The sequence below is a fragment of the Bos indicus x Bos taurus genome, chromosome 5, assembly GCF_003369695.1.
Source record: "Bos indicus x Bos taurus breed Angus x Brahman F1 hybrid chromosome 5, Bos_hybrid_MaternalHap_v2.0, whole genome shotgun sequence".
In the NCBI taxonomy this organism is placed as follows: domain Eukaryota; kingdom Metazoa; phylum Chordata; class Mammalia; order Artiodactyla; family Bovidae; genus Bos; species Bos indicus x Bos taurus.
This window is the reverse complement of record NC_040080.1, coordinates 117,761,021-117,833,109: the sequence shown is the minus strand read 5'-3', so window position 1 is coordinate 117,833,109 and position 72,089 is coordinate 117,761,021.

Genomic DNA, 72,089 nt, shown 5'->3' with positions numbered 1-72,089 from the left:
TTTTTCCCACTTTCTGATTGGGTTGTTTGTTTTTCTGGTATTGAGTTGTATGAACTGCTTGTATATTTTGGAAATTAATCCTTTGTCAGTTGTTTCATTTGCTATTATTTTCTTGCATTCTGAGGGTTGTCTTTTTACCTTGCTTATAGTTTCCTTTGCTGTGCAAAAGGTCCCACTTGTTTACTTTTGCTTTTATTTCCATTACTCTAAGAAATGGGTCATAGAGGATCTTGCTTTGATTTATGTCATTGAGTGTTCTGCTTATGTGTTCGTCTAAGAGCTTTATAGTTTCTGGTCTTACATTTAAGTCTTTAATCCATTTTGAGTTTATCTTTGTGTGTGGTGTTAGGAAGTGTTCTAATTTCATTCTTTTACATGTAACTGCAGTTTTCCCAGCATTTATTGAAGAGGCTGTCTTTGCCCCATTTTATATTCTTGTTTCCTTTGTAAAAAATAAGTTACCCAGAGGTGCATGGGTTTATTTCTGGCCTTTCTATCTTGTTCCATTGGTCTATATTTCTGTTTTTGTGCCAGTACCATAGTATCTTGATGACTGTAGCTTTGTAGTATAATCTGAAGTCAGAAAGCTTGATTCCTCCAGCTCCATTCTTCTTTCTCAAGACTGCTTTGGCTATTCGGGGTCTTTTGTATTTCCATATGAATTGTGAAATGTTTTGTTCTAGTTCTGTGAAAAATGCCAATGGTAATTTGATAAGGATCACGTTGAATCTGTAGACTGTAATTGGTAGTGTAGTCATCACAATATTTATTCTTCCTACCCAGGAATATGGAATATTTCTCCATCTGTTTATGTCATCGTTGATTTCTTTCATTAGTGTCTTATAATTTTCTGTGTATAGTTCTTTTGTCTCCTTAGGTAAGTTTATTCCTAGATATTTCTTTTTGTTGCAATGGTGAATGGGATTGCTTTAATTTCTCTTCCTGATTTTTCATTGTTTGTATATAGAAATGTAAATGATTTCTGTATATTGATTTTGTATCCTGCAGCTTTGCTAAATTCACTGATTAGCTCTAGTCATTTTCTGATGCTGTCTTTAGGGTTTTCTATGTACAGTATCATGTCAGTGAGAGCTTTACTCCTCACTGAGTGAGGAGTGAGAGCTTTAATTCTTCTTTTCCTATCTGGATTCCTTTTATTTCTTTTTCTTCTCTAATTGCTGTCTAGAACTTCCAGAACTATCTTGAATAATAGTGGGAAAGTGGACACCCTTGTCTTGTTCCTGATCTTAGGGGGAATGCTTTCATTTTTTCACCATTGAGAATAATATTTGCTGTAGGCTTATTATATATGGCCTTTACTATGTTGAGGTAGGTTCCTTCTATGCCCATTTTTTGAAGAGTTTTAATCATAAATGGGTGCTGATTTTTTTCAAAGGATTTTCCTGCATCTACTGAGATGATCATATGGTTTTTAACTTTCAATTTCTTAATATGGTGAATCACATTGATTGATTTGCATATATTGAAGAATCTTTGCATCCCTGGAATAAACCCAACTTGATCATGGTGTATGAACTTTTCGATGTGTTGCTGAATTCTGTTTGCTAAAATTTCGTTGAGTATTTTTGCATCTATGTTCATCAGTGATATTGGCCTGCAGTTTTCTGTTTATGTGTTGGCTTTGTCTGGGTTTGGTATCAAGGGGATGCTGGCTTCGTAGAATGCATTTGGAAGTGTTCCTTCCTCTACACATTTTTCAAAGAGTTTTAAAAGGATAGGCATTAGCTCTTCTCTAACTGTTTGATAGAATTCTCCTGTGAACCCATCTGGTCCTATGCTTTTATTTTTGGGGAGACTTTTGACCATGGCTTCAATTTCAGTGCTTGTAATTGGGTTGTTCATAATTTCTTTTTCTTTCTGGTTCAGTCTTTGAGGATTGAACTTTTCTAAGAATCTGTCCATTTCTTTCAGGTTATCAATTTTATTTCTGTATAGATGTTCGTAATAGTCTTATAATCCTTTGTATTTCTGAATTGTCTGTTGTAATCTCTCCTTTTTCATTTCTAATTTTGTTGATTTGATTCTTCTCTCTTTTTTTCTTGATGAGTCTGACTAGAGGTTTGTCAATTTTATTTATCTTCTCAAATAACCAGCTTTTAGTTTTGTTAATCTTTACTATTATTTCTTTCATTTATTTTTCATTTATTTCTGCTCGGATGCATTCTTTCCTTCTACCAATTTTTTTTTTTCTTTTTCCAGTTGTTTTAGGTGTAAAATTAGGTTTTCTGTTCAATGTTTTGTTTCTTGAGTTGGATAGCATTGCTATAAACTTCCCTCTTAGAACTGCTTTTGCTACATCCCATAGGTTTTGCATTGTTGTGTTTTCATTGCCATTTGTTTCTAGAAATTGTTTGATTTCCCTTTTGATTTTTTCAGTAACCTGTTGGTTATTTAGAAGTGTGTTGTTTAATCTCCATGTGTTTACATTTCTTAAAGTTTTTTTTCTTGTAACTGATATCTAGTCTCATATAGTTGTGGTCACAGAAGATGCTTGATATGATTTCAATTTTCTTAAATTTACTGAGGTTTGATTTGTGACCCAATATGTAGTCTATCCTGGAGAATGTTCCATGTGCACTTGAGAAGAAGGTTTAGTATTCTGCATTTGGATGAATGTCTTGAAGATATCAATGAGATCCATCTCATCAATATATCATTTAAGACGTGTTTCTTATTAATTTTCTGTTCTGATGATATGTCAATTGGTGTGAGAGGGGTGTTAAAGTCTCCTACTATTATTGTGTTACTGTCAATTTCTCCTTTTATATCTGTTAGTGTTTGTCTTATGTATTGAGGTGCTCCTAATGTTGGGTGCATTGATATTTGCAATTGTTATGTCTTTCTCTTGGATTGATCCCTTGATCATTATGTAGTGTCCTTCCTTATCTTTTGTAATATTCTTTATTTTAAGGTCTACTTTGTCTAATATGAGGATTGCTACTCCTGCAATTTGTGTAAGCTTCATATAGGGTTTGGCAGTCCACTCCAGTACTCTTGCCTGGAAAATTCCATGGATGGAGGAGCCTGGGTAGGCTATAGTCCATGGGGTCATGAAAAGTCAGACACGACTGAGTGACTTCACTCATATAGGGTAGGTGAGATTTGTGCTGAGTTTTTGTTTGTTTGTTTGTTTTTCCTCTGATGGGCAAGGCTGAATGAGGTGATGATCCTGTCTGCTGGTGACTGTGTTTTTGTTTTTGTTTTGTTTGTTGTTTAGATGAGGGGTCTTTCACAGGAGCTACAGGTGGTTGGGTCTTGTATTCAAGTGGTTTCCTTTGTGTGAGTTTCCACTGTTTTCATTATTCGATATTTGGTGACTGCAGCCATGAAATTAAAAAACACTCCTTGGAAGGAAAGTTATGACCAACCTAGATAACATATTGAAAAGCAGAGACATTACTTTACCAGCAAAGGTCCGTCTAGTTAAGGCTATGGTTTTTCCAGTGGTCATGTATGGATGTGAGAGTTGGACTGTGAAGAAAGCTGAGCGCCGAAGAATTGATGCTTTTGAACTGTGGTGTTGGAGAAGACTCTTGAGAGTTCCTTGGACTGCAAGGAGATCCAATCAGTCCATTCTAAAGGAGATCAGCCCTGGGTGTTCTTTGGAAGGAATGATGCTAAAGCTGAAACTCCAGTACTTTGGCCACCTCATGAAAGAGTTGAATCATTGGAAAAGACTTTGATGCTGGGAGGGATTGGGGGCAGGAGGAAAAAGGGACAACAGAGGATGAGATGGCAGGATGGTATCACTGACTCAGTGGACGTGAGTTTGAGTGAACTCCGGGAGTTGATGATGGACAGGGAGACCTGGTGTGCTGCAATTCATGGGGTCACAAAGAGTTGGACATGACTGAGCGACTGAACTGAACTGAACTGAGTGTTAGTTCTCTGGTAGTCTAGGGTCTTGGAGTCAGTGCTCCCACTCCAAAGGCTCAGGGCTTGATCTCTGGTCGGGAACGAAGATTCCACAAGTGGCTTGTTATGGCCTTAAGTGAGATTAAAACATATATCCAAAAATGAGAAACGAAAGATGAACCCCAGATAAATGGCAGTTAAAAATCAGGCCAATAATAATTAAAATAATGGAATATACGCATATACATATACAACCATGAACAAGGTTTACACAGTCCAACAAAAATAAAGTACAGCAGATTGACCTGGCAAACAAAGGAAATCAAAAATTATATTTACCAGTTAAGAACAAAACTAACTAAAGCACAAACTGGAAAACAAAACTAAAGCCAGGTGCCAAGTGGGGAATAAAGCAATGAAAGCAAAACTAACAAATATGTTGAGAGGAAAGGAAAGAAAGAATAGATACGTAAATCTATTGGAATTTTAAGGAGTTTTTTTTTTTGGTAAGTAGTTAGAAAACTAAAATGGCTTCAGTTCAGTTCAGTTCAGTCGGTCAGTCGTGTCCGACTCTTTGCGACCCCATGAATCGCAGCACGCCAGGCCTCCCTGTCCATCACCAACTCCTGGAGTTCACGCAGACTCACGTCCATTGAGTCAGTGATGCCATCCAGCCATCTCATCCTCTGTTGTCCCCTTCTCCTCCTGCCCCCAATCCCTCCCAGCATCAGAGTCTTTTCCATGAGTAAACTCTTTGCATGAGGTGGCCAAAGTACTGGAGTTTCAGCTTTAGCATCATTCCTTCCAAAGAACACCCAGGGCTGATCTCCTTTAGAATGGACTGATTGGATCTCCTTGCAGTCCAAGGAACTCTCAAGAGTCTTCTCCAACACCACAGTTCAAAAGCATCAATTCTTTGGCGCTCAGCTTTCTTCACAGTCCAACTCTCACATCCACACATGACCACAGGAAAAACCATAGCCTTGACTAGACGAACCTTTGTTGGCAAAGTAATGTCTCTGCTTTTGACTATGCTATCTAGGTTGGTCATAACTTTCTGAAATGGCTTATTCTCCTCAATACTCCAGTGAAGTTAAACATACATACTTTTTCAAAGAAAAAGCTCATGTAATGGGAAATTAAGATTCCTATAGCAGTTTTTTTTTTTTTTTTCCCCTCTTTCAGAGACCATAGCTGAATTGTTTTCATTGACACTACTAATTATACAGTGATAGGATTTAACAGATATTTATTGAGTGCCTTTCATTTCACAAAGCACTTTGTGAGCAGAAGGGAAGGGATGAACAAGACCTAAAAGAATTTACATCACATTAAATGAAACAGTGAAATAATAAATCCATAAGGGCACATGAAAGATAATTACATACTACAAAAAAGAAACTAAATAATTTTTAGGTATAGATAATATTAGGCATTATTTATTTATACTTCTTTTTAAAACATTTATGGTATTTCAGGATAATTCTCATTTTGGCTTCATGGCACTTAATTGTGTTTTTGAGAAATGTGTAACATTTAGAAAGCATAATAAAACCATATAGTTTAAACTTTTAAAGTTGGAACATTAGTTAGAATAGAATTTATCTTTAAGAAAAGCTATTTGAGCATTTTAATAATATCAGTAAGTTGCAGAAAAATGTTTAACCTACTTATGTAAAAGTAGCTCAAGTTTTCTACCATAGTTTTAGCACACTGCATGTTCACAATGTGTTAATTTTAAGTTAATCATATGTTTTTAAAAACTGGTTCAACAATTATTATACTAAACAATAATGTATTTGTTCAATTAGTATATGTGAACTTTTGAGTATGAAAATGTTCCTGCAAATATACTGGAATTCTAAAATTTAATTACATAAGAATAACTTTCAGTTCAATTGCTTTGAATGAATAAGGCTGTTGTTTTATTAAAATATTTTAACATGCATTGTTTATATTCCAAAAAAAATCTAACAAAAGTATAGTTTAGTAGCTTTTATTTTTCAGTTTTATTTTATGAAATTTTACTTAGAAAAGTTCTGTCTTAAATATTAAAAATAAGCAGTTGGTGAAAATATATGTTCTATTTTACATGTACTGTATATGCATTTTATTTTTAAGATAGGTATTTCACAAATAGCCCTACCAGAAGGCAGTATTAATTTTACCCAGATTTTGAAAACATAACACTTTAAGGGGTTTTACTTTGAATATTTAGCACATTAAGGGTGGTACACCGGAGATGTTTACCTTTTGTACATACCCAGTTCATGTACCAATCCACTAAGAAAAAAGAAAAAAGAATGACCAGTTGTTCATTTTAACTAGAATTAATTTTTTGTTCTGTATAAGTGTTAAATGAGTTAGGATATCAGGAAAGTATGAAAATTTGAGTGTTTTCCTAAGTGCTGGGCATTGTGTAGATTTCATGTCATTTAACAACCCTGTGAAATACCATTGGTTCTAGTCAAATACCATTGGTTCTAGTCAACAGTGAGGAGACAGAGGCTAAGAGTTGTGATGGGTTTGTGTAACTGGTGGTAGGTTTTTGGTGAGAATTAGAAAACCTTCAAACCCAAGCCTTACATGGCTTAAATCAGTCATTAATCTGCCTCCTACAAACCTGGAAACATAATGATTATCCATACAGACCACTCTATGTAGAAGATTTGAGTAGATACATAGCTTACTTTTTCATTGTCATTAGCTAATTTGAGAAAAATGTTAATTAGTGCATTTTGGTTTACCACTCATTTCTTTCTTTCTTTTTTTTTATTTTGAAATTGAAGCATCATTGCTCTACAATGTTGTGTTGGTTTCTGCTGTGCAATGAAGTGAATCAGTTATATGTATACGTGTATCCCTTCCCTCTGGGGCCACCCCCCATCCCACCCATCTAGATCATCACAGACCGCCTAGCTGAGTCCCTGTGCTACAGACGATTCCCACTGGCTATTTTATACATACCAGTGGTAAAGAACCCAGGTGCCAATATGACATAAAGAGAGGAGGGTTTGATCCCTGGGTCAAGAAGATCCCCTGGCGGAGGACATGGAGACTGAACAGAGGAGCCTGGTGGGCTACAGTCCATAGAGTTACAGAGTCGGGCACAACTGTGGTGACTTAGCATGCACACAGTGTGTGTATGTGGATTTCCCTGGGGGTTCAGATGGTAAAGAATCTGCCTGCAATGCAGGAGACCCAGCTTTGATCCCTGGGTTGGGAAGATCCCCTGGAGTAGGGAATGGCAATGCACTCCAGTATTCTCCAGCCTGGAGAATCCCACGGACAGAGGTGCCTGGTGGGCTATAATCCACGGGGTCACACACAGTAGGACACGACTGAGCGACGAACAGTGCTGACATGAGTGTATGTATGCCCATCCTCCCAGTTTGCCCCACCCTCCCCGACCCTCGTGTCCACATGTCCTGATGGCAGGAATAGAGACTTCACTGGCTACTTCATATGGCCCATAAGACTTTTTTTCTTCAAAGTTTTTTGAATTGGTGTGCTGGGTAGTGGGTTTTGAGCTATTACAAGTAATTAAGAGATAGTTCAGCCAACAAACCATGAAAAATAAGGGAAGAGAGAGGATGGATTGCAAAGCTCTTCACCAGTGGGCCAAAAATAAGGTTAAATCTCTATCCTGCATCTGGAGGAGACCTATTAGTTTATCCAGGACTTTCCTTTCACTTAGTGATAAGGTTAGAGAAATATTTCTCTCTGCTTAGAACCATATAGATGCACGGAAGTGCCTTAATTTATTTGAAGTTACATTTTCCATTGGCCTGCTGTGTGCAGATAGAGTTTAAGATGACTGCACTGACATAACTCTGCACAGGCCAACTTGGTCCTAATCGCACATATTTTTACGATGTCATGTAAGGAAGTGAGAGTGAAATGTTTTATAGTAAATATTACAGTGGAGTTAAGAACATCTGCCTTGAATGTGCTGGCATTTACTTTCTGAGTTTGTCATTCAGTCACTCTCCTTTTAACCCCTACAAAGGTCACAATATAACTTTTGCTCTTATTCACTATTCTGTTCCCACCTTCACATAACCTATGACCTACTGGGTGAAAACATTCATTATTAAATTTTTTTTGCTATTCAGTTTCATTTTTAAAAGGTTTATTGTCTGTCAGTTAAGTACAAAACATTTTTCAAGTAAATGTTGTATTTCTATCCTTCAAAATATTGTACAATAGTAACCTGACATTATTTTTTAAATGCTACCTATGCATTGCCACATATGATTATACTTGCCTTTTTTTTTTTTTGCTGTTTTAGTCCCTTTCCATTTTAATAACTTTTTTTTAAATAGACCAAAACTATAAAACTAAAACACAGTAGAACTATGAAGCTTATGCACTGTCCAGTTACTTGAAATAAGAAGAGAAATTCTGCCTTTGAGCTTTCATAATTGGCTTTTAGACATTACTGAATTCATCAGATAATCTTTTAAAAATATTATGTGGACTACTTCTAATGAACTTGAATTTATTCAGCAAAAAGTTTATTTTTGTAGAGCCATTCCCCAAATGAACAGACATTTAAAATATGCTGAATGGAAGCACTTTTCATTTCTAATATTTTATGATTTAGGAATAAAAAAGTCACTGTTCTTTTAGTAAGTATAAGTTACTAAAGCATTTACCAAATAACTTGTTGTTAGTTTAGCAGATTAATGTTTTCTATGGTATGCCTTTAAAATTATTCAGTAAAAATTGAATCAGTATGTGTTCAACATGAAATTTTTATTCCACTATAACCAAGCACTAACAAAATGGATTTTTCTAAATGAGAAAATGTATCTTCTGTATTTTAAGCAGAACAAATTTGAATTTTTTCTCTGATAATAAAATTTTGAACAGTGATGTGTAATTCATCACTGTCTTAATTTTCTGACATGTACAGAGAAGGCCACGATAAATAATATCTTCTCCCTTTTAAAAGTTATGCTTCTGTTCTTACTTGAGAACCAATGTTTAAAATTCTGAATAGACACACTGTAGAGGTCCATGAAAAAAGAAAAAAATCACTTTCTTTCTTGACGCATTTTTAAAACTGTACACATGCTGAAGCTGGAATAAAGAAGTATGTATTTGTGCTATACTGTAAAAAGGAAAAAAAATTTAGTCTCCTTTCTAATTATATGCCTTTAGAATAAATGAAATGATCTGCACTTTGGTAAAAGCGGTTTCAGCAGAAATGCTTTTCCAGATTGCTTTTTAATAGGTTTCCATGTTCTACAGACTGTCAGGATCCCTTGAATTTCAAGAACAGTTTTCAATAACAGGAACTATAAAATATATATCATCACACTGCATAAATAGTACTCAAAGTATAGTTTTCAATGTCTCTTGATTTTCTAAGGATTGTTCAGAGAACATTAAGACTTGATGCTGCATAGCTGTCCATTTAAGCCTTACCCATGATACTTTATTCAGCTATATGAAATTCTCCTCTGCTGTTGAGTATGGGAATAAGAATCAGAAGGCCTTCCAAGCCAGAAACAAGAATACTCTTCTTAGTATTATGGTCAATGTCCACATTAGCTGGAGATATATAGATGCATATATATGTGCGTATCTCATATACAGAGTCTTCCCAGGTGGTTGAGTGGTAAAGACTCTGCCTGCCCATGCAGAAGACAGGGGAGACACGGATTTGATTCCTGGGTGGGGAAGATCCCCTGGAGTAGGAAATGGCAATCCACTCCAGTATTCTTATCTGGAAAATTTCATGGACAGAAGAGCTCAGAGGGCTACTACCCATCAGGTAGCAAAGAGTCAGACGTGACTGAGCGACTGAGCAAGCACTATAGATATCATGTGTATATGCATATCATATGTAGATGCATATGCATATCTATATCTATAATATATCTATAAAATATAAAATATCTATAATCATATAGTCTCTTTATCTCTTTGTCCAAATGACTGTTCTCTAGAAAACAATCACATAGATCAGAAAATGGCTATTGCAAAATATAAATTGGGGTTATAGAGTATGGCTCTATACATTTGAAGAGCCTGTCAAGTGACATTAAGTTATACAGACTTGGTAATAGGAATTCTAAGAATGGTGAGGGAGCTTATGAAGAAAACAATTCTTTCTGGTCCCCAACTCTAGCGATTCTGTCTTATTGGTGTTGGGTGTGATGTGGTTGTTTGCATTTTGAGTGAGGATTGTAGTTGGGTCTGGTAGAGACTGTCCATCTAGACCACACTTTAAGAAACACTGAGTGGGTGGGCAATGGTGGTTCTCTGCCCTGATGTTAGACTCAACTGAAATAGCTTTTAAAACATACTTATGCCCAGGCCACACTTCAGTTAAAGAAGAATCTTTGGTGCAAGGTATTTGCATTAGCAATATTTTTAAAGCCCCCAGATGATTCTAATACACAGTCATAGTCAAGAAGCTCTAGGCAGCAGATACCAAATTGAACTTTTAGTAGCATAAGCAATAATTATAGAATGTTACCAAAAGTACCTATTTTTTAGAAATTTAAGAATTTCTGACAATTGTTTAACATTCTTTGAATATAAAAATATAAAATATGTTCTCAGTGAGTTTAATTGTGAAAAGCAAATAGGAGGCTTAAACAACTGACCTTACAGCTATACTATGTCACTGATTCAGTGCAGAAAGCTGACTGGTTCCCTGCCATCCACATAAATGCCTCATTTCCCCTGTGTTCCCACACTGACATTTTCCTGTCACCCACTTTGTCTTATGAATATCATCTTGTGACTATATACACATCTACTATTATCAGCCATAACAATTTTTCAACTTTTGTTTTGCTTTGAAATGGTGGAATCTTCCAGCAAATGACTGCACCTTTGCTCTGCTGAATAAAACAATTCTTTTTTTCTGCTGCCCATTTCCCAAGTGCCTGAAATCAGAGCTTGGGCCTAACATGTGGGTTAAAATTGTTACATCAGGAGGATAAATTCATCGTAAGATATCCTTAACAATTGCTATCCTCTGAAATATTCTGTTAGTTTCTGAAATATTATTCTTTTTCCCAGTTCTTTTCCTGGGTCTTTTACTCTAGTCTCCCTACTCTTTCTCTCTCTTTTGTGATCTGCCGGCTGAGCCTCAGCCTTTTTCAGCCATAGACACTATATTTTCAACTGACATTGAAAAGAACAGTGCGAGTTTGGAGCTCTTTATATACTGGTGTGCATAATAGAAAGTGACATGTGTTCTTGAGATTGTCAAACAAGACCCAAAGGGCATCTGGGTGCATCGAAACTGCTTGGGTGTGCTCTGCAGTCGTTGTGCTCACTCATTGATCCTTTAGCTCTTGGCTTCCCTTGGGTTGCTGAAATTCGCTTTCCTTTCCTGAATTATCTAGCTAAGTACAGATTTCAGAATACAAGCAATTCTTTTTTCTTTTTTTTCACTAAAAAGGAAACTAGAAACATTGTCACCTGTCACCTCTGGAACATGGTCACCTCTGGAACATTTTAGCAAGCTGTTAGAGGGTGAATCTTAGCAGGTGATGCTAGTGGTAAAGAATCTTTCTGCCAATGCAGAAGTTGCAAGAGACTTGGGTTTGGTCCCTGGGTTAAGAAGATCCCCTGGTAGATGGCATGGCAACCCACTCCAGTATTCTTGCCTAGAGAATCCCATGAACAGAGGAGCCTGGCGGGCTATAGTCCATGGAGTCACAGAGGCGGTCCTGACTGAAGCAACATAGCACAACACAGAACAGACGGTGAATAATTTCACTGGAGAACTCTTGAGCCGTAAGTGGCCAAAAATATCTTGAATCTCCTTTATTCTGCTTTTGCTAAGTTTTTTCATTCTCTTGTACCCAGTAGCAGTGATCTCCAACCTTCCTGGCAACAGGGACCAATTTCCCGGAAGACAGTTTTTCTTGCACAGAGGGCATGGGGCTGGGAGGTGTTCAGGCAGAATGTGAGTGATGGGGAGTGGCAGACCAAGCTTTGTTTCCTCCCCCACCACTCACCTCCTGCTGTGTGACCCGGTTCCTAACAAGCCACAACAGTATGGTCCACAGCCTGGGGGCTGGGAACCATTGCCTTAAAGGTAGTTATGTCCATATGATTTCATATTGAACCTGTTTTTCAGGCAGAAAGGAAATTTTGTTGTAAGGTAAGACCTTCTAAGTTAGTAGCTTTTTATTAAATAATCAAGATTATAATTTGCACTATGATGAATGTCATTAAGACATTTATGACAATTTCAGGTCTATCCAACAACTGCTGGGTAAGGTAAAAGAAGGAACTGCTTAATGAGCAAAGATCTATGTTGAAGTCCTAAAGGTAAAGCTTAAAACAAATGAATTCAGTGTAACATTACTAGGTAGACAGACAGCAAAATTTAGCCCAAAAAAGGGATTGGGAAGTCACCTTGCTATTCTTAAGATGGTGATGGACTTCAGAAGATAGAGGATATGCAAAATACAACAGGTGTCTAAAGGCCTACAGTTAGTATGAATATATTATACAAACAACTGTAATTCTGGTGCTTGTATCACCTTGCTATTTTCCTAGAAATATATGAATGAAAAAAATTGAGTAAAATAAATGGAATGCTTTATATAATAAACATGAGTACCAAAATAATGTTGATTTCAATCCTGTTCAGACTACATAGGAAGAGTAAGAAGTGACTGGTGTTGAGATATTCAAAGTGTGTGTGTGTGTGTATTTATTTTGGATGAAGGAGAAGAGTGAGGAAGGTTGAGAGCAGATGACATAACTTTTAACCAAGCATATTTCCACATTAAAAGAATGAAATTAGGGTCTCATATTCCATATTCAAGTCAATTTCCAATCATTTTGACTCAGTTTTTCAATTTTCTACTTTAGAAACCCTCATCTTGTTGCATAAGAGAAAATACCTGGTGACTGAGGGGAGAGATCTATACTTTAGCATAATTTTATTACTTTTGGTTCAACAGAAACTGATGTGCATTTCTAGAGCCATCAAATATGATTCAGTAGATATCTTGAGTACGTAGACACTCATATCTGGATGTGCTATTGAGTGCCAAATGAAATACCCAAACCTCATTTTGGCCAAATCAAACGAAAAAATCAAGTTGCCTTTTCTGGCCCTTTTGCAACCCCATGGACTGTAGCCCACCAGGCTCCTCTGTCCACGGGATTCCCCTAGACAAGAATACTGGAGTGGGCTGCCATTTCTTCTCCAGGGGATCTTCCTGACCCAGGAATCAAATCTGTGTCTCCTGCACTGCAGTCAGATTCTTTACAAGGAAGTCCTAACAAAATACAGGAATGCTAATGTTAGAGGTGGTATATAGATATCTGCTTGTTTTGTCACAGATTCATTTTAAAATAAGAGTTGTCATGTGTTACTTTTCTAGTCAATCTCTGTTACTTGGAAAAAAAAAACTTGAATGAAAGTAAATGCTTTGTCTGAATTTTTTGTGCAAATATTTTATTCAGTTTGACTATGGTTACTTACTTACCATAATGTTTATCATCACTTGGGAGGTTTGCTTTTGTTAATACAGACTTTATACAGATCGACCAAATTGTGAGAATAGAGCAAAATCTCTCTTACCATGTTTTAGGGACTGTACTCCTACAGTGTAATGCTCAGTCGTGTCCGACTCTTTGCTACCCTATGGACTGTAGCCCACCATGCTCCTCTGTCCATGGGATTTTTCAGGGAAGAATCTTCCCAACCCAGGGATCAAACCCAAGTCTCCTGCATTGGCAGGTGGATTCTTTACAACTGTGCCACCTGGGAAGCCCACTATACTTCTGCTGCTGCTGCTGCTAAGTCGCTTCTGTGTCCGACTCTGTGCGACCCCATAGACGGCAGCCCACCAGGCTCCCCCATCCCTGGGATTCTCCAGGCAAGAACACTGGAGTGGGTTGCCATTTCTTTCTCCAATGCATGAAAGTGAAAAGTGAAAGTGAAGTCGCTCAGTCGTGTCTGACTCTTAGCGACCCCATGGACTGCAGCCTACCAGGCTCCTCCATCCCTGGGATTTTCCAGGCAAGAGTACTGGAGTGGGGTGCCATTGCCTTCTCTGACTATACTTCTAGTAATGCCTAAATATGTAGTTTCCTTATAAAGAGCAACTTGATCCACATAGCTTTTATTTTATTAAAGGTCTGAAGTTTGAATACTGCTAAGCCAAATATCAATTAAATATTGGTTATTTTTCATACTTAAGTCAAGAAATTAATATTTTTGTTCTTGTTAAATGTTATTATGTGAGAATTTAAGTATTTTGATCTTGTTATCTATTATACCTCTCTATGTATGAATAGGGTTACAACTTTGTCTTGAATGAGATGACATTGTTAAATCTCAGCTTAAATCATGAGATGAGATTGTTATCAATATGCCAGCAGATCTAATACTTGCCAACATATTCTCATTTAGACATGTAGATCCTATGGTTAGTTAGCATTTATGCGGGACTTGTCTGGGGAGAACTCTGCTTATAGACTGAGCTTCCCTGGTGGCTCAGATGCTAAAGAATCCACCTGCCAATGCAGGAGATGGGAGTTTGATCCCTGGGTTGGGAAGATCCTCTGGAGAAGGGAATGGGTTCCCACTCCAGTATTTTTGCCTGAAGAATCTCATAGACAGAGGAGTCTGGTGGGCTACAGACCTTGGGGTCACAAAGAGTAGAACACAACTAAGTGACTAACACTTACTTTTCACACTGTTGCTTATACATGAGGGTTTCCCAGGTGGCACGGTGGTAAAGATGCAAGAGACCCAGGTTCAGTCCCTGGATCCGGAAGATCTCCTGGAGTAGGAAATGGCAACCCCCTCCAGTATTCTTGCCTGGACAATTCCATAGCAGAGGAACCTGGTGGTCTACATCCATGGGGTTGCAAAGAGTTGGATGTGGCAGAACATGCACACATGCACTGCTTATAGTCTATGCCCTGTCTATTTCAGGGGTTCACTAAAGTTGTTAAAATAAGGTGGTAACAGAACCCTATGCTTCTTCATTTCTGATAACTCCACTTTACCTATCTCAGAAACATTAAAATGGTGGTCACCAACATGCCATAGAGCTGATAAATATTTTTACTCTATTATCTTGCTATCACTTTAAGAAGACGAGTAGGGTAGACGTTTTTCTCTTACAAGGTTTTCAAACACATCTGAATAAAACCAATTGGAAATCTTATAATTTGTACTGGACATTGATCTATTATTCACAGCTACATTTTTTGGGGGTCAATTTGAAAGCTCTCTCTTCTGAATATAGTTCTTATTGGCTATACCATCTATTTCACCCTTCTTTGATATTTTATCTCACAGTGAGATTATACATTCTTCACGGGTAGAGATGATTTATATCATTTTTTGACAGGAGCCTCAAATATAATAAATTCCCAGTCACAACTTCTTGATTGAGAACAACGTGAGTGCCAGTACAGAAACCAATGGCTTTCCAGTATAAGCAAAATCAGCACAGAGCAAGAAGTGCTCGGGAGATTTAGAAACATAACTAAAACTAAGAGTGTTGATCATTTTAAAGTATTACAAAACGAAAGCTTTAAAGCTCACTCCATTCCTTTAACTTGTTCAAAAATATCACGTTAGAGGAACACTTGTTACTGGCTTTGACCCACTTGGTAGAGAAAACAGAAGAGAAGAATAATAAGATGCTATTTCATGACACATCTATTACAGTAATTATTTATAGTATGGAAACTTTGCCAATGATAAATGTGTGCTACTGTGGTGCAATTATGAATGTACCTTGGCTTTTAACAATAAAGCTGCCAAAAGGTTGCAAAATGCATAAGGGAGAAAGAAATTGTAGTTGAAGAGCTGAACTAACCAACAAATGTATTTTTTTTAAAGCATCTGTATTTTTAAAGAGAATTTTGTTCACTGCTAATGTTAAACTGTAATAGCAAAACACACTTTTCACAAAATAATTTTTTCAACTTCACATACACTTGATTTTGCACGCATGCTACCCCTTCAAATTATCTTCTTATAGAAAATATTTGCATTATTAATTTATTATTATGGAAGTAATTTATTATTACCATAAAAGTGAACCTATCTCAGAAAATGGTGCACTTTATGGCTTTGAAATTTCTTGCAAGATCATGGATTGGACTGGGACAATTTTGTCAAGCTTTTATTCCTTGATATTTTAGTATGAAATGGAGGTGAAGGTAAATTAGACATTCCTCTGACTTACATGCCACTGCTAAGCTTCATAATGCTATAAAATGTTAAAGGTTTAAGCTTCAAGCACTATGGAGCTAATGAATGGTGAATTTGTATTGACCTACTATCCAGAAAAGCATCTACTTCTGCTTTATTGACTATGTCAAAACCTTTGATTGTGTGGATCACAATAAACTGTGGAAAATTCTTCAAGAGATGGAATATCAGACCACCTGACCTGCCTCCTGAGAAATCTGTATGCAGGCCAAGAAGCAACAGTTAGAAGTGGACATGGAACAACAGACTGGCTCCAAATAGGAAAAGGAGTACATCAAGGCTATATATTGTCACCCTGCTTATTTAACTTATATGCAGAGTACATTATGAGAAATACTGGACTGGAGGAAGCACAAGCTGGAATCAAGATTGCCGGTAGAAATATCAATAACCTCAGATATGCAGATGACACTACCCTTATGGCAGAAAGTGAAGAAGAACTAAAGAACCTCTTGATGAAAGTGAAAGAGCAGAGTGAAAAAGCTGGCTTAAAGCTCAACATTCAGAAATCTAAGATCATGGCATCTGATCCCATCACCTCATGGCAAATAGATGGGGAAACAGTGGAAACAGTGTCAGACTTTATTTTTTTGGGCTCCAAAATCACTGTAGATGGTGACTGAAGCCATGAAAATAAAAGACACTTGCTCCTTGGAAGAAAAGTTATGACCAACCTAGACAGCATTTTAAAAAGCAGAGACATTTCTTTGCCAACATAGGTCCATCTAGTCAAAGCTATGGTTTTTCCAGTGGTCATGTATGGATGTGAGAGTTGGACTATAAAGAAAGCTGAGCTCTGAAGAATTGATGCTTTTGGACTGTGGTGTTGAAGAAGACTCTTGAGAGTCCCTTGGACTGCAAGGAGATCCAACAAGTCCATTCTAAAGGAGATCAGTCCTGGGTGTCCATTAGAAGGACTGATGCTGAAGCTGAAACTCTGATACTTTGGCCGCCTGATGTGAAGAACTAAGTTATTTGAAAATACCCTGATGCTGGGAAAGATTGAAGTCAGAAGGAGAAGGGGATGACAGAGGATGAGATGGTTGGATGGCATCACTGACTCAATGGACATGAGTTTGAGTGCACTCCCCCAGGAGGGAGGCCTGGCGTGCTGCAATCCATGGGGTCACAGAGTTGGACACAACTGAGCGACTGAATTGAACTGTGCACTCACACCTATATTAGATACTGTGTGTGCTCAGTCATGTAACCCTATGGACTGTAGCCCTCCAGGAATTTTCTAGGCAAGAATACTGGAATGAGTTGCCATTTCCTCCTCCAGGGGATTTTCCTGATCCAGGTGTAGAACTGGACTTTCTTGCATCTTCTGCATTGGCAGACAGGTTCTTTACCACTACTGCCACCTAGGAAGCCATATTAGATACTTCCGTTCAGTTCAGTCGCTGAGTCATGTCCAACTCTTTGCAACCCCATGGATTGACTGCAGCATGCCAGGCTTTCCTGTTCATCATCAACTCCTGGAGCTTGCTCAAACCCATGTCCATTGAATCTGTGATGCCATCCAACCATCCATCCTCTGTCATCCCCTTCTTCTCCCGCCTTCAATCTTTCCCAGCATCAGGGTCTTTTCCACTGAGTCAGTTCTTTGCATTAGGTGGCCAAAGTACTAGACTGGCATTAAAGAAATGTAAGGCATAAATTTTTGCCAAGAATAAATTTTGATTGATTGGACAAATGGCAATTATGGATAAAACAGAATATCATAAAAGGATATAGGAAACCATAATACACATTTTAGGTTACTTTTGAGTAAAGAGAAATTTGGATATGGACTGAACTCTTTAGGAAACACAGTGGAGTAAATAGAGTTGGAGGAAGATTGCTTAGCATTCTGCACCTTCATTGAGAGAAAAAGTAAGACTTGGGAGGGAAGCAGGATATAGGGAAAAGTTAAATACAACTTTGAATATCTCTCCTATTCATTCATTTTATCCACCCAAGTTAGAGAAAAGTTCTGACTGGCTTTAAATTAATTCTGCTTGCTCCAATGAAAACAGTTTCTATTCTGAGGACTATTTTTTCAGAAGTAACAATTATTACGGGAAGAATCTGAGATAAAGAATAAATGCTTTCTTAAGATTGTGGATGATATACACGTACATGTATAATCGCTTAAACTTCCATTTCATGTTTTTTAAAATTATAATTGAAATGATTAAAATTGTGTTTTTCTTCTAGAGTGCTCAATGATAAAGCCTCTGGGATTATGCTTTGGATGTTACATGAAAGCTCTTTAAGAAATAAATTGAAATGAATGCTGTAATTGAATTTCTTCCATAGATCAGCACCGAATGTTTTGGGGTCTGACTATATAAGAATGATCTTAACTCTGTGAATCTGTTTAGAGCTTCCTATGTTTGTCTTGTCTTTAGTCAACTTCTCTATGCTTTGTGTACACTTAAACTTCCTACAGACCAACTTTGAATTACGTGCAGTAATTCCCCTTGGTGTGTTGAAAAAGTCCTTTTCCATCATCAAGATTTTTCACAATTTGCCTTTGTCATATAATTTATTCCTTGATTCCCATTCCTTACCATATACCACATCTTAACCATAGTGTTCTTAATTCTTTTACAAAGTTTTTGTGATAATGCACACTTAGAAAGTTCTGGTCTGGTGGAGGCTGGATGTTTACCACTTATACAATGTTTCTCCTTGAGTTCTAGACCCCACCTCTTCTGCTTTAACCATGTGCGGACACAGATAATGCTAGATTCCTTTTTTGTGGGGCGAGGTCATCAACAGGACATGCCCAACTCTGGGCTTCCCAGGTGGCACTAGTGGTAAAGAACTTTCCTGCCAATGCAAGAGATGTAAGAGGTTCGATCCTTGGGTCAGGAAGATCCCCTGGAGGAGGCATGGCAACGGACTCCAATATGCTGCCTTGGGAATTCCCGTGGACAGAGGAGCCTGGCAAAGAGTCGGACACGACTGAAGAGCCTTAGCAAGCACATTTGAGCTGGACCCAGGCAACTGAAGGCTTCTCACTCCCTCCCCTTCCTTAAAACTTTTGTTCAGCCTACTATTTCCACACTAGGAGCTGTTCTAAGGATGCAGCCTCGGAGTGCAAGGTGCTGTTGAGACCATCTGGACTGAGTATGTGACTGCATCCAGTTAAGCGATATAAACTTCTAGACACAACTTTAAGATTCTGGCAGGCCGCTGTGGAGATTTCATCCTGCAGACACCCAAGATAAACCTCGTCAATAAGTTCTCTTGCATTTTCTGGCATGGTCTCTCCAGTCTCTCCTTGTTCTCTGTGTACAGGGGCAAGTTTCAGCTTTCACTCTAAAGTTTGTGAACCCACATTTTCTGCTATGTAGGGATAGATAATATGGAAAGTAGGGATGAGAGAGGGAGAGTAAGATATAACACACTGAGCTTGTGTCCAAAGATACAGGACATAGAGAACTCCCGATCACTAGCAGCTGGACTCAGGAGAAAGATAGTTGACCTCCACCTTCTGTCTGCCATGACAATTATCAGTGTCTGTTTATGGCAACTGCCTATTGATTATGGGGACAAATTGAGCCAGCCTGGCATCAGCAATATTGGGCAGTTACTCAGAGGTGGCCCACAGAAAGTCAGTATCTGCCTGTTGTTCTGAAGTGCATCAGCTCCCTGATCTCCCTTGCTGGTTCCCCAAGGTGCCCTTCCCTCCAGAGTTCTGTAGCTGTTTAAATGAGATCACTTGACAATGTGACACTCTCTTATTAATACTTCATATACTCTTCATCAACTTGTAGGCAATTTAGGGTTATTTTGGGAGATAGTGATATTAAATGTGTTCTATTGCTGACCTCCAAGTTTCTTCATTTTCCAGATTGACTCATCAGAAACCATTGTTGTTACTTTAATTAGCTAATTGGGGTGGGAAAAGGGATTCCAAAATCCCCCACAGAGATCAGATAATACATCAAACTTTCCTATCTCCTCATTTATTCTAGCATTTCTTTAATCTGAATTCTTTCTCCTTTCATCACTGCCATCTCAGTGCTATTTATCTTCTAAGGCTCTAACCACGTGCTTCTAAAGCACGGTACTTGAGCCATTCCCATCTAAATCACCCAGGGTGCTAGTTAGGGATGCAGACTGATTATAAAAATCAGAATCTCTAGGGATGGTCCAGAAATCTAAATTTTAACAAGCTCAGCAGGCATCTTTTATGCATGCAGAAGTTTGAGAAACACTGTTCTATTCAAACACCATGAAGTCTTTCTCATTCCCCTAGAAAGCCAATGTTCTTTCTCTTTCTGTGGAATTTCTGAAAAAGTTCACTTTTATGCCCTTCCTAGAGTATTGGAGAAGGCAATGGCAACCCACTTCAGTGCTCTTGCCTGGAAAATCCCATGGACGGAGGAGCCTGGTAGGCTGCAGTCCATGGGGTCGCTAAGAGTCGGACACGACTGAGCGACTTCCCTTTCACTTTTCACTTTCATGCATTGGAGAAGGAAATGGCAACCCACTCCAGTGTTCTTGCCTGGAGAATCCCAGGGACGGGGGAGCCTGGTGGGCTGCCGTCTATGGGGTCACACAGAGTCGGACACGACTGAAGCGACTTAGCAGCAGAGTATTTATAATATTCTGTCTTCTGTCATAATTTGCCATAATGTAATGATCTGTGCACTGGTTTTTACTCCTCCAATTATAGGTATAAGCCCCTTGTAGGCTAAGCATGTGCATCTCCAGAGCATCTGGTGTGGAACTTTGCTTCTCGCAGGTGCTGAGTTCTCATCTCTAAGAATGCACGACATGCTACCTTAGGGCCTTTTCTCTCCTCTTCTGTCAACGCACTGTGGACAAAGCTGCAGTGGAACTCAGAAACGCTTGTACCATATTAAAATAAATGAACTGCTTAGAAAACCTCTTGCTTGAACTAAGCTTAGTTCACAGAATTTAGTCCCAGTTAAATAGTTGACTCAGGCTTTTTTGTTCTCTGTAAATCTCCTTATCAGCAGAAGGTTTATTTTTGAAACTTATGGCTCAATATAGTGAGAAATAGTCACTTGAATCAAGAACTTAAGAACGATTCATGGCTTAGGTAATAAAAATTACCTATATGTCTGTCACTGGTGAATCATTTATGATATCCTCAGTGCCATTCGAATTTTCAAAAGGTTAGCTTTGATATGCATTTTTAGAGTGCGTGTGTTTGCTTAGAGTATGTCAAGCTAGGAAAATGGCATTTTCTTAAAACACCACTGTTTAATTTCTACAAAATTCAAGCAAATGAAGAAGGTATACTCACATTAAAGATTGGAAGCATGGCTTGAACTTCAGTTATTTAGCTGCAATTATGACGAGACTGCTCCCAAGTTGGTTTTCTTAAAATCAAGATATAACCTAGCACTTCGAACAAGTGTTGTTATAGATTTAAATGACCCGAATGATTTGTTTTGTTTTCTAATATAGAATAGACACGATGTTTTTCTTATTTTTTACAAGTCAGGTAAAATTCAGTAAAACTCACACTCAAAATATAATTGAACTACAGATTAAAAAAAAAAACATAAACAACTAACCTTACTGGGTAATCATTTTGCAATATATACGTGCTTTGATCATTGCCTTGTACATCTTCAACTTACACACATTTAAATGTCAATTATATCTCAATAATTCTGTGTAAAAAGAAAGAGAATAGATTTCTCTAAGCTTGTTGTATTGTTAGAAACTTTATTAGAATTCAGTTCTACATTTAAAGAATGCTCTAACTGAACATTGCATGCATGCTCAGTCGCTTAGTCGTGCCCCGCTTTGCAACTGCATGGACCGTAACTGGCCAGTCTCCTTTGTCCATGGGGTTTTTCCCAGCCAGGATACTGGAGTGGGTTGCCATTTCCTCCTCAATGGGATCTTGCTGACCCAGGGATTGAACCCGTGTCTCTTGCATCTCAGTAAAGGTGGAATCTTTACTGCTGAGCCACTGGGGAAGCCCAAATGAACATTAGTAAAATTATATTAATAAATTACACTAGAATTGAAATCTAAACAACATTCATCAAAAAAGATATCACAAATACTTTTACAGAAGTGGAGTAGATACACTTGAATGTTTTATAGATACATGCCTTTCTCAAATGATAGGAGTGGAAAACATTTTAGGGAGAAAACATTTAGGCAAGAAAATTCTACAGAAGTCCATGGCTTTTACAAAAGTCCATAAATGCAATATTTTGAATTCAAAAGAAAAGTCACTTATTAGCATGCTGTCAAAAGTTAATAGAAATGGAGAGAAACAAACTGTTGTGTTACCAAGAGCACATTTTAGAAATATAAGAACTCCCACAATCAGGCATTGTCTGAAAAATTCTGAGAAGGCAGACTCTCCTGGTCACCCTGATCAGTCCCTTTCTATGTCCCAAAATCAATGCTCTCTGGATCATTTGCATGTCCCAGGTCTAAACCAGGGTTGGATTTTCCAAGTACATCTTCTTGCTTTTCTTTTTCTTTTCTTCCCACCTCTCCTTAACTCTAAGTTTCCATCCTACACACCTCTGCTAAAATGATTCTCTTCAAACATAATTTTCATCAAGTCTCTCCTGTGCTTGATAATTTAGAGTGATTTTCCATAACTTGTTACATAATATCCTAACTTGCCTTGCAATAACATCTTTCACCAACTGGACTGTCCCTTCATCTAACTAAATGAATATTCGTCATTCTCAGAAATATGTGAGTCTCTATATCTTACATAACCTGCTTGGTATTTTTAGAAAAATTCTGAAAGATTTTTGAAAAAGATTACTGGATGCCTTTTCAAAGGAATGCTGCATGTTATCTAGGGTACTTTTCAAGGATTATCTTATTTTTATGGGGTGTGTCCATTTGATTGTTTGTGGCTGGGGTACTTTGCACCTTTAGAAAGATAAAGATAAACATTTAGATGGCTGATGACGATGCGCTAGTGATGCATCAGCGTTTCCTGTCCATAGAAATGCAAACAATTAATGCAAACAATTCCTGCTAATGACAGTTTGAAGAAGAATTGGACTTATGACAAGTAACTCTACTAGTATTTAAATCCGACTGTGAAGTGTGAAAGTCGCTCAGTCATATCTGCCTTTTTGAGACCCCGTGGACTATATAGTCCTTGGAATTCTCTAGGCCAGGATACTGGAGTGGGTAGCCTTTCCCTTCTCCAGGGGATCTTCCCAACCCAGGGATTGAACCCAGGTATCCCACATTGCAGGTGGATTCTTTAACAGCTGCGTCACAAGGGAAGCCTCAATTAATTAATGAGCTAAATAAAATTGTTGACTTTATTCCCTTTCTTTTTTATGAGATTCATGATTTTACCTTTTTAGAAAATTACTAGATAACAGGGAATAACATATCAATGCATAAATCCTTACTGCCCTCTTTGCCTTCTTTGTCCCCACATGTCAGTAGATTCCTATACTCTCTTTGAAACTCAATTCTCATCCCTCCCTTTCCAGGAACCTTATCAATGTGGATGTTATGGAAAGATAATTAATGAGAGAAGTAGTAGGATTTTACAAGTTCTTCAAAGAAATTTAAAGACCCATACATACATAATGCCATTAAGAGACAAAAAATAAATGCTACTTTTTAGTCACTAAGTCATGTCCAACTCAGTTGTGACCCCATGGACTATAACCCACCAGGCACTTCTGTCCATGAGATTCTCCATGCAAGAATACTGGAGTGCGTTGCCTTTTCGTCCTCCAGGGGATCTTCCCAACCCAGGGGTTGAACTCATTTGTCCTACATTGGCAGGCGGACTCTTTACTGTTGAGCCACCAGGAAAGCCAATGCCATTGAGAATGTTGATGTAAAGTTTCTTAAATGAAAAACTGTCAAATTGGTCAATATCCAAAGGGCTATAGTGAACCAAATCTCCACCAAACCAACTTGCATTTCTATGGATAAGTATGCTGCTGCTGCTGCTGCTGCTAAGTCGCTTCAGTCGTGTCTGACTCTTTGCGACCCCATAGACGCCAGCCCACCAGGCTCCCCTGTCCCTGGGATTCTCCAGGCAAGAATACTGGAGTGGGTTGCCATTTCCTTCTCCAGTGCATGAAGGTGAAAAGTGAAAATGAAGTCGCTCAGTCCTGTCCGACTCTTTGTGACCCCATGGACTGCAGCCTACCGGGCTCCTCCGTCCATGGGATTTTCCAGGCAAGAGTACTGGAATGGGGTGCCATTGCCTTCTCCATGGATAAGTATAGTTTGTATTATTGGGTTTCTACAATTTTTGGACACTGTTCTAAGCACTGTGTAGATAAAAGAGTACACAAAACAGTTCCTGCCTTCTCGAAGCTTATGTCACAGTGTGTGGGGAGTGGAGAAGGAGGAGTAGAATCAGATGTTAAACATAGAAAGATACTGCATGGCCTGTAGAGACATGTGCTGGGGCTTCCCAGGTGGCTCAGTGGCAGAGAATCTGCCTGCCAGTGCAGGAGACATGGGTTTGAACCCTGGATTGGGAAGATCCCCTGGAGAAGGAAATAGCAACCCAACCCACTCCAGTGTTCTTGCTTGGGAAATCTCATGGACAGAGGAGCCTAGCAGACTACAGTTCATAAGATTGCAAATAAGTTGTACACAACTTAGTGACTAAACAGCAAGAACAAAGAGAAACGTGCTATCTGTTCAGTTCAGTTGCTCACTTGTGTCTGACTCTTTGAGAGCCCATGGACTGCAGCATGCCAGGCTTCCCCATCCATCACCAACTTCTGGAGCTTACTCAAGCTCATGTCCATTGAGTTGGTGATGCCATCCAACCATCTCATCCTCTGTCATCCCCTTCTCCTCCCACCTTCAATCTTTCCCACCATCAGGGTCTTTTCCAATGAGTTGGTTCTTTGAATCAGGTGGCCAAAGTATTGGAGTTTCAGCTTCAGCATCAGTCTTTCCAATGAATATTCAGGACTGGTCTCCTTTAGTATGGACTGGTTGGATCTCCTTGCAGTCCAAGGAACTCTCAAGAGTCTTCTCCAACACCATGGTTCAAAAGCATCAATTCTTTGGGGCTCAGCTTTCTTTATAATCCAACTCTCACAACCCATACATGACTACTGGAAAAACCATAGCCTTGACTAGACAGACCTTCATTAGTAAAGTGTTATCTGTGAAGTACAAACCAAGATACTGTTGCTGACTAAGTAATACAAGGTAGAAGAGAGTGTTAATTTCCATGGAGTCATCAGGAGAGGTTTCTCCCTAAGATAGTATTACCACAGAAGATTGAAGGGAAAAAGGAGCATGTTAAGAGCTGTGGGAGTTGAGGGAGAGAGAGAATTTTATATACAGGAAACATGAAATGCAAAGGCCCTGAGGCAGCAGCACCAGAACTGAGAGAAAACCTGATGCAGCTCGAATGGAATTATCACAGGGAGAGGAAGTTCTGAGAAACAGCCGTGGGGTGGGTGAAACACAGGGAGGTTTGAGAAGATCCAGATGAATTCTTTTGTCTTCTTTCAGACCTTTGATTTTTTTTTCCTTCTTCATGGGAAATGTATTTTCAACAGAGGATTTGAACAAAGGAGGAGCATGATCAGGCATGGAAAACATTTCAGTCATGATGAGGTACATAGTTTGAAGGTAAATCAGGGAAAGCAGATGGGAAGTATTAGAAGTTGAAATATATCCACCAAAAAGATACACTGAAATTCTAACCCCCCAATACCTGCGAATATGACTTAGTTGGGAAATAGTGTCTTTGCTGCGGTGGTTTAATCCCTAAATTGCTTCTGACTCTGTGAGCTCATGGACTGTAGCCTGCCAGGCTCCTCTGTCCATAGTATTCTCTAGGCAAAAATACTGGAATGGGTTGCCATTTCCTTCTCCAGGGGATCTTCCCAACTCAGGTATTGAATCTGGGTTCTCTGCATTACAGGTGGATTCCTCACTGACTGAGTCTCCATAGTTTGGAAATAATGTCTTTGCAGATGTAACCAAGTTGGGATGAAGTAATGCTGGATTAGTGCAATCTGTAGTCTAAAAACTGGTATCTTTATAAAAGGAAAATGTAAACATACAATGGGAGAAGGTCAGAGATTGGAGTTAATGTTGCATTTATTTGAGGAATGCCAAAGGATTTCCAGCAAGTACTAAGTACTATTTCCAACAAGTACCAGTAAGTAATATAGTGAGCTTCTAAACCTCCCCTAGACACTTCAGGTGGAGTATGGCCCTGATGACACTTTGATTTTGGAATTTTAGCCTCTGTGACATGAGAGAATAAATCTCTGTTGTTTTAAACTGTCTGGTTTATGGCACTTTTTTTTTTTTTTAATGGAAGACCTAAGGAAACTAATACAGAGATTGCAAATAACTTGTGAGCATTGATGGTGACTTGGCCAGATCGGTACTAGTGGGAGTCATGAGGGTCATTGGATCCAGGGTGCTTTAAAAAGGCAAAAGCAATGAGATTTTCTGAGGCATGCGTGGTTCAATAGAGAAGAGTGAGAAGGAATTCAAGAATAACTTGAAAAGGCTCTTATTCTTAAGAATTGAACACACTACAACTTAGTAGCCATTTTTCTGAGCTATGATGATAGGTATCTAGGATCATCTTTAATGCAAATTTTCAATGGAGAACACACCTAGAAGGGTCACTTATAATGGGAGCTGTCTATTATTGATCTCATTCTATGTACTAGGCTCTCAGTATATGTTGTGCCATTTAATCCTCCCAAGAATTCTGCAAGTTAGGTATTATTACTCTCATTTTACAAATAGAAACTTTTCACTAGAGATGCTTTATATGCACTCAAGGAAGTATTAAGGAAAGATTGAAACCCTGATTTTCCTGATGTCAGCATCAAATCTTCTGTCAAGAAGGGAATAGTGCTTTAAGGGATAAAATAATGTTTCTGAGAAATTTAGATGCTAAATAAAATAGTTCTTTTCATTTGTTGCTTAGTTATAAGAAGTTTTTATATAGTCTTAGAATACATGGAATATACCTATCTTTGGTTTTTTTTGTAGCTTTATAGAACCTGTTTCTTCTAACTATTTATAGATATTCAAGGAATATCCACTGGATTTAAACGAATTTACTAACTAGCCTTTGGTATTGAACACTGAAATTTTTATGATTTCATATTATTTCATGTAATATCATTGCTTTTATACACTTAATATAGGTTAACATTTCTTTCCATTTGTACAGTACTTTATAATATACTAAGGGTTTTCATGGGCTTCCCTGGTGGCTTAGACAGTGAAAAATCTGCCTGGTTTGATCCCTGGGTTAGGAAGATCCCCTGGAGCAGGAATGATCACCCACTCCAGCATACTTGCCGGGTGAATCCCATGGACAGTGGGGCCTAGTGGGCTACAGTCCATGGGTGGCAAAGAGTTGGACACGACTGAGCAACTATCACTTTCACTTTTCAAGGGCTTTCAAACTTGCTTTTAAACAAACAACTTTTAATGATTTTTTATGATCTCTCATGGTTCTGGGTTTGAACTGAGTGTAGGTGATTCTTTGTGTGTGTTTTTTTTTTTTTTTTTTTTTTAAGTGGCTGTGTTATATCTTAGCTGCAGCATGCAGGATCTTTAGTTGCAGCATGCGACTCTTAGTTGAGGCATGTGGAATCTAGTTCCCTGACCAGGGCCTGAACCCAGGCCCTCTGCTTTGGGAGCCTGGCATGTTAGCCACTGGACCACCAAGGAAATCCTAAGTGTAGCTGATTCTTGCTGAAGCTTCTCATGCAGTCACAGTAATACTCAGTGTCCAGGGTCAACTCAAAGATTTCCTTGCTTACATATCAAAAGTCACTATTGGCTGGAGCTCTACCCAGGCCATTGGCCTCAACACTTATACATAGGCATTCCCTGAGCTTCCTCACCCATGAAGGCTGGGTTCTGAGAGAGAGAATCCAAATGGACAAGAAGAAACTGATAGATTTTTGAGGACTAAACCTGGAGACTGGCACAGGGTCACTTCTGTTGGGGGAATTACAGAGCCTACATGTAAGGGGAGAAAAATATATTTCACCTCTCAATGGAAATTTAAGATCAAAGAATTTTAGAACCTCATTGAAATTGCCACACACACAAAAAAAGCTTAATTGTTTATATTTTATACTGAAAAACTTGAAAGTTGAGAAATGAGAAATCTTGTCCAAGATCACAAGAGCTAATTACTGTTCTAGTTGAGATTCAAACCTAATTTTCCTTACTTTCATTGCAGTTTCTATCATTAGAAAGCAGTGGGGTGAAAAGAAGTGTTTGAGAACTGGGACTATACCATTAGGTTGCCTGGGTGTGATTTTTAGTTCTACTGCCCAGTTCTGTGACCTTGAGAAACTAACTTGGCTTCTTTTGCCTTAGCTTCCTCATATGTGAAATGAGTTCATAATTATGCTTACTTCAGGGAATTGAGAGGATTAACTGAGTTAATACACATAAAATCTCACAATGATGCCTGGCATATCAGTAAAAGTTAGCTATTGTTATACTTTTCACATCTGACTGGCGGTGTTTCTGAAGGAATTTGGTAAATTCATGGTTAAAGTTCAGCACGCATAGACGAAACTCGAGTGTCGAATGACAGGAGTGCACAGGTTTAAAATGCAGCGTGGCAGGAGCTCTGACAAGCAGTTAGTTACCTTTTGTGTGTGCTCTCATTCTACTGAATCATGCCTCAATCGTGATACTTTCCACACTATGTAGAAATGGTCTGTTTGGCCAATTTGTCTCCCTACTAAAATGTCAGCTCAAGCAGGACAAGCACACTCTTATTCACCTGTGGCTCACTGTGACTTGCACAGTATCAGGTATACAGGGTAAGTTCAAAACATTGGTCACACAGATAACTAACAGGTCAGTACATTGGGCTAAAGAAAGGAAAAGCTATTTTTTTATATAAGGATTTTTCCCTGTGGACTTATGGGTTGATCATATTCTTATAATTTCAGGGAAAGGACAGGGGAAGGAAATATGGACCAGGATAATAACCCAGCAAACCAATTGCTTCAAAAATTATTCATTCATTCATTCACCAAAGTGATTAGGAGGTTAGGATCTTCTGTGTCTCCTTACAAAACAGTATTAGTTTTCAAGTTTTTTTTTTTTTTTTTTTTTAAGAGATAACTTGTTATCTATTATGCAGTCCAGCCACTCTGGTTTAGCTAGGACTCAGCAGTATGTTTATACTCAAGAGAAAATACCTACCTTTTGAATTCATTATCAGGTTAGTAAATGCTAGAAGTTGCTGTCATGTTTAAATGTACTGAGAGAAGTAAAGGACTCCTCTGTTCTAGTATTGAGTCATTTAAATATATTTTAAAGTTTACATTTTATTTCAAAGTATAATGGCCTTTACCTTTCCTGAGATGTTGGTAATCCTTTGAGAACTACCAGGATGATTTGGAATTCTAATCCCTAGAGTCACTATGAAAAGAATTATAATAAGGCTCTAAAATTTCCCAGGTTGATAATTGGGTGAGTGAAATTTTGATGGAAAGATAATCTTAATGACATATTTCAATGTTGTCCTTTTTGGAAAGGATGTGAGAGTCCTGTCTTGTTGCATATTACATAAGGTGGCTATTAAAAACTGATTAATTTTCAGCAGAGAGACAGAGATGAATGGGTAAAAACATAGTGAAGCATTAAATGAGTCAGATAAGAGAGCTCACTAAAGAACCAGCAAAAGTATTCATAGAATAAGAATAATTGCAATGTGATTATTGAATGATAAATTTAAGAAGGGCCCTGTCCCAAAACAAATATTATTGTAGTAAAATATTTTTATAATGTATTAAGCTGTTTTTGACAATTTGGTTTGGGATGTAAACACTGAAAATGTTTGTGCAAGTTACATTCTCAGTAGTTTTTGAGTTTCCATCAACTTTTTTGTCTGTAGTCAGCAAGTTCCAGATCATAGTTATGAGGAAAAAATTAAGAAAATATCTTTACTGGATCATAAGGCAGTTCTATTTCCAGTTTTTTAAGGAATCTCCACACTGTTCTCCATAGTGGCTGTACTAGTTTGCATTCCCACCAATAGTGTAAGAGGGTTCCCTTTTCTCCACACCCTCTCCAGCATTTATTATTTGTAGACTTTTGGATCGCAGCCATTCTGACTGGTGTGAAATGGTACCTCATAGTGGTTTTGATTTGCATTTCTCTGATAATGAGTGATGTTGAGCATCTTTTCATGTGTTTGTTAGCCATCTGTATGTCTTCTTTGGAGAAATGTCTATTTAGTTCTTTGGCCCATTTTTTGATTGGGTCATTTATTTTTCTGGAGTTGAGCTGTAGGAGTTGCTTGTATATTTTTGAGATTAGTTTTTTGTCGGTTGCTTCATTTGCTATTATTTTCTCCCATTGTGAAGGCTGTCTTTTCACCTTGCTAATAGTTTCCTTTGATGTGCAGAAGCTTTTAAGTTTAATTAGGTCCCATTTGTTTATTTTTGCTTTTATTTCCAATATTCTGGGAGGTGGGTCATAGAGGATCCTGCTGTGATGTATGTCGGAGAGTGTTTTGCCTATGTTCTCCTCTAGGAGTTTTATAGTTTCTGGTCTTACGTTGAGATCTTTAATCCATTTTGAGTTTATTTTTGTGTATGGTGTTAGAAAGTGGTCCAGTTTCATTCTTTTACAAGTGGTTGACCAGATTTCCCAGCACCACTTGTTAAAGAGATTGTCTTTAATCCATTGTATATTCTTGCTTCCTTTGTCAAAGATAAGGTGTCCATATGTGCGTGGATTTATCTCTGGGCTTTCTATTTTATTCCATTGATCAATATTTCTGTCTTTGTGCCAGTACCATACTGTCTTGATAACTGTGGCTTTGTAGTAGAGCCTGAAGTCAGGTAGGTTGATTCCTCCAGTTCCATTCTTCTTTCTCAAGATCGCTTTGGCTATTCGAGGTTTTTTGTATTTCCATACAAATTGTGAAATTATTTCTTCTAGCTCTGTTAAGAATACTGTTGGTAGCTTGATAGGGATTGTGTTGAATCTATAAATTGCTTTGGGTAGTATACTCATTTTCACTATATTGATTCTTCCAATCCATGAACATGGTATATTTCTCCATCTATTAGTGTCCTCTTTGATTTCTTTCACCAGTGTTTTATAGTTTTCTATATATAGGTCTTTAGTTTCTTTAGGTAGATATATTCCTAAGTATTTTATTCTTTCCGTTGCAATGGTGAATGGAATTGTTTCCTTAATTTCTCTTTCTGTTTTCTCATTATTAGTGTATAGGAATGCAAGGGATTTCTGTGTGTTGATTTTATATCCTGCAACTTTACTATAGTCATTGATTATTTCTAGTAATTTTCTGGTGGAATCAGCAAAAGAGACACTGATGTATAGAACAGTCTTATGGACTCTGTGGGAGAGGGAGAGGGTGGGAAGATTTGGGAGGATGGCAATGAAACATGTAAAATATCATGTAGGAAACGAGTTGCCAGTCCAGGTTCGATGCACGATGCTGGATGCTTGGGGCTGGTGCACTGGGACGGCCCAGAGGGATGGTATGGGGAGGGAGGAGGGAGGAGGGTTTGGGATGGGGAACACATGTATACCTGTGGCGGATTCATTTTGATATTTGGCAAAACTAATACAATTATGTAAAGTTTAAAAATAAAATAAAATTAGAAAGAAAAAAAAAAGAAAATATCTTTACTTTTGGTTCTTTTGCATTGTTTGCCTCTTTCCACCCATCCCACCCATGCTGAAAATTTAGGGAAAGCTTAATGCTAAAGAAACATTCTTCCTGCATTCTTTCAGTGTAGATTTTGTTTCTTCTGTGAGTAAATACTTGGTTTTCTAGGAGCTTAAAATCTTTCATAAGAAAGACTACTCATCCAGTGAATTAGTTAATTTTATTAGAAGAAGGGCACTGGCCAGCTGTTCTCCATAGGGAGCAGAATTGGAAGAAATGGACTTACATAGGAAATACAACATTATAAGGAAGGAAGCCTTCTTTCACTAGAAGCCTCAGGGAGTCAACATTTCTCCCCAGAGTAAATATGACCCAGTGGATGAGAGCTATACTGTAACTGAGTATTATTTCTGACTCTACACCTTCCCAGCCAAGGCTGTATCCTTGGATGACTTGAACTTTTCTGGCCTCTGTTTAATCAACTGTAGAAAAGGGGGAAAATAGTACTTAATTCTTAGAACCATAGTGTGGATTTTGATATGTTTTATATAAAATCTTTGGCACATAATTAACAGTCAGTAAATGGTATCTATGACTGTTATTACTACCACTGATTAGGGCCATGCAGTTTCTCATCAGTTCAAGGTGATTTCAGTTACAGCAATTTGCCCAGTCTTCATTTGGAGGAAAGGGAGCTTGCAAATAATATACTTATGGTCCTTATAAAAATTTAATTGATAATGAATATTTCCTCTTTAAGTATAGGACAGAGAGAGAATTCTCAATATTTCTTGAAGGAGGAAACCCATTTTTCTCTAATGGCATTTCATAACGTGCCACTGCCCATATCGTTGCCATGCTAATTTACAATAATAATATGCTAATTTTATGCTTATAATCTTAGATGCATGAAGTGTCAGAATTTAGAGGAATACATGATAAAATGTATTTCAGAATATGTTTACATAGAAACATACTTAAATACTTCCAATGACTATATTTGGCATGTACATCTGATCACATTTTTCTCAGTTTAGTCTTTTTTGCATGCACTTTTGATGATAATATAGAGATATTTAAGAAAAAAGTATGTTTTTCTTTTATAAATGTATTAATCATGAGTTTGTTAGAAGAGCAGTGAAGAACACCAGTTCTCACTTATTTTGGCTTATATTGGGATTATAGTTTTATTATTTAAGTCTTGCTTATACTTTTCCTGCGATTAGAACAAACACATAAATTATATCCACATATATTTCATGCTGAACTTAGAGTTACACATGGTTGAAATCAATACAGATGCAAACAACATGTATTTCCAAGGCATGGGAACACAAAAGCATAAATTAATTTGTGAAAGGATCTAATTACTCTTACTGGCTTTTCTTGTAAGATGAAAAATAGCTGTGGTCTTCTTAGCATAGAAATAGTCTTCCTTAACCTGGGTAATCAGTACTTTTTTAGAGAGATTAAAAAAAAGGAAGCAAATTCTCCACCTGCTGGGTGGAAGTGGGTATTTATTTGCCCCTATTATTTTTCCCCCTGTGAGGCACACTCTAACTTTTCTGTCAGAGAAGCTAAATGGAGTGTGCTTTGGATTTGCCCTTGCTGACAATATTCAATCAGTTAAGAAGTATTTACAATGTTCTCTGTACTGTAATAAGTACTCAGGAGACTAATATGGAAGGAAAAGACATGACACTTGTCAATGACATATTTATTGAAGTATTTCTTGGGAGGGAAAGATTTATTCATAAGAAGGAACTTCTAGGTGACCATTTCCAATCTCTTATTATTCCATTCCTTCAATCAGCACCAACATTTGTCAAACATGCCATGTGATCAAACGATAGTGGCTTTTTTGAGGTTGTTGTTTACTTTCTTATGTCATGTCCAACTTTTTGTGACCCCATGGACTGCAGCCCAGCAGGATCCTCTGATCATGGGATTTCCCAGGCAAGAATACTGATGTCGGTTGCCATTTCCCTCTCCAGGGTATCTTCCCAACCCAGTGACTGAACTGAATCTCCTGTTTGCCAGGCAGATGCTTTACCACTGGGCCCCCTGGGAAGCCCCATGGTAGTTTTAGGAATTAAAATGAAAATGGCTCCTGCTTTTGAACTTAATGGAAATGACTATGAACTTTATTTACAAAGAGTAATGGGCACACAAAGGAAAGAAAGTTAATTCCTAGGGTGTTGTCAAATACTTGACATAGGTCATTAAAGAAAAAACAAAAACAAAAACAAAAAAACTAGCTCTTGAAATATGTCTTAGAATTTACTGGACAGATTATGGTCAACCAGGGAATAAGGTAATGGAGTTAAAGCTATCATTAACAGGGTACAATGACAGAGAAGCATGGGAGTTTGACACAGGGTAGCATTGTCAAAAAATGAGGAGTAATTCAATGCAGCTGGGAAATAGGAAGAAAGCAAATGGTGAAAGAGGGGATGATACTGAGGGAAAAGTATTGACTAGATTATGAAGGATCTTAATTTCCTACTGAGGAGTTAGCATTTACTCTAAAGGAAATGGGAAGCAATTGAAAAATTATATGAAGTGGATTAGGCATCCCTGGTGGCTCAGACGGTAAAGAATCTGCCTGCTGTGGGAGACCAGGTTCGATCCCAGGGTCAGGAAGATCCCCTGGAGAACGAGATGTCTACTCACTCCAGGATTCTTGCTCAGAAAATTCCATGGACTATTATGAGTGTGTTTCAGTTTTATAAAGATAATACTATTGGCAATATAAAAATTAGACCAGAAAGAGTAAGGGAAGGGGTTCAGACATCAGGTAACAGAGAGTCCATAGTATTTATCTATGAAGAGTTGATGGGTTTCTGAATAGGACTGTGACAGCTGAGGTGGAGCAGAGGGAATGCCCTTGAGAAAGATAAGGAGATAGAAATTCCAGAATGTAGCCGCTATTAAGTGTGGTGGCTACAAGACTGAGAAAATTTTCCAATAACAAATAGGTTGCTGGGCTGAATGTTCTCTGTCAATAAGCCCAACCTAGAGCAGGTGGGGGTTTCCCTGGTGGCTCAGCGGTAAAGGATTTGCCTGCAATGCAGGAGACCCAGATTCACTTCCTGGATCAGGAAGATCCCCTGGAGGAGGACTTGCAACCCACTCCAGTATTCTTGCCTAGAGAATCCCATGGACAGAGGAGCCTGGCAGGCTGCAGTCCACAGGGTCACACAATTGGACATGACTAAGGTGACTAAGTAGCGGCAGAGCAGATGCCGTGGCATAGAGATGGGCAGGAATAAATACTAGGAACACTAATAAACCAAACGTGGATCTCAAGTATCCCATAGAACAAATGCATTTGTTCCAGGTGAATAGCCTGGTTTGGGGAGATCTGATGTCTATTCCATTTTGGTGGACCTTCTTTAGGGAAATATATGACATCAAAAGCAAAGGCAGCAAATGCAAAGGTAAACAAGTGAGTACGTCAAACTAGGAAGCTTCTGCATCACAAAGAACACCATCAAGAAAATGAAAGGCAAACTGTAGGTTGGGAGAAATATTTTAAGTCACATAGAGTCACGTAGTTAGAATAGGTTAGAATATGAAAAAAGGAGTCCAAAATGGCAGTGGCTAAAAGATAAAGAAGGGAAAAGCCTGTGAAAACAAAACAAAGGAAGGGCTGAGACTGGAGTAAGAATCTCAGATGAAACAAGCAGCCCTCCTGGCTAGACCAATTTACATAGGGCAGGCTCAGGGAAAGGAGAAAAAACATATAAAAGGAGGAGCCAAAATTGAGCCTGGGGCCTCTCTCTGCTCTTTATATCTTTTGGGTCTGCTCACCCTCATGCGTCAAGAATGTATTTTCCTTTGCTTGCCAAATAAAAGAGCTGTAACACTTGTCCACTCATCGCTTCAAATTTTTGCTGTGGTAAGACAGAACTGAGGAAATTACACACTCCCCCAACATCTATGGTGCCTTGACTCAGATTTAACCTGGCTGAAACAACCTAGGCTCGGCCCCCATAGAGTGGAGGCCAAGCACAGCAGAAGCCCAACTCGATGAAATCTCCCATGGTGGAAGCTGGAAGTGAAGAAAACCCAGCGCAGGGGAAGTGACAAGAAGCCCAGCATGCTGGAGAGTGGGACAGCAAAAACAATTTCAGCAGAAAGCTCACGTGGCTCAGTCTCAGATTCCAGGAGACCTCCGATTGGGGTAGGAAGTCCTCATCCCTATGGCTGGAAGGACATATGGCTGAAAAAAATCTTAATTCCTTTACAATTTCTCATTTCTTGTTTCCTTGAACCCCCTGAGAACAGGCGAGTGGAAGTAGGTGCAATTGAGGGACTCTGGCAGGGGCCACTTAGTAGCTGTTGCCCAAGTGGGTTGGGGTTCTTCTGTCCTTAATCTTCTCTGTGCCAAGGATCAGGTCAATAAAAACTGTGAGCACAGGTCAGGTATTTAGCAGATTTTCCAGAAGGTTATGAAGGGGATTCATTGGCACATTTTTCCCAATGCTTTTTCCTTCCATCCTTCAGCTCCTCTCTCCATCTATGCCACTGCTTACAAAGTATTGGGCAGGTCATCATCTTTCCATTTCTGAAAGTTGTGCTTGAAATTGATTACTTAAAATTGGGACTCAAATCCACATGGCAGGGACTCTGTGCTATGCTTAGTCACTCAATCATATCCTACTGGTACTTGAGCCCAGCCAAAACCCACAGTGCCTGGTTTTAGGACCTAATGAAAGTCAGGCTCTTGAAGTCTCATTGCAAAAAAAATCAGTGACAGACACAGTGATAGGTAAGAGGTGGATTTGTTTGGATTCAGAGAGCACACTCCACAGGGTGTTGGCCATCGCAGAGGGAGAGTGCAGTGGCCATGGAATGTGCTGTGGTTAGTTTTTTTGGGCTGGGTGATTTTATATGCTAGTGAGTGGGAGAATCCTTCCATCCTTCAGCTCCTCTCTCCATCTATGCCACTGCTTACAAAGTATAGGGCAGGTCATCATCTTTCCATTTCTGAAAGTTGTACTTGGGAACCACCCACTCCTAGATCTTTTGACAGTGCTTTGGGACAGTCCTGGTACCTCTGGGTGTGTTGTTTAGCTTGCAGATTGAGGATCAAGGTTTAGTTGAATTTGGCTTGTCATCTTGGACCCATTTGATTTTAATTGGTTTATGTTGTGCCCGTGGGCTATGACATTCTTTCAAAAGTTGTGCCCTGCCCCCTTCCGCCCTGTTTTATGCTCTTTTCCTGGACGGGGGTCCAGGCCCACAATGTTGCTTTATAATATTCTGGAGGGCAACCAGAAAATAGCTGGCCTTTGGGAGGGATAGTGAAAGTCACTCAGCCATATCCGACTCTTTGTGACCCGAAGGACTGTCCATGGAATTCTCTACTGTAGTGGGCAATCTTTCCCTTCCTTCTCCAGGGGATCTTCCTAACCCAGGTCTGCATTGCAGGTGGATTCTTTATCAGCTGAGCCACAAGGGACTCCCAAGAATACTGGAGTAGATAGCCTATCCCTTTTGCAGCAGATCTTCCTGACCCAGGAATCGAATCAGGGTCTTCTGCTTTGCAGGTGGATTCTTTACCAACTGAGCTATCAGGGAAGCCCTTGGGAGGGAAATACTGTGTAATATTCAACCTCTCTAGATATTCAGGCCTTCATCTTCCATGTTTCCTACAACATGTGCAACATCAGCATCTCTCAGTGAACCCGCTAGGGCAGGTGACAGGCACACAGTGCCTGCTGGAAGTCCATCTGTTGGCATCCCTTCAAAGGCAATTGGGCTTCCAGGGATAATGTTTGCCACTTTGGGGGTTAGCTCTACAGGCCATTGGGCCCAAACCCTTACCATCCTTCTCCTGAAGTTACAAACATATCCCTGGATCAAATAGCCACTCCACTTTTATGGAACATCTGGTCTGTTGGCCTCTTATCAATTTGTTCTTAAGCTACTTACTAACTCCTACAACCAGGACCCTGTGCTCTTGTAGGCAACATTGCTCCATCCCACTTATTATTAAAATACTCTTAATTCTCCTAACAGGACTAGATAACCTACTTCTTTGTCAGTACTTCTGTTGTTACCTAAAGTGGGTCTATGACAATGAAATGTTTACCATTGGAAACACTGCTCATATGGAGGACTAGGGGAGGAAATCAGTGACTTACATTCCCTCAGAGCAATAAGAGGATAAGGCTTATGGCTGTTTGACCAGGTTCCCAGTCTCAAGGTACAGGCTTGGACTGCTTTACATCATGATATCTACTCCCATCCATGGTGAACAAACCAGCAATGAGTTGAGATTACAACCCCTTAATCCTACCCAGCACTGGTCATGCTGGAGACCTTGGGGATGCCCAACTCCAGTCCGGGGGTCCCAGGAGGTTGACCTGCCTCAACTGCCTAGGGATCTGATCCTTGGAAGGTTGTCATGCCTCAACCTGCTTGGGGATCTGCCAATTCAGGGGTCCCAGGAGGTTGACATGCCTCTGCCTGCCCAGAGACCCAATTCTTGTGAGGCTGTCATGCCTCAACCTGCCTGGGGATCTGCACTCGGCCCTGGGGACACCTGGCTCTCAGGTCGCAATAGTACTGGGTAGGATAAGGTTCAGAAGGACTCACTCCTAAAGAAGTCCACCCATGGAAATAGAAGGAAGCCTATTACTTGTGGGACTGTCCCTGGTCTCAGCAGTAACTCAGGAGCCCAACAAGAACCACATTGCCTTTCTGGAAAGGCTAAAAGAGGCCCTCCAAAAGTTTACTAATCTGGATTTAGACTCTTATGAGGGACAGGTGATTTTAAAGGACAAATTCCTGTCCCAATGTGCATCAGATATCAGAATAAAGTTACAACAGCTACAGTAGCAGGACCCATACTTTTTATAACAGAGAACAGGAGAGGGAGGCCAAGGCCCAGGAAAGGGAGAAAAGGAAAGCAATAAGGCATGCCTAGATACTGGCCACTCTCCAGGGAAGCCCTATGGTAAACCCCGAGTTCTTAAAGGATAAGACATGAGGAAAATGCTGAATCTGTAGACAGGTGGGACATTGAACCAAAGAGTGTCCAAACTGTGACAAGTCTCCTAAAACACCTTGTTACAAATACCATCAACTGGGACATTGGGCGGTACTCTGCCCTTGGGACCCAAGAGCCTCAAGGTCAAGCACCAAGCCTCCCCTCATGATGGTTCAACAGGACTGAAGTGGCCCGGTCCAGCCAGCCTGCCTGTCACAGATAACAATCACAGGGCTGGAGCCAAGGGTGAAACTAGATGTGGCAGGTAGGTCCGAGATTTCTTGTTTGACACAGGGGATATCTACTTTGTCCTGACCTCCTATTCTGTAGCCTTCTCCTCCCAAACCTGTACCATTTTTGGTGCTACAGGAAAAACAATTACAAAAAGATTCACCTGAGCACTTTTTTGTTACTGGGATGTGCGGGGAGCAAGCTCCGCCCCTGGCAAAGGTCATGAGGAAGGAGGCTTGGCATACGCAAAGGCGGGATCAAGCCTCAGGAGTCTCCCTGGAAATTCTCGAGCAATCTACCCCCAAAACCAGATTCTGCCTACTTTCTGCTTTGTGCTTTCACCTACACCTCTGACTTTACGGGGGGCTGTCCCCCACTACCTCTCTCTGAAAAAAGAGTTAGCTTACAGCTCCAGTTAATAATTCCTGGGTGTGACAGTGTTTCAACCTACAAACTCCCTTGGAAGTCCTCTAGCCTGCCTGAATAGGTTTTTCCGGCCACATGTGATTGCTCAGAGCCTCCCAGCTGTGAGAGGCATGAGATGTTCTAAACTGTCTGAATACAGATTCCTTTGAGCAGTTAAAAGATTGATTAGAGATTGTATTGGTGAAGGGATTTTCACTTGTTGGGCCAATGTTTGCTGCTAAGTCTCCATATCCCTTACCTGCTGTGTCCCTGGCAGTGTATTGATTAATATAATTGGTGTAAATAGTAGCTTTAATGTTTGTAACCTGGGACCCTTGGGTTAATTCTTTTTCTTGTTATAGCCCACCACACCTTTGCTCTGTAGGAATGCAACTTTATCTAATGCTTTTGGAGGGTGGCGCTTGACTTATCACCTTTAGAGAAAAATAAGTTTTCTGAAGAAAGGGTCTTAAAATGTTAACAGGCCTCCGGGCCAGAAGATGATGCAAATCACCTAAGCTTTTGCATATGATAAGTTTGCAGGAAGAAAGCCTGGCTTGCTGCATGACTCTACCCCTTCCCCCATTATCCTCTATGCATAACTTAAGGTATAAAAACTACTTTGAAAAATAAAGTGCGGGCCTTGTTCACCGAAACTTGGTCTCACCATGTCGTTCTTTCTCTTACCTTCTGGCTGAATTATTCAGCCTCTTTTCTCCACTGAATTTCCTCACTGAGCTATCCTCATTCTATTACTCTTTATATCCTTAATTAAAGTTTAATTAAGCAGTTGTTTCCTGATCCTCGCCGACGCCGTCCCCGCTTCGAATTCCCTGGATCCACCGGGGCTGGACCCCGGCAGGAATGGACAAATATTTTCCCACCAGTTTCTGGTGGTCCCTAAGTGTCCTACTCACTTATTGGGAAGACATCTTTCCCTGCCTTCAAAATCTTGCAGCTATTGCTGTCCTGATATAAGATGCTTTAAAACTCTTTTGAGGGCAAACTATTTTCACCAGCCACCAAGTGAAACAACTCCTGAATGGGAGAGGCCATTTATGGATGTCTGATCAAAGGATCCTCAGATATCAAGTAGTGCTGATGGAAAATCCAGGCCTCACTATATCCCCTTGTGAGGTTCTTAACCCAGCCACACTCCTGCCTACTCACGAGAGCTCTCTTCCCTTTCACTCTTGCCTAGAAACCTTGGTCCACTGGACAAAACCCCGAGAGAGACTGTCAGAAGATCCTCTGACCAATCCTGAGGAAATCTGACACACTGATGGAAGCAGCTTTGTCTTGGATGGAAGAAAAAGAGCAAGATATGCAGTAGTCTCCAATTTTGAGACCGTAGAGGCTAAATGTTTGCCACCAGCTACTTCAGCCCAATTAGCTGAGCTCATAGCCTGACTCGAGCTTTAGAGCTGGGAAAAGGAAAAAGAGTAGCCATTTACACTGACTCCAAGTATGCCTTTCTGGTGCTACATGCACATGCTGCTGTTTGGAAAGAAAGAGCCACCTGACCACCTGAGGGTCCCCAATCAAATATGATCAAATCCTTAGGCTCTTGGAGGCAGTCCATCTGCCCACTGAGGTTTCAGTCTCCCACTGTAAAGGACACCAAAAAGTAAACACGGAAGTGGCATGAGGGGACCAAGCACCTGATCAGGCAGCTAAGAGAGCAGCGTTACAGAACAATGACTTAATAGGGATTGCCACCTTAGTTCCACAGTCTAGTTTGCCAGAAACTCCTTCATATACTGAAGCTGAGACTCTTAAAGCTAAGAGTGAGGGCTTTCAAGAAGATCATATGGGGCCGTTCCACAAGGAGGAACTCCTTTTTCTGCCTGGGAACCTCCAGTGGAAGTTGGTTAACTCCTTACATGCCTCCACTCATTTAGGGGAAAAGGCCTTCCAAAGATTACTAGAAAGGTCCTTCCAAGGAACAGGCCTCCAAAGGACTATGAGGCAAGTGGCTTCCTCTTATCCTACTTGCCAATTAAACAACTCCCAAGGGGCTCAAAGACCCCAGCTGGCCAGCCTGTCCAACGACGTGGGGCCTACCCAGGAGAGGATTGACAGATGGACTTCATCCAGATGCCAGTTTCTCAAGGGTATAAATACCTATTAGCCATGATAGATACTTTCACAGGATGGACTGAAGTCTTTCCCACCCAGACTGAGAAGGCTGCTGCTGCTGCTAAGTCGCTTCAGTCGTGTCCAACTCTGTGCGACCCCAGAGACGGCAGCCCACCAGGCTCCACCATCCCTGGGATTCTCCAGGCAAGAGTACTGGAGTGGGTTGCCATTGCCTTCTCCAATGCATGAAAGTGAAAAGTGAAAGTGAAGTCGATCTGTCGTGTCCGACTCTTAGCGACCCCATGGCTGGAGAAGTAGTAAAAACAAAAAACAAAAAACGAAAACTGCTCCATGAATCATTCCAAGATTTGGTCTTCCTGGGTCATTACAAAGTGACAATGGGACATCATTTACTTCTAAGGTCACCCAAGGAGTCTCTAAAGCATTGGGCATTACTTATCTTCATTGTGCCTGGAGGCTTCAGTCTTCAGGAAGAGTAAAAAGAGCCAACCAATTATTAAAATCAGCAATAAGAAAGACAATCCAGACCTCCCTGGGATGGAAGGAGGCTTTACCAAAGCTCTCCTCTGCACCCGTATTGTTCCTAAGGAAAGGTTGGTCTTAGTCCTTATGAGATGCTATATGGGAGACCTTTTGTTTACGTCAATGACCTCTTCCTAGATCCAGAGGCTCAGACCCTCTGGTCTTATACCATGGCTATTGGGCAATTTCAACAGGATATATGCTTGTGGGGTGTCAACCAGGACCCAAAAGATTCTAAAGAGTCACCACTATATGCTCCAGGGACTCAAGTCCTAATTAAAGTCTGGAAAGATGGGTCCCCAAAGGCTCAGCTCCAGCCCATGAAAGGGCCCCTACCCTGTAATATTTTCTACCCCAACAGCAGTCAAGGTACCAGGACATGACTCCTGGATTCACTACTCATGATTAAAGCCATAGAAGAAAACAGAAAAGGACACTCAGTACACGCGTGAGCCCCTGGGAGATCTCAGATACCTATCGGGACTACAAATAAGTGCCATTCTAATGAACATCGTGAAAATTAAGTTTCTGGGGAAAGGATTTCTCAGGACAGCTCTAAAGAGCCAACACAGCTTGGCAGGGGTTGTAGTCCTAAATAGACAGGAGATAGATCTCCTGATCCCTGAACAAGGAGGGAATTGAGCCATCTTGAATGAGACATGTTGTTTCTAGGTAAGTACCTCCAGTTAAGTTAAAGAAAGTCTCACAGTCCTCAAGAAAAACATTCAGATCCTACAGGATCTCAAAGAATGAGCTGGACAGTTCTTGGCATGGCTACAATCTTTCTTTGGGGGATCCTTCTCCTGATGAGGGGGAATTTGGAGTTGGCTAATTCCCTTACTAATCCCTGTTATCACCATATTGATGCTGCTTATGAGTGCTCCAGGTATTATCTATTGTTTAACCCATTTTGTCTCTGCTCAGGTCGACAAGCTACAACATGCAGTGCCAGTTTAATAAGGATATATAAAACTACACCTGACCACAGAAAATATCACTCACCCTCAGATGGACACCACTATAAGGACTCTGAGGCTTGAGACTAGCAAGTGGGGAGGCCAATGCCCCTCATCATCCCAGCTCAGCAGGAAGTAGCCAGAAAGACCTCGATGCCCCTGTTCCCAAAGAATTGGGCCTCCCATCTCTTGAGGGGGGAATGTTAGGTAGTTGGAATAGGAAAAATGAGTCCAGAATGGTGGTGGCTAAAAGACAAAGAAGGGAAAATCTCGCATAAATAGAACAAAGGAAGGTCCGAGGACTGGAATGAGAACCTCAGGTGAAACAAACAGCTCTCCTGGCTAGACCAATTTACATAAGGCAAGCTCAGGTGGACGAGAAAAAAACATATAAAAGGAGGAGCCAGGGCCCCGCCCTCTGCCCTGCGAGGGCGCGTCCTGGCCGCCCCGCCCACGCTGGCCCCTGCGTGGCAGTCCGGCCAAGCGCCCGCGGAGGGCGCGGGGAGGCGCGGGGAGGCGAATAGAAAAAAAAAAAAAAAAAAAAGGAGGAGCCAAATTGAGCCTGGGGCCTCTCTTCTCTTCGAATTTTTTGGGTTGGCCCGCCCTCACACCTTGAGGATGTATTTTCCTCTGCTTGCCAAATATAACTGAGCTGTAACACTGGCCTATCCATTACTTCAAATTTTTGCTGTGGTGAGACAGAAGAGAGGAGATTACAAACTCCCCCGACATATCCAATAAGGGATATTTGAATATTTGCAAAGTACGACTTCAATATCCAAAATATACAAGTAACTCATGCAATTCAATAGCAGGAAATAAATAAATAAGCCACGTTTAAACTGGGCAAAGGTCCTGGATAGACATTTTTCTAAAGAAGGCATACAAATAGCCAACAGGCACATGAAAAGCTGCTCAGTATCACTAATCATTAGGAAAATGCAAATCAAAATCATAATGAACTATCACCTCACACCTGTTAGGATGGCTATTATCAAAAATATAACAGATAAAAATCCTGGTAAGCATGTGGAAAAAAGAAAACCTTTGAAAACTGTTGCTGGGAATGTAAAGAGCCACTATGAAAAACAGTATGGGGATTTCTCAAGAAATTAAAAACAGAGCTACTATATGATCCAATAATCCCGCTTCTTGTTATACAAAGGGAATAAAATCACTACCTCAAAGAGATACCTACACCCCTATGTTCACTGCAGCCATAATTATGATAGCCAACCTATGGAAAGAACCTAAATGTCTACTGACAGTTGGGTGGATAAAGATGTGTGTGTGTGTGTGTGTAATAATATGTTGTTGTTTAGTCAATAAACTGTGTCAAACTTGTTTGCAACCCCATGGACTATAGCCCACCAGGTTCCTCTGTCCACAGAATTTCCCAAGCAAGAATGCTGGAGTGGGTTGCCATTTCCTTCTCCAGGGGATCTTCCCAATCCAAGGATCAAACTCAGGTCTCCTGCATTGGCAGGCAAGTTCTTTACCACTGAGCCACCAGGGGAGTCATGGAATAATATATACACAGTGGAATAATATTAGTATTATTTAGTCTTAGAAGGAAATCCTGCTATTTGGGACATCAATGAATGAATCTGGAGGGCATATGCTAAAAGTGAAAGAAGCCAGACAGAGGAAGACAAATGCTGCATGGTATCACTTATATGTGAAATTAAAAAAAGAAAAAGAAAGATAATTAGTAAAAGAGCAGTTACCATGGGCTATTAGGGAAGTGAAGAAAAAAAGAAAGGATTGATAAAAGCTTACAAACTTTCAGTTATAAAGTAAATAAGGTCTGAAGATCTAATGTATAACATGATAATTATAATTGATAAAACTTTTGTGTAATTGAAATTTGCTAAGACTTCTCAGATGTCATTAGTGGATAAGAATTCACCTGCAAATGCAGGAGATGTAAGAGACATGGGTTCAATCCCATGGGAAGATCCCCTGGAGGAAGATATGGCAACGCATTCCAGTATTCTTGCCTGGAGAATCCTATGGACAGAGGAGCCTCATGGGCTACAGTCCATGGGGTCACAAAGAGTCAGACAAGACTGAAGCGACTTAGCACAGCCCAAGAGAGTAGAACTTAAATGTTCACACACACACACACACACACACACACACACAAAGGTAAATATGTGAGATGATTGAGGTATTAATTAACTCAATGGGAGTATCTTTTCACACTTTATACATATGTCAAATTATCATATTGTACACTTTAAATATTACAATTTTATTTGTCAGTTAAACTCCAATAAAGCTGGGAAAGAAAATTGTTTCAAAATCATTAGCATAAAACTAAATTCACAGATTATTAGGTCTCCTCTCAACCTTAGAAGTGTCCTGCATTATAAAGTTTTCCAAAGTTTCAGCTTCATTAGCTTCATAGAAAATCCACTTTCTACTAAGTTATAAACTCCACAAAATTATGTTTCTCAGTTATATCCCCAGCTCTCCACACACATTCAGGTCTGTTCTCCTGTCTTTCTTTCACACTCTCCACTGTGGTATTTTGTGGCTATTTTCTGCATGAGAGTTTACTTAATATTCACCAGGAAACACTGAGCCCCTTCTGAGAATATGATTTATTTTTTAACCCTACACACAAATATTGGAATAAGATTTTAATCTGTTTCACATATGTATTACTCAGTCTTTTTCTTTAAGAGCACAGATATTACTTAAAAAATCAAGAGGTTTAAACAATAATAATATTAAATGTTTATTGAATAAGTACTGAAGTATTGAATACATATTAGTAAGTATTGAATCAGATAGTTCCCTTAATATATTAACTTATTTGACCCTCACAAAATCACCCTGTATAGTAGGTTCCATTAATCTTCCCACTTTGCAGATGAGAAATGCAAAGCACAGAGGAATTAAATAACTTTTCCCAGTTGGAAGCAGTGAAGAAATAATTGGGCCGAAGTCTTCATCTCTGCAGCCTGGTTCCAGAATCTGTGCTCTTCCCTGTCTGGTCACTGTATTGTTTCTTGTGAGTTTATTTACATTATAAATTTTTCAATGTGATAGATGCCAAGCACACAGACCTTCATTTGTAGGCATTTTAATGAACAGTTAAGGAATGAGTTTGGGCTTCCTTAGTAGCTCAGCTGGTAAAGAATCTGCCTTCAATGAAGAAAACGCTGGTTTAATTGCTGAGTCAGGAAGATCCCCTGGAGAAGGGAAAGGCTACCCCTCTAGTATTCTTGGGTTTCCCTTGTGGCTCAGCTGGTAAAGAATCTGCTCACAATGAGGGAGACCTGGGTTCAATCCCTGGGTTGGGAAGATGCCCTGGAGAAGCGAACAGGCTACCCACTCCATTATGCTGGCCTAGAGAATTCTACGAACTGTGTAGTCTGTGGGGTTGGCATGGCAACCACTCCAGTGTTCTTGCCTGAAGAATCCCCATGGACATAGGAGCCTGGCGGGCAACAGTCCATGGGATCACAAACACTTGGACACGATTGAGCGACTTTCACTTTCAAGGAATGAGTTTACAAAGAGAGAGAAAGTTTACAAAAAGAGTTCCCAAGAGGGAACTAGGAACCATTTATTTATTTATTTATTTATTTGGCTTCCTGGCTGACTCAGTGGAAAAGAACTTGCCTGCCAATGAAGGAGATACCAGTTTGATCCGGGTAGGGAAGATCCTTTGGAGAAGGAAATGGCAACCCACTCCAGTATTCTTGCCTGGATAATCCCATGGATAGAGGGCCCTGGCAGGCTACAGACCATGGGGGTCGAAAAAGAACTGGATTTGACAGAAGCGTCTTCGCACAGCACAGTGACTAAGGTCACCTGCATTCTTCTCCCCTCACTCCTTCCATCTTAGCGGCTAAACAACAACAAACCATTTTTTGAGACTCGCCTATATATGAGTGTAACTATGCTTGACAGACCTTTCCCTTTTATAACCCCCTGAGTATGCTCCCAGTTCTTTTCTAGAGGTGAAGGTATCAGGAGAATTGATGATAAAATCACACAGACTGTCTTCTGACTGCTTTGGAGAATACAAAGGAGGGTATGCTAGCACTGCTCAGCATCCCACGGGATGTGATGGCTAGAATTATGCCATTTCTGTCTTCTCGTGACCAAATATGCTCCTGACTCCATATGCCCCATTTATTTTTATTTATTTATTTTTTCAAATTTGCATCCTGTGGACCCCACTTTAAGGCAGATTTTGTAACACATGTTTTCAGAGGACAGGGATGTAAGATTAATAGTGGAAATTAGGGCAGAGTAAAATCATGAGGAATGGTGGAAAATGTGGAGCTAACAATTTGTATTTTATCACCCTAAAGGCATTCAGATTCAATATAAAAACCAAACAGCGAATACTTTACTAACCAGACAAAACCACCAACCGGATGCAACCTTTTTCTCTCCAATCAACCACTGTTTGTCAGTCCCTTTCTGTCATATGTCTTCTTTTCCCCCTTTCCCATAGCTAAACCATTTCTTCCAACTCCCATAGTGAAATCAGGCTATTTAGGCAGAATAATACCATCCCAAGTATGTGCATACCATAATCCCTCAGAAACTGAATATATTATCTATTTTGCTGATGAAATAAGGTTGGGAGCCTTAAATACATTATGCTGAATTACAAGGATGGACTCAAGTCTAATCCCAAAAGCTTTAGGAGCAGAGAAATATGTCTAGCTGGAAGAAGCAGAAGTCAGAGATACTCAAAGCTAAGAAAAACTCGACAGCTGATTGCTGGTGTGAAGATGGAAGGAGTGAGGTGAAGAGAAATGTCAGGTGGGCTTGGGAAGCTGAGAGGGGTTCCTGTGCTGATGGTTAATAAGGCAGCATCTCATGCCTACAACCACGAGGACCTGGGTTCTGCCAGTACCCAAATGAGCTCGGTGCTACTCTTCCCTGGAGCCTCCAGAAAGGAACACAAGCTTGCAGGCACCTTGATTCCCTTCTTGTGAGATGCTAGGGTGAGAATCAGCTGAGTCCCACAGCAAATTCAGGTAACAAACGGGTGTTGATTGAAACTTCTATATTTTTGTACTTCGTGATAGCACTCCTAGAATTCTAATATACAAGTCACAGTATCTACTTGCTTTGGCTTACAAAGTGTCATCTCAGAATTGAGTCAGATGTTAATGAAATCAATTAATTTCTGCTGGCCCCACAGGGCTGCATGGGAAATGGGAGCTCTATGAGGGGACAGACGTCTCAGACAATATGGAAACTCAGCATTTTTGTCTCTGCGTTGGTGCTGGTTGTGGCCCATTTCCCTCCTGAATTATATTTAAAAAATACTCTTTACCAATATAAATAGATTTTTTGAGAAAATCTGGCCTGTCTTGTGCTATGCCCTTTTTTTTTTTTCCTATTTTTACATTTAATCTTTCAAAGTTATCAGGTATTATTTATTTGCAGCTTTCAAAGAAAATATGTGCCGAACAGCCCAGTTACAAGTAGTGTGTGTATATGTGTGTGAGTGTGTCCTTAGCTGTGTCTGACTCTTTTGCAGCCCCACGGACTGTAGCCTGCCAGTTCCTCTAGTGGTGGTGGCTTCTTCGTTATGACGCAATTGGAAGTCAGGCCCAAGCACCACTGGCTCTCAGCTAGCGTGTGATATCTCTCAATCCTTCTGTGTAACAGCTTTTCCATTTTCGTATGAAAGCAATCCCTCCCCAGCGTCTATAACTAGATTTCTTGTTGTCAATTGAAAATTTGGAGCATCGGAACACTTATCTAATTTCTATGGGGCATTTGTTATTTTATTAAAGAGTTTGTAATACAAAAGACATGTACTAATCTCATGTGGAATGAAATATCTTCATGTATTTGATAGAATATCATCTACTACTGCAAAGAAGCAGTCTGCATCAGTACATCTCTGCCCCTCCAGCCACTTTCCATTGTTCTGTGCTCCCAAGGCACACTATGAATTCTTTTAAACTTGAAAGCTTACCTCAATGAGATTACTGATTTTTCTGTCACTAGATTATAAACTCCATGAGAGCAAAGACCATTGCAGCTTCTGGAATACCCTTTGGAATAGATAGAGTAGGAATTCAATCCATATTTATAGAAAAAGTAAACGCTGAAATTCCATTATTTAAAAATAGAAGAATAATTATTATATGGTTTTATTGTCATGGAATCTTGCCTGAGCATTACTTATCTGATAACATTTGTGTGTAGGTTGGAGGGGGGAATACTTACCGGAAATCCTGAATATTCAAGCTGGTATTCACTCTTTGCTATGCACCCTTAGAGTCCTCTTTACTTTTGCCTCATTTCTTTTGTTGTTGTTTTTGTTTAGTTACTTACCTATGGTTTTGTTTTGTGTTTTTGTGTACTTTTTGTTTGATGACTTTGTTAAGGTTGGAGAAAGGAATACGATTAGAAGCCGTAATGCAGCCAAGTGGAAGCTTATCTGCTTAACCTGAGTGCAGGGCCCCACTGCCTATACAGAATTTGAGCAGGCGGAAGAGACTCAAAGAGGTAGCCCTCACTTGCATCTTCTGTCCTCTCTTGCACTATACAAACTGAAGAGGGGCACAGAGCAGTCCTTTCTGGGTGGATGTTTTCATGGGGAGCAGCCTAATGTTTATTTTAGGCAAATGTCTAAGACGACCATTGACCTTTGTGTTTAATTTTATCTATGTATTTATTTTCGACTGTGCCAGCTCTTTTGTTGTGGCACACAGAGCTCTCCATTGCTGCTGGCGGGCTTCCTCTAGCTGCAGTGAGCAGGGGTGATTTGCTTTCTCCAGTTGCAGTGCTCAGGCTTCTCACTGCAGTGGTCTCTCTTGTTGCAGAGTGCAGTCTCTAAATTGTGGGCTCAGTACTGGTGGCACTCTGGGCTCAGTTGCCCAGAGGCATGTGAGATATTAATTCCTGGACCAGGAATTGAACCCTTGTTTCCTGCATTGGCAGGCAGATTCTTCACCACTGGGCCATCAGGAGGTACCTCGATTTTCTTTTACTTGAGCTCATGTCCTAGTTCTAGAGCCCCGCTTCTTCCTTCCTCTACTCTGATGTCTGCTTATGGAAGCTTCAGACGGAATAGCCCTCACCTCCTGCCATTTTAATTTTAGGTATATTTGCTGTTTTTTTCTTTGTGGCTTTCTTCACTCTTTGGCTTTCATGACCATGATGCTTCAGAGTGGATTTCTCAACTCTGGTCTTGATCCAGCAGAATTCAAATTCCCATTCAGCAGCAAATCTTTCCTATTGCAGGCATTCAACCAGACCCCAATGCTTTTAAGTTACTTAAATGAATTTCTCAAAGAACAACTTGAAAGGTGCCCATGTGACCAGGGCATCAGGCAAAGGTTGAATCAGTGTGACTGTGTTCTGAATGGTCAAAAGGACCTAACTGCATAAGCTATATGACAAATTCGATCACTTTGGAGAAAAAAAAATAAAATGCATGGTGCATGGCATGAGTTGAAAAGTAAAATGATCATATCATAAAAAGTTTCATTATGTGGAAACAGAGATTTTACCTTATGTTCAAAACATAACTCATGAATGTATATTATCCTAAAAGTGGTCATTATTTCTCATGGACTGTACAAAGCAGGTGCGAATGAGCAGATGCATAAGGACATCTGCCATTCTTAAATAATCACATTCAATAAAGTGCTCAGGGTAAAGAATTATTATCAATAAAACCTCCTCCTTTCAGCATTCACCCTTAGAGGGCTGTTACTTCTAAAGGTATTGTGATGAAAAAAGAATACAAGATTTCGAACAAAGCCTATCTCTTCCAATTCTGTCCATAGCTGGTAGAGTCCCCTTGTAATAATGCAAATGTCTGCTCTGAAACACTGTTTTCTCCAGAACTTCTCTTTCCACCATCCATCACCATCATGACATTTTCATCATCTGCTTCTAATGATTTTGTTGCTGCTTCTGACTCAAAATTTTAAGGAGATGAGTGAATTGATAAATGGATGAATGGATGCACGCTAACAGAATTGTCCTATTCGGACTGGATGGAAGTCACTCAGATGGCATGGATGGAGAATGTGAGATAGGATAAGGCTCTTCTTTGCCTATGTTAATGAAACTCTGTCCTTTTATGACTCAGTGATTCTGCCAACTGATGGGAAACAGACAGCTGCGGGGAACACTGAGGAATTTTAAGATAGCTTGCAGTTTAAGTTACGTGACTAAAAAATGTAAGTCAGAGTATTTGATTTTTAGTTCAATGGACTTATTTTCCTAGTAAATATTTTTTTCCTAAACAAATAAATATTTTAAGTGGAAGTGATTTTAAAAAATCACAAAAACTGAAATCTCCCTTTTTCTAATTCAAACTTCTGACCAGCAATTTCACTCTTTGATGATAAGCATTATGAATAATCTTTTATGTATCTTTCTAAAAATATCTATAAGCACACATAAGCATATTCTGTTTATTGTGTGTGTGTATCCTTTCTAATTTTAGTGGCTCAGTTGTGTCTGACTTTTTGCAGCCCCATGGTCTGTAGCTTGCCAGGCTCCTCTGCCCGTGGAATTTTTCCAGGCAAGAATACTACAGTGGGTTACCATTTCTTACACCAGGAGATCTTCCCCACCCAGAGATTGAACCCACTATTCTTGGGTCTCCTGCATTGGCAGGTGGATTCTTTATCATTGAGCCACCTGGGTAATGGGATTGTATTAAAGATTGTATTATGTATTTTGATTTTATTAGTTAACAGTGTGTTTTATAAATTATTTTATATTCCCAAATCAAGATCCACTTCATTTTTATACTTTTGGAGTATATTTCAATCAAATTCAAAACAATAGTAAAAATTAAATTCTACCTGACCCCTCCACCACATCTAGAAAAATCTACAGTATTTTAAAAACTTTGTTTACTTTAAATTCTTGGGTGGTTACTTTCAAGCCACTGAATTATAAGATAAATGTATATTATTACCTTTAGACAGAACCCTGTGTCCTGTGGCTGGTAACAGTGGTGTAGCCATAATGGTGTGTGTGTGCTCAGTCTCTCAGTCATGTCCGATTCTTGTGACCCCATAAACAGTAGCCTGCTAGGCTGCTGTGTCCATGGGATTCTCCAGGCAAGGATACTGTTGCCATTTCCTTCTCCAGGGTATCTTCCAGACTCAGGAATCAAACCCAAGTCTCCTGTAACAAAATCTTGCTAATATTACATAAGTGAGAATGATATCTGTTAGCTTCAATACACATTCTAGGAAGTAAATCTCTACCTTCTATTCTTTCTCCTGGCCAAAAAGGTGATTTTCAAAGTGGCCTTGAAAACCACATATTGAATATTGCAGAACTGTCATAGTCGTGGCCTCTGAATGGCCATATGGAGAAGAGCCGCATATTGATCAGGAAATTCGAGTGTGACAAGAGAGGAAAATGTTTCTATCTCTTTTGAACCCTAGAATTTTGGGAATGTCTACATGGCAATATCTTTTTACTCTAAGAAATAAAATCTTTTTTTTTTTTTTTTAAATCTTTCTCCCGTCCATTCCTTTCTTCCTTTCCATCAGCTACAATGTATGTAGAACATATAATTGATGTCCTGCCCATGTCTCCCTGGTACTCATGGTGACACATGTTTTCTGTTGCATGATCCTGCCATTTCAGGCTCACGGCTTCTCTCATTATACAGTTAGTACCCCAGGAACAGTCCTTGGCAAATGATGATGAGTTTGAAAACTGATACTTCAGTTTTCCTGTCCCTTCAGAAGGATAATTTCAAGTTTCTCAGCCAGACTGCATTTCAATTGCCTGAATCAGTAACTTGCTTGATAACAGTCTGTATTTGGCTTCCTTTTCTTATTTGTCTTTCTTCCTCTTCCCCCTGCCAGTACAACGTCTTGGGTGTGATTCTCAAATAAGCTTCTTGTCCTTCTATCTTCGTTGGTATCCTGTTGAGGAACTCAACTTAGGAGAATACCAGAAGTTGTCCCCTTGATGTGAAATACTGGAAGTGGAAAGCTTACTAGTCAGATAGTAGTAAGAACTCCATCACCAACTTGATGAATAAGCAATTTAGAATGAATTTATTAAACAAGTGCAAAAAATACCATCTGACTATGTTTCTTGGAAGGTCCCAGAGGATTCTCCTTTTCCTAAAAGGATAAGAAATTCAATATTGATGAGAAGCATAGTGGTGACTATTTCTGTAGGCGTCCATTGATGATGGAAGATGCTTGTATGAAGCTTGTCTCCATGGGGTCAATGTGGATAATAAAATCATGGCATATTTGATGTCAGATGGCAGCCCTCAGTCAGCAGCAGCAAAGTAGATATCATTATTATGATGGGCAGCAAGGTCAGAGCAACATGCAGGGACTGACTTTGGAGGCTCTGTCTTAGAGACCACAGATCTCCTGTGACTGAGATAGATGGATATCTACAGTAAGGGTATAACTTGACTTGTATCAGGGTCAGGAAACTACAGTCTGTGGGTCAAAGCCAGTCATTTGCCTGTGGAACATAACCAGTCCTTTTGTTTACCTATGGTTTATGGCCATCTTGTGCTGCAGTGGCAAAGTTAAGTAGGTTCAACAGAGACTGTGTGACCTGAAAAGCCATAAAATAATTTTTTGTGTGGCCCTTTCCAGAAGAAGTTTAATGATCCCTGACCTATACAGTCAAAGGAGGTCAAGAACAAGTGAGAAGAAGATTGATAGCAGTCTCTGTAAGGGAAAATCACAGTCCTTGTTCCCAAAACTTAGCCATTTTCAGAGTCAGGGTTATTGATCAAAGGGGTGGAAGAACACTGCAGAAAGAATATACATAAAAGGCACATTCAATAGCCACTCTCCCATTCCTTTTCCTTTAATATAGTAGCATACATTGAGGAAAGTAGAAATACTCAAATATTTTGAGAGCACTTAAATGCAGGTTCTGAGATGACTTTCACACCTGAAGATTCAAGTATCAACTGTCCATCTTGTGAAGGGGGATACACAGAGGCCAGTGACAAAGTCCTAGCCCATGCATACTTCACAGATTTCCAGCATAGTCATTTCTCTGGTCTCTGAGGGCATATTCATGTTGGATAAACTTATTAGATAGTGGACACTTCACAATGGTCTGCTGACCAGAGCTCCTTGTCACCTACCACTGTTATTAACTCTAAGCTCACAAATGCATCCTCTTTGAGGGTTCCTTAAGGCCAGCTGATGGAGGTGCCAAACACATGGGTCTTGATCTGGATGGATTGATTGATGCAAGTGAAGACAACACTACCATCACACGGTCACCACTTGGAGGGGCCCTGGAAGACAGGGAAAAGTCTCCCACTAAATAGAACTTCATTCAGTGTAACTTGTCATCAAACATATGTGAAGAAAGAAGTGGTTGAAGGTACAAAAATCCCTGGGAAGTGGTGAATAGCTTTGCAGATTTTTCAGGGATCTGGAAAGTGCAGGAATAGAAAATTGGAGCTGGTGTGAGGAGCTCCGTCCGTGGCAAAGGTCATGAGGAAGGAGGCTCGGCATACGCAAAGGTGGAATCGAGCCTCAGGAGTCCCCCTGGAAATTCTCGAGCATCTACCCACAAAACCAGAGTCTGCCTACTTTCTGCTTTGTGCTCTCACCTACACCTCTGACTTTACGGGGGGCTGTCCCCCACTACCTCTCTCTGAAAAAAGAGTTAACTTATAGCTCCAGTTAATAATTCCTGGGTGTGACAGTGTTTCAACCTACAAACTCCTTTGGAAGTCCTCTAGCCTGCCTGAATAGGTTTTTCCGGCCACATGTGATTGTTCAGAGCTTCCCAACTGTGAGAGGCATGAGATGTTCTAAACTGTCTAAATACAGATTCCTTTGAGCAGTTAAAAGATTGATTAGAAATTGTATTGGATAAGGGTTTTTCACTTGTTGGGCCAATGTTTGCTGCTAAGTCTCCATATCCCTTACCTGCTGTGTCCCTGGCAGTGTATTGATTAATATAATTGATGTAAGTAGTAGCTTTAATGTTTGTAACTTTGGACCCTTGAGTTAATTCTTTTTCTTGTTACAGTCCACCATACCTTTGCCCTGTAGGAATGCAACTTTATCTAATGCTTTTGGAGGGTGGCGCCTGACTTATCACCTTTAGAGAAAAATAAGTTTTCTGAAGAAAGGGTCTTAAAATGTTAACAGGCCACTGGGCCAGAAGATGATGCAAATCACCGAAACTTTTGCATATGATAAGTTTGCAGGAAGAAAGCCTGGCTTACTGCATGACTCTACCCCTTCCCCCATTATCCTCTATGCATAATTTAAGGTATAAAATCTACTTTGGAAAATAAAGTGTGGGCCTTGTTCACTGAAGCTTGGTCTCCCCATGTCATTTTTTCTCTCACCTTCTGGCTGAATTATTCAAACTCTTTTCTCCACTGAATTTCCTCACTGAGCTATCCTTATTTAATCATTCTTTATATCTTTAATTAACGCTTAATTGATCTATTGTTTCCTGATCGCCGAAGCCGTCTCCCCTTCGAATTCCCTGGATCCACTGGGGCTGGACCCCAGCAGAAATACACAAGAGGCATGAAGATGGATGGGAGTGGCACAAAGGTCTGTGCATCTTCTTATTTCATAACAACTCATACTCTAGAGTACCAATTTCAGAGGCACCACTAAAAGCAGATGGACATAATTACTAATTTAATATACGCTAGCCAGCCTCTGCTTTTCTGCTCTAGTATTTGCACGTTTGGCTCATGAATGGAGAAGCTATTACGGTTGGGATAATGTCTATCTATGGGCTAAATAGCATAGGTTCTCTTTCACCAAGAGTAACCTGCTGTTGAATGTCTAACCAGTCAGCTGTGAGATTAATTCTGAAGAATCCAGCAAGTTACTTGGTGTCTAGTTGATTATACTAATAGCAAACCACCTGTATTGAGATTGATGTGTATCTGTGTATACAGTAGCTCAGCTAGCAGACTTGTCAGAGGACTCACAAAGTGTCTGATTATACTGTGAAAAGTCATCACCTAGGATGAGGTACTCACTGTAGGATTGAGGAGGTAGAGCAAGGAGCGCATGGCCATGGGATCCACAGTTAAGGAACTGTTGATCACACAGAGTCTCAAAAGGGTCTGTCAAAAGTGCACGTAAGGTGTCAGCTTGGGGAGGACATTTTGCAGTATTAGTTGCCTTTTGAACTTTGTCCTTTAAGTTGCTGTATATTCTTTGAAGCCCAGGTTTCCTGGTGTTTCAGATGGTAAAGAACCTGTTTGCAATGCAGGAGATGTGGGTTCTATCCCCAGTCAGGAAGATCTTCTGGATGAGAGCATGGAAACCGACTCCACTATTCTTGCTGGGAAAACCCCAAGGACAGAGGAGTCTTGTGGGCTACAGTCCATGGGGTTGTGCAAGGAGTTAGACATGATTTAGCAACTAAACCACCATCACAATATACTTTGAATCAATTGCTATTCTGTGAGATTGTGATGCAAATAGTTTATCTAAATGGGCCTGTGAAACAAATAGTAGAAGTAGAAGGTCTTCCATGGATCATTACTTCTATTTATCCAGTTAGGGAATTTGTGTTTCCTCTCCCTGCAGTGTAGTCTCTACAGGACTAATATCTTGGTTCCTGGGTGGGATGTGAGAAGGGGAAGGGCCTGCAACCAGGAGCATAATAAATGTTGAACTAAATTTTAAGTCCAAGCTGCCACCATGTCATTTTGGGTTCCTCATGCCAACAGTGTGTGCATGTGTGTGCTGTGTGCATGTTCAGTTGCTCAGTCGTGTCTGACTCTTTGTGACCCCATTGCCTGTGGCCCCCTAGGCTCCTCTGTCCATGGAAGTTTTCAGGCAAGAATCCCAGAGTGGGTTGCAACTTCCTCTTCTAGGGGATCTTCCCAACCCAGAGACTGAACCTGTGTCTCCAACATTGACAGGCGGACTCTTTGCCACTGAGCCACCTAGGAAACCCCATGCCAACAGACGAGCAGACAAATAACAGAGTTACTATATTGGCAGAAATAATTGACCTGGCTATTATGCAGACACTGGGCTGCTATAATCTATTGGGGCAGAGAGGAATAAGTGTTTCGGGACTCAGGGGGTTCAGCGAGTTACCTTTTGCTGTTTCCATGCCCAGTGATAATTACCGCAACTGAGGCCTGACAAGGACAAGGTGACTAGGGGATCAGGCAGCTAGTTATGAAGGTGTGAGATAACCAAGCAAGCGATCTAGAATGGAAGGGTGTCCAAAACAGGAGAATATAGAACGACTGATAAAGAAGGGAGAGAAGGAATACAGAGGATAGTAGCTTATCCCATTAAGCCTTTCACCTGATAATTCTTTTTTCTTTCCTTTTAAATAAATTTTGCCACTAACTTGGAGAAGTGATGACACATAGTGAAGTTATAGGAGCATTAATTCATGGAATGGAAGTGACAGCTCGTCTGTAATACTTTTAGACAAGTGTTTGAAAGCACATGTAACATCTTTGCAAAGATGTTTACAAAACATAGATACATTATCTTGGTGCACAGTATTAGTTTTTCTTTGGTGTGGGTCTATGGTAATGGTTTTCCTTAGGGTTTGTTCTTAAAAATGTTTTTATTTCACATTTATTTTTAAATTATGTGTGTTTGTGTACATGTATTTTGGGAAGGGTGAATCACAGAAACTTCACAGTTGAGTATAAAAGAAAGTAAAGCAGTTTGGTAAAGCAGTTTTTATACAGTAAAAATACAAAAGAAAGTAAAGCAGTTTGGTAAAGCAAGGGAAGAGACAAAGGGGAAAAAGTATTTCTTGTGGGTGGCATGTGCCAAGATAAGAAAGAAAAGGATGTTGCATTTGAGGAGTTATATCATTTAATAGCTTTTTATAAGACAGAGATGAGGGACTGAGATGGACATGAACAAAGGCAAAAGTTTATCTGGGGTCAGGTTGTGAAAGATCTTGTATCCAATGCCTGAGAGTTTAGCAGGAGATTCGAGATCCAGGTAGAGTAGTTGAATGGCTATAGCAGAACAGTGACATGATAAGAAGTAACTTTTAAAAAGATTACTGTGACTACAGGGCAGGGACTATACTAGAAGTAAGCAAAACCAGAATTCAGAAAAAAAGCTGTTGAAATAATTCTGGTGAAGGAAGATAGAGATGATAAAGAGAGAAATGGAAACTTTTAGTGCACATATGAAAATTGGTGATTGATATGAATCCATTTTCCTTCAGGCGTGGTGGGTATTGGAATTGAGAGTGACGTTAAGAACAACTTCCAGATTTTTGGAATAGGGAAAGCTACATGAACAGTCATGGCATTGGATAAGATACAGAAGACAGGAGAAAGAGCAGACTGCTTGGCAGCAATATGACAGGTCCATTTCTAATTTTCTTGATATGAGGGGCCCAGCTGGAATTATCCAAAATATAGTATGATTAAAAGGTCATCAGAGGAATCAGGACTGGAAATATGATTTTTGAAATAGTAACTACAATTGAGATTTCCCAGGTGGTGCTAGTGGTAAAGAACCCTCCTGACAAAGGAGGAGACATAAGAGATGGGGCTTCCATCCCTGTGTTGGGAAGATCCCTTGGAGGAGGACATGGCAACCTGCTCCATTCTTGTGAGGAGAATCCCGTGGACAGAGGAGCCTGGCGGGTTACAGTCTATGGGGTCTTAAGCATCGGACATGATTTAGCAACAAAACCATCACCAATGAAGAATGGAGGAGACTCATTAAGAAAAAAAGAATCACAGAGGAGAGCTAAGAAATACATTTCTTTGAACACCAACATTTAAAGTACTGAGAAAGGAAGAGGAAGAAACCTCAGAAGATGTCTTGAAGGAGTAGTTAGAGGGATAAGAAGAAATCCAGAGAAGAACGGTGACTAAGAACTCAGGAGAATTTCAAAGAGAAGTTGGTGGTCAAGAGCATAAAATGCTTCAGAGAAATGGAATTCAGTAAGAATTGTCAGATACTTCTTAAATTTGTAGCACCTAGAAATTCTGGGAAAACAATTTTCATGGCTGGCAGATTCAAACATAGTGGGTGGTAAGAAAGTGCCCTCCAGGTATTAACAACGTGAGAGCAGAGAGGCAAAGGTAATGGTTCCTCTAAAGCATGTGGGGCTCAATCAGAGGAGGTAAAAATTGAGCTGAAATGATTGCATATCTTTGATACATATATTAGTATTTTTTAAGATTTTTTTTGATGTAGACCATTTTTAAAGTCTTTATTGAACTTGTTACAATATTATTTCTATTTTCACTTCAGTTCAGTCGCTCAATCATGTCCGACTCTTTGTGACCACATGGATTGCAGCACGCCAGGCCTTCCTGTACATCATCAACTCCCAGAGTTTACTCAAACTCATGTCCATTGAGTCAGTGATGCCACCCAACCATCTCATCCTCTGCCGTCCCCTTCTCCTCCTGCCTTCAGTCTTTCCCAGCATCAGAGTCTTTTCCAATGAGTCAGCTCTTCTTATCAGGTGGCCAAAGTACTGGAGTTTCAGCTTCAGTATCAGTCTTTCCAATGAATATTCAGAACTGATTTCCTTTAGGATGGGCTGGTTGGATCTCCTTGCAGTCCAAGGGACTCTCAAGAGTCTTCTCCAACACCACAGTTCAAAAGCATCAATTCTTCCACACTCAGCTTTCTATATAGTCCAACTCTCACATCCATACATGACTACTGGAAAAACCATAGCCTTGACTAGACAGACCTTTGTTGACAAAGTAATGTCTCTGCTTTTTAATATGCTGTCTAGGTTGGTCATAACTTTTCTTCCAAGGACTAAGAGTCTTTAAATTTCATGTTACAAACTTCTGTCCATAGTTCTTCAGGCACTCTCTCTACCAGGTCTAATCCCTTGAATCTATTCATCACCTCTACTATATAATCATAATTAATTGCTGCATAATTGCATAATCAATTGCAGTAATTAATTTCAGTACTTCCATAATAATCCAAAAGTTCAAACTTATGTTTTGTTTTTTACCTTGTAAGAATAGTGAGGAACATGAAGAAAATTTCAATGCAGACATAATGTAAAATGACCTACTTCCTTGATTAAAGAAACAGAAAAATGCAGTCTTCTTTCAGTTATCTGTTTGTAGCTTGTTGATTTTGTGGGTTTTTATCACAAACATTCATTCCCACATGTTAATATCCTTGTGCTCCAGCCTTCTGCCTTCTTTCTTCACTTAGAACATGCTGCTGAGGACAATAAATGCATGATAATATTAACATAGGAAATAATTGGCAAGATAAATCTGTTCACCATACATGTTCTGAAGGCAGTTAAAGGTATATTTTGTATTACTGATAAAATGCTCTTTGTCTGTGGCTGTGTATATGTGTGTGTGTCCTATGTATTTAATATATTGATGCCAGAAACTTTAATCAGTTGATAAAGCCACTGGATAAGTTCATGGGCTATGAAATTAGGTCCTTGTCTGATTTTATCTCCAGTCCTTACTGGACTGTGTGACTCGGTAAAAGTGATTTAACCTCTCTGGGTCTCATTATGCTCAATTGTAAAATTGAGATGGTGCATAACTTTGGGGGTTTCTATGAATGGAAAATTAGAAAATGCACTCATGTAAAATGCTTATCATAGTGCCTGGAACTTAACAGACTAATGAGAAATTAAATTTCATCTGCTCCTCTACTAGCCTTACAGTATGTCTGGAAGGTTTCTTCCCACACAGAGGGTAGTAAGAAAGCCTCTGCTCAAAAATTTTTGATGCCTTGTGCTCCAGAACCACAGGAGTTTTGCGTGCTTTGCCTCCTAGCCTTTATTCTGAGCCTTTTCTCTATCCCTTGGTGACTGGTTCTTATTCTGTTGCCTGGTTCCCGTTTTCTGCCTCACTACCCAGTTTCATTAAATTGATGCTTCGGTTTTAACATCAGCTTGGTTTTTCTCCGGCTTTATCCCTGGTTGTCATTATTTAGAACTGCCTCTATTCATGCACTGTCACTCCCGTGTCAACCCTGTCATCTCCGCCAGATTTGGATCCCATGACTCCAGGCTTTGGCTAGCACCGTATCTCATTTTTCCAGGAAGGGAGTTTGAATGCAAGTGTTAGTGAGATGCTTTAACGTAACATTTATCTATAAGAAGAGAGTCTCATTGTATTGGTTTGCTTAACACGTGAGTTTTCAGGAAAATCACACCTACTCTGTATATAATTCTCAGATCACCACCTCCATTGCCCTTAGCTGTGCCTCTCTGTAATTTTCATAATCTAATGAGCAGGTACTGATTAATAGGAGAAACTTTGAGGAGGACATATTCATTTTGCCTTCTCAATACATATTTATTATGCAATTTATATTATGCCAAGGGCACTGGATAGTTTATTGGTTCTTAGCCCCACACTTACTATTTTCTCTTCTCTGTATTATTAAAACCAGATGGCTACAAAGGGCATTTTCCAGACTTCTTCACCAGGTGAGTTTCAGTTAAATTTTATGGGTGGCCTTCCTGGTGGTTCAGATGGTAAAGAATCTGCCTGCAATGTTTAAGACCTGGGTTCTATCCCTTGGTTGGAAAGATCCCCTAGAGAAGAGAATGGTAAGCCACTCCAGTATTCTTGCCTGGCGAATCCCATGGACAGAGGAACTTGGTGGGCTACAGTTCATGGAGTCACAAAGAGTCAGACACGACTGAGCAACTAACGCTTTCATACTTTCACTTTGTGAGTGGATTCATTGATCAGAGAATAGATGGCAAGAGGAAGGGGGACAGCATTTGCTTTTGGCTCCAGCAGGAGCATACTAGTCATATTTGAGAAATTAAAGAAGTCCAGCGTATCTGGAGTAGAGAAAGAGTGACTGGGGAGGAAGTATGAAGAGACTTGAGACAGCTGTTGTTCAGACAGTCGCTCAGTCATGTCTGTCTCTGCGACCCCATGGACCGCAGCATGTCAGTCTCCCTGCCCTTCACCATCTCCTGGAGCTTGCTCAAACCCATGTCCACTGTGTCAGTGATGCCATCCAACCATTTCAGTCTCTGCCACCCCCTTCTCCTCCTGCCCTCAGTCTTTCCCAGCATCAGGGTCTTTTCCAAAGAGTCGGCTCTTTGTGTCAGGTGGACAAAGTATTGGAGCTTTAACTTCAGATCAGTCCTTCCAATGAATATTCAGGACTGATCTCCTTTAGGATGGACTGGTTTGATCTCCTTGCAGTCCAAGACTCTCAAGAGTCTTCAGCACCACAATTTGAGAGCATCAGTTCTTTGGTGCTCAGCCTTATCTATGGTCCAACTTTCACATTAGGTGGCCAGTTAGCTCAGTTGTTTAGAGCATGGTGCTGATAACACCGAGGTCGTGGGTTCAGTCCCCATATGGGCCAGAAATGCAAACTTCAGAGTTAGGAGACACCAGAACAGATATATATAGGGCCATGGTGGGTGTTGGTAATGGCTTTAGATTTTATTCAGTCTTATGGGAAGCTATTAAAAGGCTTGGAACAGAGGACAGATACAATGTTTTGTGCATTGAGAGAGAAGTTGGTAGCTTTGTGAAAAATAGTCTGTAGGGATGCAGAAGCAAGAGCATACCAAGGAGATGGTTTGGAGTCATGTTGATCAGGCTGGATAGTAACACGTGCAAAGTGTGCTGTGGGTTGAGGCAACTCCCACATCATCAATTGACGAAAATATCATCAATTTCATGGCACCTCCACATCAACAAGGGCTTCTATAATTGCTAAAGAAAGGAGAAAAAAAATGATCTATAGAGTCAGCAGTGGTGATTAAGTGACTTTGAAAATGAAACAAATCACATGCATATATTTTACTTGTTAAGGCAAATCATATGTCAAGCAGGTGACATGTGGGTCTTTGTACCCACAAGTAAGGGAAAAATAAACATTTTTTAACAAAAATAATACTTTCTACAGAGGACATTTCAGTAATCTAGAGAAAAAATAATGATACGGTCAGTGGAACTGCTGGGGAGTGGTTCAGATATGACTCAGGATACAACCCGATAGGAAAATTGAAAGATGTGATAAATTGGAGGTGGGATGTTAGAAAAGTAGAATACTCAAGGGTGACTAGAATTAATGGCTGGAGTAATGAATGAATAGAGATGTCTTTCTGTGATGGGAAACCTTGAGGAACAGCAAGTCTGGATATGTTACATTTGAGATGGTGACTAGGCGTTCGAGTGGAGATGTCATCGTGAGCCTAATACTCAGAAGAGAGGATCAGGCCTGAAACATGCATGTAGGAGAGACAAACAGCAGTAGAAGGAATTGAGATTATCATCTCGAGTGAAGTCAGACAAAGACAAATGTCATATGTTATTGCATATATGTGGAATCTAAAAAAAAGGTACAAATGAACTTATTTACAAAACAGAAATCTAGTCACATATATAGAAGACAAACTATGGTTACCAAAGGGAAAGACAGGGAGGGACAAATTGGGAGATTGGGATTAACATATACACACTGCTGCTGCTGCTGCTAAGTCGCTTCAGTCGTGTCTGACTCTATGTGACCCCACAGATGGCAGCCCAACAGGCTCCCCCGCCCCTGGGATTCTCCAGGCAAGAACACTGGAGTGGGTTTCCATTTCCTTCTCCAATGCATGAGAGTGAACAGTGAAAGTGAAGTCGCTCAGTCGCGTCCGACTCCTAGCAACCCCAAGGACTGCATCCCACGAGGTTCCCCCTTCAACCATGGGATTTTCCAGGCAAGAGTACTGGAGTGGGGTGCCATTGCCTTCTCCGATATACACACTACTTACGTATAATAGAAAACCAATAAAGACCTACTGTATATTACAGGAAACTCTACTCAATACTCTATATTGACTTATATGGGGAAAGAATCTAAAAAAGAACATATACATATATGTATAACTGATTCAATTTACTGTACAGCAGAAATTAACACAATATTGTAAATCAACTGTATTCTAAAAAATTTTTTTAAATAAACAAACAAAAAAAGTGAAAAGGAGACCATGTTAAAATGATAGGATTTTTTCAGTAGCCATCAGATAAGATGATAATGGTTTCAACTGTAACAGTGAAAAGGGTTAAAAAAATGTTTTCATGTTTGAACATATTCAAATGAGGCACCTATGGACATTAAGACCATTGAGGGAGAGAGAAGAAATCAAAAGTGAAGACAGTATTTTGGAAAAAATACATACACTTAGAAAGGAACAAGACAGTTTAGAGAAGTGTTTGGTGAGGCAGAAAAACCAGTAACAAGTTGTCATAGAAATCAAGATAGCTGAGAGCTTCATGAAGGAGGAGGTGGTAACTGTCAAATGAAGCCAAGTTTGAAATATAAGGCAAAAATATAGAGCTTGGATTATCTGATAACTCATGGGCTTGAGTTATATTTTAATGTATTTCCTTGTCCCCTAGTCAGGTGACTTATTCATTTGCCAGTCAAGGTGATTCAGTCTTCGGAAGATTCCTATGATCCTAGAATTGCTTAGTTATTTAGAGACTGAGAAGGAAAAGGACAGGAAGAGTTGACTTTTTACTGTTTCCTTTTAGTATACAATAATAATAGTTAATATTTATTGAGCTCTTACATGTCAGGCTCTATTCAATTATATGTATTATTCCATTTAACATTCACTACAATCTCTGAGTTAAAAAAAAAAATTCTTGATCATGCATGCTCCTTTAGCTACTTTCCTTTTTTCCTTTGGAGCAAAATTTCTTGAAAAGATTGGCTGAGTTATCTCTCTTATTCCTCCTTTTTCATTCTCTCTTGAACCCACTCCAATAGGGTTTTCAGAGCAGATCAGTTGCTCAGTCGTGTCCGACTCTTTGCGACCCCATGAATTGCAGCATGCCAGGCCTCCCTGTCCATCACCAACTCCCAGAGTTCACTCAGACTAACAACTCTATCGAGTCAGTGATGCCATCCAGCCATCTCATCCTCTGTCGTCCCCTTCTCCTCCTGCCCCCAATCCCTCCCAGCATCAGAGTCTTTTCCAATGAGTCAACTCTTCGCATCAGGTGGCCAAAGTACTGGAGTTTCAGCTTTAGCATCATTCCTTCCAAAGAAATCCCAGGGCTGATCTCCTTCAGAATGGACTGGTTGGATCTCCTTGCAGTCCAAGGGACTCTCAAGAGTCTTCTCCAACACCACAGTTCAAAAGCATCAATTCTTTGGTGTTCAGCCTTCTTCACAGTCCAACTCTCACATCCATACATGACCACAGGAAAAACCATAGCCTTGACTAGACCAACCTTTGTTGGCAAAGTAATGTCTCTGCTTTTGAACATGCTATCTATGTTGGTCATAACTTTCCTTCCAAAGAGTAAGTGTCTTTTAATTTCATGGCTGCAGTCACCATCTGTAGTGATTTTGGAGCCCAGAAAAATAAAGTCTGACACTGTTTCCACTGTTTCCCCATCTATTTCCCATGAAGTGATGGAACCGGATGCCATGATCTTCGTTTTCTGAATGTTGAGCTTTAAGCCAACTTTTTCACTCTCCACTTTCACTTTCATCAAGAGGTTTAATTCCCACTATTTTACCAAAATTTCTCTTGTTAAGTCAACAATCATGTTACCACGTTCAGTGATCACTTCCCATTACTCATCTATCAACAACATGTGGAACATTTTCTTCCTTAATCCTCTGGACTTTCTAGCCATTTTTGATCTTCTCTAACTTCAGTTAGAATGCCTTAAAGCTCAGTTCTTAGACTTATTAATTATCAACATTAATAACTCACAAGATGTTATTCAGTGTCATGAGTGCAGGTTATAGATCTACCCTGATGAATTCCAAATTTACACCTCCTTCTCTTACCAAACTTAAGGCTCTTGTAGGCAACTATCTACCAGTGGATATCTGTAATATATCATGCCCTTAATCTCCTTTCTTTACCATCTGAGCCACCAGGGAAGCCCAGCTGAAACTCCAATAATGTATCCGCTTGATGTGAACATTGGAAAAGACTGCGATGCTGGGAAACATTGAAGGCAGAAGGAGAAGAGGGAGACAGAGGATGAGATGGTTGGAGGGCATCACCGACTCAAAGGATGTGAACTTGGGAAAGCTCTGGATGATAATGAGGGACAGGGAAGTCTGGTGTGCTGCAGCCCATGGGGTCATAGAGTTGGACATGACTGAGTGACTGAAAAACAACAAAAACCCCCTTCTCAACCCCAAATGTTCCTCTTCTAATCTTCGCCATTTCAGCAGACGACAATTTCTTCCCTCCAAGATGCTGAGGCAAAATACTTCTCCTATCAATCCTACCCATAACAGTCAATGTGTTAGTAATTTCATTTAGGTCTACTTTCTAATTTTATCTGGAATCTGATATGTCCACTGGGTTACTGAATTAGTTGGAACTACAATTATTTTGTCTTCGATTCACCTTTATGTTTCCACTCTTTCTCTCCTATAGTCTTTTTCAACAGATCAGCCACTGCTATTTTAAAAACATAAACAAGTTTATGTCATTGCCTTATGCAAACTCCTCCAATGGCTCCTCATTTCACCCAGGATAATAAAGTCCTTATCATCACTCAGGGCCCTGGATGGTTTGCTACCTTTCCACCTCTTGCTTCCTACCTCTTGAAATTCACCTTCCCTGCTGCTTTTGCTGCTTCACTTTGCTGACGCTCATTGGCTTCTCTGCTTTTATTTGTACACACCGCACATGTTCTTTTAATTTCATGGCTGCAGTCACAATCTGCAGTGATTTTGGAGCCCAAGAAAATAAAGTCTGTCACTGTTTCCATTGTTTCCCCATCTATTTGCCATGAAATGATGGGACCAGATGCCACGATCTTCGTTTTTTGAATGTTGAGTTTTAAGCCAGCTTTTTCACTCACCTCTTTCACTTTTCATCAGGAGTTTCTTTAGTTCTTCACTTTCTGCCATAAGGGTAGTGTCATCTGCATATCTGAGGTTATTGATATCTCCCAGCAATCTTGATTCCAGTTTGTGCTTCGTACAACCCTCATGATGTACTCTGCATATAAGTTAAATAAGCAGGGTGATAATATACAGCCTTGACATACTGAGAGACATTACTTTTCCAACAAAGTTCTGTCTAGTCAAAGCTATCGTTTTTCCAGTAGTCATGTATGGATGTGAGATTTGGACTATAAAGCAAGCTGAGCATCGAAGAATTTGAACTGTGGTGCTGGATAAGACTCTTGAGAGTCCCTTGGACTGCAAGGAGATCCAACCAGTCCATCCTAAAGGAAATCAGTCCTGAATATTCATTGGAAGGACTGATGTTGAAGCTGAAGCTCCAAAACTTTGGCCACCTGATGTGAAGAACTTACTCCTTGGAAAAGACCCTGATGCTGGGAAAGATTGAAGACGGGGGAGAACGGGATGACAGAGGATGAGATGGTTGGATGGCATCACCAACTTGATGGGTATGAGTTTGAGCAAGCTCTGGGAGTTGGTGATGGACAGGGAAGCCTGGTGTGCAGTAGTTCATGGTGTCACAAAGAGTCAGACATGACTGAGCCACTGAACTGAACTGAACTGAATTTTGTTGGTTCAGACCTTTCCGAGTCCAGTTGTTTACACAGAATGATGTTTTCCCCCAGAATATCTACATGACTTGCTCTATGGCTTCCTTTAGATACCATCTTCTTAGTGAGCTCTTCTCTGAGCACCTCTTATAAAGCATTGACAGCCTCCCCATCTTCCTGTACTTTCATTCTAGTCTTTAATTTCCATCATGTCTGTTCATATAACCCCACGGCAAATTATAGCTTTACTTCCTCATTATCTCTTCCTTCATGTAAGTTCCATGCTGTCACCAATTATGCTTTGTTGTTACATCACTGATGCCTACGACAGTCTATGGTATCTATAAAGTAGGTGCTAATATTTTCCTCATGTATTGATTAAGCTCAGAGAGGTTAAGGGCCTTGCTCAATTTATAAGTGGTGGTGCTGGAACTCAAGACCAGAAAGTTTGAATCCAGAGTCCGTATACATCGCATATACTAAATATTAACAGACACTTTCACTGAATTTTTAGTAATTTCTATTACCTTTCTCATCTCCCCATGACATTTATTTTAGCCTGAGTTAATTTATTCAAATACATTAACGACAGCAAGAGGCACAGTGGAATGGTCTTCAGTCTCCCGAAGCCATTCCAATCATCTGAGCAGCATTTCACTGTCTGTAGTGAAAGCTTTGCTACCAACACTAATGATTAAGAGTTAAAAATTTCCAGTAGACCACAGGGCAGACAAATTTATCAATTTGGTTCATAAAAATGAAAGTGAAGTGAAGTCGCTCAGTCGTGTCTGACTCTTTGCGACCCTGTGGACTCCCCATGCCCACCAGACTCCTCTGTCCACGGGATTCTCCAGGCAAGAATACTGAAATGGGTTGCCATTCCCTTCTCCAGGGGATCTTCCGGACCCAGGGATCAAACTCAGGTCTCCCGCATTGTGGGCAGATGCTTTAACCTCTGAGCCACCAGGGCAGACCTCATAAAAATGAGGAGTATTTAGATAATTGGAAACAACTATGATGTATAATAGCATGAGACCTCATGAGAAATAAATCGAATGGTGTGTATAAAAACTGAGAAAAGTGATAAAAACCATATTCACACTCTCATTATGAGGATTCTAGGAAAAAACAATAAAATACTGGAAATAGACACAATTTTCTTTTTAATTTTAACCATAGACTTGCTTAACTGAATTTTTTTGAACCAAACTCATCTTGAGGCATTCATCAGATACTTTTCCACTTAATACTTTTTATGTGTATCAGCTTTCTTGGAAAATTGAAAGGTTATGTGAGAAAGTGCCAATATAATGTACTTAATAAAAAAGTTCAGTACCATCTTTTCACACATGTACACTACCAAATAACAAAAGTGAGCATATCCAAGTCACTACTTATCCAAAAATCAACATTATTCCAGAGGAAAGAAAAATCGCTTCAATTTTATGTCCCCATTTACACAATTAAAACTAAACTGTAATTGAATTGCACACTTAGAAAATTGTGAGTTACCTTTTCTGTGTCAGTAAAATGAGCAAACTCCATTCCATTGGATTTTGTGTAAATTCTATCAGTTAATAACAAGATTGTGCTGTGCTCAGTAGTTCCGTTGTGTCTGACCCTTTGAGACCCCATAGAGGGTAGCCTTCCAGGGCTCCTCTGTCCATGGAATTTTCCAGGTAAGAATGCTGGAATGGGTTGCCATGTCCTAGTCCAGGGAAACTTCCTGACCTATGGCTGGAACCTGCATCTCTTGAGCCTCCTGCACTGGCAAGCAAATTCTTTACCACTGTGCCACCTGGGAAGCCCAATAATAAGACTAGCACAATATTAATATATGAACAAAAAATTTATAACTATCACTGCCACCTTTCCTTCCTATCTTAAACTTTAACAAGTATTTTCAAAATTTCCCCCATTTTTTTTTAAAGCTACCATACACATTCTAATATACGTCTTCAACTATAAATAGTCTTTGAAAAATTGTCCAAATATACAAAAACAAATAGAAAGGAAATACTTTTTGTAATACATTTATTGTATTCTATGCCTTAGAATATAAAATAATGGAAGAAAATCAGTCAGAACGTAAATTCAATTTACGGAATAGTGAAAACACTTTAAATACATTTCTCAGACATGCAATCAAAATACACTATTGCCGTTAAAATTGAGACTAAATTATCTTTAAAAATTACTTTCACTAGTAATTTTTCACTAGTTAGCATATTTTAAACTTATTTATTTGTAAATAAAGAGCTATCACTGAAAAAATTTCATCTATTTATTTACATAGGAATTCTTGAGGACAAGAACATCTAGGTCTGTTTTTTTCCTGTGAGTATGCATATATAAAGAGGGAGAGATAATCTTCTCTAAGAACAAGAAAAGTTAGTCTTGAGTATTATTTAGCCATTTACTGTTCTGAGAGTGCAATATTGTTTAAAGAATTATGCCTGCTTGGAATGATGTAATTGCTCAGTTGGGGTACTGTGGTCAGTGAGGGTACATAAAATGTCTGAATACTTGTACTTTTAAAAATATTTCTGGTGTATGATCTTTTTAATGTGTTGTTGGATTCTGATTGCTAGAATTTTGTTAAGGATTTTTGCATCTATGTTCATCAGTGATATTGGCCTGTAGTTTTCTTTTTTGGTGGGATCTTTGTCAGGTTTTGGTATTAGGGTGATGGTGGCCTCATAGAATGAGTTTGGAAGTTTATCTCCCTCTGCAATTTTCTGGAAGAGTTTGAGTAGGATAGGTGTTAGCTCTTCTCTAAATTGGATGCAAGGATTCTTCAATATCCGCAAATCAATCAATGTAATACACCACATTAACAAATTGAAAAATACAAACCATATGATTATCTCAATATATGCAGAGAAAGCCTTTGACAAAATTCAACATCCATTTATGATAAAAAAAAAAACTCTCCAGAAAGCAGGAATAGAAGGAATATACCTCAACATAATAAAAGCTATATATGACAAACCCACAGCAAACATTATCCTCAATGGTGAAAAATTGGAAGCATTTCCTCTAAAGTCAGGAACAAGACAAGGGTGCCCACTTTCACCATTACTATTCAACATAGTTTTGGAAGTTTTGGCCACAGCAATCAGAGCAGAAAAAGAAATAAAAGGAATCCAAATTGGAAAAGAAGAAGTAAAACTCTCACTGTTTGCAGATGACATGATCCCCTACATAGAAAACCCGAAAGACTCCACCAGAAAATTACTAGAACTAATCAATGATTATAGTAAAGTTGTAGGATATAAAATCAACACACAGAAATCCCTTGCATTCCTATACACTAATAATGAGAAAACAGAAAGAGAAATTAAGGAAACAATTCCATTCACCATTGCAATGAAAAGAATAAAATACTTAGGAATATATCTACCTAAAGAAACTAAAGACCTATATATAGAAAACAATAAAACACTGGTGAAAGAAATCAAAGAGGACACTAATAGATGGAGAAATATACCATGTTCATGGATTGGAAGAATCAATATAGTGAAAATGAGTATACTACCCAAAGCAATTTATAGATTCAATGCAATCCCTATCAAGCTACCAACAGTATTCTTCACAGAGCTAGAACAAATTATTTCACAATTTGTATGGAAATACAAAAAACCTGAATAGCCAAAGCTATCTTGAGAAAGAAGAATGGAACTGGAGGAATCAACCTACCTGACTTCAGGCTCCACTACAAAGCCACAGTCATCAAGACAGTATGATACTGGCACAAAGACAGAAATATAGTTCAATGGAACAAAATAGAAAGCCCAGAGATAAATCCACACACATATGGACACCTTATCTTTGACAAAGGAGGCAAGAATATACAATGGATTAAAGACAATCTCTTTAACAAAGGGTGCTGGGAAAACTGGTCAACCACTTGTAAAAGAATGAAACTAGAGCACTTTCTAACACCATACACAAAAATAAACTCAAAATGGATTGAAGATCTAAACGTAAGACCAGAAACTATAAAACTCCTAGAGGAGAACATAGGCAAAACACTCTCCGACATACATCACAGCAGGATCTTCTATGACCCACCTCCCAGAATATTGGAAATAAAAGCAAAAATAAACAAATGGGACCTAATTAAACTTAAAAGCTTCTGCACAACAAAGGAAACTATTAGCAAGGTGAAAAGACAGCCTTCAGAATGGGAGAAAATAATAGCAAATGAAGCAACTGACAAACAATTAATCTCAAAAATATACAAGCAACTCCTGCAGCTCAATTCCAGAAAAATAAATGACCCAATCAAAAAATGGGCCAAAGAACTAAATAGACATTTCTCCAAAGAAGACATACAGATGGCTAACAAACACATGAAAAGATGCTCAACATCACTCATTATCAGAGAAATGCAAACCAAAACCACTATGAGGTACCATTTCACGCCAGTCAGAATGGCTGCGATCCAAAAGTCTACAAGCAATAAATGCTGGAGAGGGTGTGGAGAACAGGGAACCCTCTTACATTGTTGGTGGGAATGCAAACTAGTACAGCCACTATGGAGAACAATGTGGAGATTCCTTAAAAAACTGGAAATAGAACTGCCTTATGATCCAGCAATCCCACTGCTAGGCATACACACTGAGGAAACCAGAATTGAAAGAGACACGTGTACCCCAATGTTCATTGCAGCACTGTTTATAATAGCCAGGACATGGAAGCAACCTAGATGTCCATCAGCAGATGAATGGATA